A 72,089-nucleotide genomic window follows, 5' to 3' on the forward strand; every position below is an offset into this window, starting at 1 on the left:
TCTCAAAATGCAATATGCATAACTACGCACTGAGGGAAACCTACATATGAAATTTGAGAAAGATCCCTTCAGTACTTTCTGAGAAATAGCGATAACAAACTTCAATTGTCAAAATCCAAGATGACTGCCTGTCGGCCATGTTGTGTTCCGAATAGTCTCAAAATGCAATATGCATAACTAGGCACCGAGGGAAACCTACATATGAAATTTCAGAAAGATCCCTTCATAAGTTTCTGAGAAATAGCTATAACAAACTTCAATTGTCAAAATCCAAGATGGCTGCCAGCTGTCGGCCATGTTGTTTTCCAATTGGTCTCAAAATGCAATATGCATAACTAGGCACCAAGAGGAACCTTTATATGAAATTTCAGAAAGATCCCTTCATAAGTTTCTGAGAAATAGCGATAACAAACTTCAATTGTCAAAATCCAAGATGGCTGCCTGTCGGCCATGTTGTTTTCCGATTAGTCTCAAAATTCAATGTGCATAACTAGTCACTGAGAGGAATCTACAAATGAAATTTCAGAAAGATCCCTTCATTAGTTTCTGAGAAATAGCGATAACAAACTTCAATTGTCAAAATCCAAGATGGCTGCTTGTCGGCCATGTTGTTTTCCAATTGGTCTCAAAATGCAATATGCATAACTAGGCACCAAGAGGAACCTTTATATGAAATTTGAGAAAGATCCCTTCAGTGCTTTCTCAGAAATAGCGATAACAAACTTCAATTGTCAAAATCCAAGATGGCTGCCTGTCGGCCATGTTGTTTTCCGATTAGTCTCAAAATACAATATGCATAACTAGGCACTGAGGGGGACCTACATATGAAATTTCAGAAAGATCCCCTTATTAGTTTCTGAGAAATAGCGATAACAAAATTCAATTGTCAAAATCCAAGATGGCTGCCTGTCGGCCATGTTGTTTTCACTTTGGTCTCAAAATGCAATATGCATAACAAGGCACCAAGGGGAACCTACATATGAAATTTCAGAAAGATCCTCTCATTAGTTTCTGAGAAATAGTGATAACAAACTTCAATTGTCAAAATCCAAGATGGCTGCCTGTTGGCCATGTTGTTTTCAGATTGGTCTCAAAATGCAATATGCATAACTAGGCACCAAGGGGAACCTAAATATGAAATTTGAGAAAGATCCCTTTAGTACTTTCTGAGAAATAGCGATAACAAGAATTGTTTACGGACGGAGGGACGGACGGACCACGGACCACGGACGCAGGGCGATTTGAATAGCCCACCATCTGATGATGGTGGGCTAAAAAGTGATTGAGTAGATTTTTACAAATAGTCTTATGGAAATCACTTTTCTTTAATTCTCCAATGGTGCGTTTTCTTTAATTCTCCGATGGTACGTTTTCTTTACATTTATACTTATACTTTCGATTTAATAAATTCAAAGCACCATATTTACTGTTGTCAACTTCAAAATTCCGATTAAACGAAAAACATTTTTACATGAAGACAAATAAGTCTAGAAAACACTGTGAGTATGGTTCATTTTATTGATAATGATCAGATTGTACGTAATGATATGCATATCTTGACAATCAGAGGTCCTTCACACACCTACAACACTAGCACCCCGTATTTACAAAATAGTAATAACAAATTGCAAAAGTCCTCAGAAAGCTTACAATAATCAAATCAGTGTACATATATATGCCAATGAATACGTAATCCTGTAACTAGAGGTCAGAAAATGTCAGTGAACTTTACCAAGACAACCAATTTAAAAGTTGATCTTAATCAAACTCGGGAGACGTGTTATGAACACCCCCGTCCTGATTATTTCAGTTTTCATTCCAAACATATTGATTTGTAAGTTTCCGGTATTAACACGTTGATTCTTGACCGACAAATATGCAGTTGTGGACCATTCATATAATTGTTGTGTTTCTATTTGTATCTGTGAGGAAATATGGCTTTTGCTGATTTATCCAAGTTAAAATACCAAATCATATAACTAAATATAGCCCCGTGTTTAAGAATGAGAACGAAATATACAGAGTACATGAAGACTTCTTCAATATATATATCAACTTGTTGTTCGTCAGCAGTCGGATATCTCTCCTGGCTTATTTCTCTGACGATTGATAAATCTCTACTATTTCTCTGACGACTGGTAGATCTCTACTATTTCTCTGACAATTAGTAATTCTCTACTATGTCTCTGACGACTGGTAGATCTCGACTATGTCTCTGACGATTAGTAAATCTCTACTATGTCTCTGACGATTGATAGATCTCTAATATTTCTCTGACGATTGATAAATCTCTACTATTTCTCTGACGATTGATAGATCTCTACTATTTCTCTGACGACTGGTAGATCTCTAATATTTCTCTGACGATTAGTAAATCTCTACTATTTCTCTGACGATTGATAGATCTCTACTATGTCTCTGACGATTGATAGATCTCTACTATTTCTCTGACGATTGGTAAATCTCTACTATTTCTCTGACGATTGGAAGACCTCTAATATTTCTCTGAAGATTGATAAATCTCTACTATTTCCCTGACGATTGATAAATCTCTACTATTTCTCTGACGATTGATAGATCTCTACTATTTCTATTTCTCTGACGATTGATAGATCTCTACTATTTCTCTGACGATTGGTAAATCTCTACTATTTCCCTGACGATTGATAAATCTCTACTATTTCTCTGACGATTGGAAGACCTCTAATATTTCTCTGAAGATTGATAAATCTCTACTATTTCCCTGACGATTGATAAATCTCTACTATTTCTCTGACGATTGATAGATCTCTACTATTTCTCTGACGATTGGTAAATCTCTACTATTTCTCTGACGATTAGAAGACCTCTAATATTTCCCTGACGATTGATAAATCTCTACTATTTCTCTGACGATTGATAGATCTCTACTATTTCTCTGACGATTGGTAAATCTCTACTATTTCTCTGACGATTGGTAAATCTCTACTATTTCTCTGACGATTGATAGATCTCTACCACACAATTATGTTTTCAATGACATATAAAACAATAAAATCACACGATTCCTACAGTGTGGATATTCCTCACATTAGTTTCTATGGTAACAATCCATGTTTATCTGTGATCAATTTTTACTGTATATATACACACCTGAATGGTTTTCTTTAATCAAACTTCATTACGTATGCAAAGTTAAAATTGGTGAAAATATCAATTTTGAATAAAATAATAACACTCAATGACTCCGCTAACTGACTAGAAAATTGACTTTTAAAATGGAAATTAAAATACAGTCATAATTTGATCTCTGATAAACTTAATTCCCTGCTTAACTGAAGTAAAAATTCAGTTCTGACAAAAAAATTGCCATCTAAAATATAGCTGGTTCCTTGAATACTCGGATATCTTAATTTGTTTCCTGGTCCCTCTGATATCGAGGTAACCGGGTTTGACTGTAGTAGATCATTTAAAGTATTTCCTAGATATAAAACAATTGTTGTTTCACACAACTGTCTTGAAAAGTTAATAAAATGATTTTTTTCTTTTCAATTGTGTTGTTTTATAATTTATAAACAGCAGTTCTCCAATAATGTCTTTATTTGCATATGAAAAACTCACAATTCCAAATTGTGTTGTTTCCTTCTGTTATTTTTAATGTGTGAATAAGCAAAACATTTCAAATTGTTAAAAAGTTTGATCCTCCAACTCTGATGAATAAAATGGTGTGATGTACATAGATTGTTTTGAATATGTAGCAACAGAACCAACCTTGAACACGTCTGGCCAACATCTGCATCAGTTTTGAAATCTGACCTAATCAGAGGCCAAGATAACTGAAGTACATAATTTCTAATAAATAATGTGTATTATAATACTCTATTTAACTTTACACTGTACAATAATAATGCATTATACATATACAGACATTCTACTAGATATTCTCAAACCTCCTCAACACAGCCATTATAACTGTCCACCATGTAACCATACCTTAACACCGATAACAAGCTGAACCTGCTGATCAATATTCAGCTTAAACTTAACCTTAAGACTTAAACTTAATTTTAGCAATTACGTAAAGTATCCCTGCTTAACAAACCTCCAGTCCTCTTTTTGGGTAGACATTAATACAGAAATAGCCCTCAATTGATGGAACTAATTTATTAATTGCTAAAAAGTGAATTTTGAAATATTTTGTAGGTGAATCTTGGAATACAAAATGTATTTAACATTTTGCCTTATAATTAGTACAGTTCTAGTGCCTTAATTTTCATCTGTTTTAACTACATGAAATGTGACCTACATAACGATACAGGTAACATTTTAACAGGTGTGTATATAACTACCTGAGATCACACCTGTCCATAGTATCACAGATGTCTACTAGATATTCAGCCAAATTGAGTGTTAGATGAATTGTCTATTAAGATGTAGGAAATACTACCCAATCTAATATTATTTTCAGTATGTATGCATGCAAAAATATATTAGCCAATGAAATTTGCATTATTTGTCAGACGATGAATTGTTAGCCAATCAAATCCTATCACTGCTTTATGTTGATATATTGATTAAATCCTATGATATATTAATCAATTAAATCTGACGAAGTATTAATCAATTAAATCCTACCATATATATTAATCAATTAAATCCTATCATTCAAAAATGTGAACAAAATTAGCAGCCAACTGATCAACATAACATCAGTTAATGTCAGCCACTCGTGGTTAGAATGTTCGATTAATGATAAAATGTCAGATGTTATGCAGCCAATAGTGTCAGTCAATCATGATAATGATTCAGCTCAAACAACACATTGGACCAGGACCTTAATAGTTGGTCCTAGCAGCCATTATATTTGAGAAATTACTCTGATAATAATTTTTAGATTATACTACATTTTAGTTAGTTCCTGTACAACTCCAAACTTAAAATGAAATAAAAATGTTACAGATATTTCTATTGGGTAGTTAATTAACAATTAATTTAAAACAGTCATTAATTAATCAGATTAGTATTTTTTAATTTGCTACAATATAAAAGCTAGATATTGACAGACTTAACTAAAATATAGCACAGTAGCTGCGATATCATCATCAAATTGGGATCAAATATTTAATTGATGCAAAAATAAAACTTCTTTTTAAGAGTAACATAATTATGTTTACTTATGATACAACACACCAGCTAACAGGCACACACTTACACAGGTCCTTCACACATACAAATTGAGAATCCATAACTCCGGTCCTTGACTATTTTTTAAAAAAAATTCTCCATCACAAAGGACTACGTACACATGTATTAACAAAAAAATGCATTTTATATTGCATTAAACACATAAAAAAGGAAAACTAAATTATAAAAGAGACTAATATAATCGGTCTCCAGCATACCATTCAAACAAACGAGTATTGATATATGTACGACTATAAGAACGTATTTGATAGCACAGGGACTTGGCACAATCTACCAAGCATCAGTCCATAATACGTTTGTATTAGATACATGTAATACACACAATATGGAATATGGGGTGGTAATTCATGTCAATCCCCTGTCAATATAGAACAGATTTTATCATGCATATTACCAGATCACTAGCCATGTTGAACACAGACCTATATTGTACGAGATTCAAGCATACAGCTTTTAATTTACACCCTATATGTGTAGACCACACTGTTTAATTTCACAAATTAGGCCTTTAAACTTTTAATTACTTGTGAGAGTTTTAATTTAATTCTATCAACCTAAGTTACTAAGATATGTAAAAATGATCAGCATTGCTTGTAAATAATTTAATTAAAATTATCATGTAATTAAGATATGGTTAACGTATTGCTAAGTTTTATTTTGAAGTCCTGATCAGAAAGCATACCATAATCAATTGGTGTACATATCTCTGTCATTGAATGCGTAATCCTACAACTAGAGGTCAGAAAATGTCAGTGAACTTTACCAAGACAACCAACTTACAGTGTTGCACAATTTTAAATACCTTTTCTGTTAATTGCGAACAATGTATCAAGTCAATTTTGACAAGACTGCTTAACATAAATCTGCCCCATTCCAACAACTTGGGCTTATAATCATTTTTGTTGTTCTTTATTTCATTTATTGCTTATAACAGTTATGGAAGCACGAATATGATATGTTATGGAAGCAGGAATATTTACCAGTAAAAACAGCAGAAAATACATATACCAGGCCATGGTTTCATAAATGTTCCATAACTTAAGGAAATGCGTTAAGTTAATTTTTTTCCAAAGGAAAGCCATATTGGATTTAAGGGGGGAATCTTACTTAAGAACTTCCCTTAAAATTCTATGATGCTTTCCTATGGAAAAAAATTAAGTAAAGGAATTTCAATTGATTAAGGAATATTAATGAAACTTGGACTAGGTCACCTTTAAATATTTTGAAAGCAGTTCATAAAAAATGATGAAAGAATATATAATTGAACATATTCCCAACACATCCCTAAACTATATCATGAACAATTTACAATTAACCAAAGGGTCCCCCCCCCCCCCCCCCCCCCCTCCCCCTTGTAAATGTTTAGTAGATAGAAAATACTTGATAAAAGGTAAATCACCTGGCTATCTGTATAGTGTAGTCATGGATACAGGTAAGTACAAAACGTATCAAACACAACACCTGTTTGTTGATGCAGACAATCCAGTTTGTCAATCCTTTAGATGTAACAATATACAAAATGTATAGCATTTTAGATATAAATCCTGACAGATCCAGACCAGCGGATGCTGAATGTCCTTAAAGTTAAAAAGTTATTGGTCGGACAATTATTGGAAAAATTAACACTTATTTGACCTTTGACATTGAGGTCAAGGTCAATGTGACCTAGCATCAATGGACTACACCTTGTCTTAAGTTTATGCAATTGCAACTATACTGCAAGTTTCATCAACATACCCTCAACGGTTCAGAAGTTGTGGCCCAGACAAGAAGTTTTCAAATGAACCAGAATTATAAATTAAATACAATATATCTGCCTTCATTTAAAGGGGAGATATATAATAAATAAGTAGCTATAGACACACTTTGGATTTTTGGTGCACACACTAACTTAGAAACAGATTGTTATGATTAATGAAAACCTCAGATTTGATAGAGTATTATCAATAATATTACAGATTCCTGAAAACAGGAGTGTGATCTTTAAAAAAAAAAAAAATTAATTACAACAAATTTGACTTTGTGGTTCAGCACTACTCTACTTATAACAGGATTATATACTACATCAACTACTATAACTTAAATCTCTCTTACATATCAACAGATTATGTACAGGAAGACTGTGCCGTAGTTAACAGGTCAGGAAAAACAGCTGCTGTAACTAAACCTCAATCCAAGAACTAATTATAACAGGACAGGCCTCAGTCTTGTTAAAGTTACTAAACTTGAAAAAGTTCCTTTAAAATTTTCCATAGCATTATTTGGTTTAATTAAAGAAAATATAACTTTTGATTTTCCATAGGAATGCATTATCAGATTTAAGGGAAAAAATCCTTTTAAAGATTTTCAATAGCATTATTGGATCTAAGGATAAACTTTTGATAAGTAACTTTTAATTTCTTAAGTTCTGTAATGCTTTCCTGTTGAAAATTTAAAGTTAAAGTAATTTCTTCATGTTACAAAAAACACTCATGAAACTTCCTGTAACATTATAAAGGTACAGTGACACCAATTCAACTTACAATTACTAAATAACTGGACATTGCCCATCAATAGGTTTCCAGGAAAAACGTCTTAATCAGTTTTGGTACAGTATCAGATATTATTATTATTTGTCAGCACATTGAATTTGAAGTATAAACTTAAACGTTCATGACATTGGAAATAATTTGTATTACAGTGTTTCCATACATTATATTTTCAGAAAGTTGATAAAATAAGGCATTATTAAAAAAAAGAAAACTAAAAAAACAGCATTTTTTGAGATTTTGAAAAGTTACATATCGTATTATTGTACTTCTAAGATCTTCTTTAATGCACATTCAATATGAATGAAATTATCATTATATTACATGCAATTTTCAAGGTAATTTCCTGAATTACAAATTAAAAATTATGATTTTTGTATACATTTTATTTAATAATAATGTTGTATTAATATTTTTTATAAAATCCAATTAAATTGTACTGGCAATGTTTAGAAAACACACTTTTGGTCTACTACTTAACTGTTCACACTTAGAATTAAAGGACTGCAGATCAACAATCACAAACTGATGGCAGCTAAAATGTCTCAGCTTTTTCTATAGAACTATTTACTGTACATTGCAATTTTATATTCACTTCCAACATTCATCATTCAATAAGGCCTAATTGGTTCATATAATTTCACATCAGCTCATACACATTTATATCAAATAAATTTGGACTATCAATATTTCCCCAGAGCACAAAGAAACAACAAAACGTGCCAAATAAATTCTTTAAAAAGCTTGATGTAAAATAAAGAATTTCAACATAAATTCTTTCAATATTAATTTGGAAAATTAATGTGCAGCTAATTACATCTACTTCAAATACATGTACACTACATTTTGAATTTGTTTTAACATTTAAAAGTTTGATAATCTGTTGATGTTGATGCTGATAATACTTCAATTACTGTTGGTTTATAGATCAATTGATTGTTCAGACAAACCCATACATGATGAATAACTCACGCTGAAAGACCAATTATTTATCCTGACATAATTTGTGCTAATTATAACAGGCCTATTATTTATCCTGACATAACTCATGCTAACAGGCCTATATAACTCTTGCTAACAGGCCTATTATTTATCCTGACATAACTCTTGCTAACAGGCCTATTATTTATCCCGACATAACTCTTGCTAACAGGCCTATTATTTATCCCGACATAACTCTTGCTAACAGGCCTATTATTTATTATGATGTAACTCATGCTAACAGGCCTATTATTTTATTCTGACATAACTCATGCTAACAAGCATAATTATTATTTATCCTGACATAACTCATGCTAACAGGCCTATATAACTCTTGCTAACAGGCCTATTATTTATCCTGACATAACTCTTGCTAACAGGCCTATTATTTATCCCGGCATAACTCTTGCTAACAGGCCTATTATTTATCCCGACATAACTCTTGCTAACAGGCCTATTATTTATTATGATGTAACTCATGCTAACAGGCCTATTATTTTATTCTGACATAACTCATGCTAACAAGCATAATTATTATTTAATCTGACATAACTCTTGCTAACAGGCCTATCATTTATTACGACATAACTCATGCTAATAGACCTATTGAATCTTATTTTGAAGTAACTCAAGCCAAAATACTTTTTATTAAATTCTGCACATCAATAGTTCTTAATAATAAAAAACATACTAGAAGTATAATAAGAGCATAAAATGAGGCCTAGAATTAACCGACCTATTTATCAAAGTTACTAGTCTGTAAAAACTTAACCAGCCCTGTCAACATTCTTAATATGTAAACAAAATAAACAAACAGGCTACCAACACTTTTTACCAGAACACCATTTTCACCACATTCTACCCATTATCAAGCATCCATTCTGTAGGGTACAAAGCTCACACCGGCATCTCCCATTGGAAATCAAGAAACACACAACTAACATCCATGACAATCTCCACTGTAGGTTGAGGGTCGTCGCTAACATCCATGACAATCTCCACTGTAGGCCGAGGGAAATAGCTTACATTCATGACAATATCCGCTGAAGGCCAAGTGACATTGCTATCATCTGTGACAATCTTCTCAGTAGGCTGAGGGACATAGCTAGTATCCTGGACAATCTCCACTACTGTAGCTTGAGGGATATTGTTAATGTCCATGACAATCTCCGCTGAAAGCTAAGGAACATCTTTAACATTCACAAAAATCTCCAATTTTGGCCTAATTAGAAATGACAAACACAAAAGTCTCCTTCGGGGGCCCCGACACACACATCTATTACCAAAGATATCCTTCACTGGAAGCCAGGACAGGCCCCGACACACACATCTATTATCAAAGATATCCTTCACTGGAAGCCAGGACACACGACCAGAGACTCTCGTCGATGAAGGCCAGGTAGCTCGAGTTCATATGTTATAACATTTTTAAAAATTCTTATTAAAAATTATTCTGTCGTTTTTTCTTTGCATCAATTGCCTCAAGGATTGGTTGGCGTTTTGCTTGGTAGCGTGCACGCAACTCATCAATTTCACGTTCCATTTCAGGATCTAAATCAGACAACCGTTTCTCTAAATCTTCGTAAGCTAGGTTTCGTAGCTGTAACAAATAGACACACAGTGAAATAGAAGCCAGATGTCAGCATCACTTCAATGATTCAAACATCTATGAAAACAACAGTCTGTTGATTTTGTAACTTTTAACTAATTTAAATATTAATTCACTAATTAGAATAATAATACATGTAAATAAACGACAATACTGAAATTCTCTTGGTTAAGATGCCTTTACCAAAAAGATTTCTGAGAGGACATTGTCCAAATGGGTATGCAGGTACTTCATCATACATGTATACTCTAAATAACACATAAGCAACTTTGCAGTTTAATTTACCGAAAATGTTTTAAACAAATTCAGATTTATTAAAGATTAATATAATTGATCCACATCGCTAATTGCCTCGGCCTGTCTCAAGATGTATCGTTAATATCTGCTTTAAATATTTTGGTAAACCAATATAAAACGTTTAAATTATAACCTAACATTGACTTACAAATTCAAAATCTCCATCAATGAAAGACCGTTGGAAGTAGTGCGGAGGAGTAACTTGTTTGGGCTGAGATATGGGTGACTGGAGAGGAGGCGGGGCCTGAGTTGATGGGCGGGTGGCAGGCTGACATTTATCCTGTTCTTTTTTCTCGAAGTGGTCCAGGTAAGCCGGTCGATACTTGTCTTTACCTGCTTGGTCTGTGTCATGTCCTACGGCATATAAAACAAGGTACAGAATCTTGACACTATGATATACTTAACAGTGACATTTCAGTCTAATTATATAATCACGGCTGTCGTGATAGATTTCATGCATTGCAGGTAGAAACCTTTCTAATCTCTGAAAAACATTTTTTCAAGATTTTATCTAAAAGCATTCCTTCTTCTTATTCAATAAAATATGGTTACTGATCATGAATATACGATAACAAAATCCAAAAACATTGAAATTTCATCTGATAATAGTCTGGCAAATAAAATTCAGGAATATTTTTCAAAATTTATAAATCAATTTTAAAATTAACAAATTATTCTTTCAGAGAGAACAGATGAAAGAACGCATTGACTTAAAAAATTTCATTTGGAAATAACACTGCAAATTCCCCTCTTCAAATGAAGATTCATTTTGCTAAATGTTTGAGTTAATAAATGCCTCGTTATATCAGTGAACAGATGTGTTATTCAATGGAGATTTGACAAAAACAGCCACATGCTCAGATATAATGAATGCTCAGGTATAAGGACATCAAAGGGTGTGGTGTTAATGTCTTATGTGGTGACAGTTTGGTGTATGAAAATGAACAAATGTTGCTAGAGAAGTTCTGAAGGATGTAATCAGGACAACAGTTGCCGGGACAGCAACGACACATCACCAGAATGTTTAATGACAAAATACTCAACAGAGATCAGACATGTATTGAAATGAGACAAATCAGAAACAAGAGGCCCAGAGGGTTGGCATCGCTCACCTGGATATCAGGAATTATGGCAAAATACTTGACAGAGATCTGACATGTAATGAAACGAGACAAATAAGAAAAAAGAAAACGGATTTGTAGGACAAGATGGCAAAAACCTTTAGGAAGGCTAGGAAACAGAAACAATGTATCATGATGGAATTTTGTCATTCAACCCATCAGTCAAATATTTTAAAAAAGAAAGGGACAAGACTCTTGCTCACAACAATATTGTTATATACTCCAACATATACAGATCTGAAGTACAGATATTATAGAGAAGTACAGTTACAAAAGAGATAGTTACAATGATATGATCAATCTGTGTCATTGATATTTTCTGACTTAAGAGATGACACAGCCATACAGATTATTATAGAGAAATACATTAAGTAGATGATTGACCTGTGTCATATTTTCTGACTAGCGAGCTAGCATAGCCACTGTCCACACCTGTAAATAATCACTTATTAAATAAGCATAATGTTTCAAATACCCACAGTTTTCTGCCATTTATTAGGCAAGAAGCTTAAGGCTATAAAATCTTTACAAAAACCCAGCAAATTAATATACAAGAGTTTATATTATGATAACCATGTTTCTAAATGCAAAGCAGCATAATGATGGGACACGTGTTTGAATATAACCTGCTGTATAATCATACCTACAAAATTAATGGTTGTTTTTCCTCATCTAAAAATACATCGACTAATTCATCAATTATTATTATAATAAATACTGTACAAGGGACATTATTTTTAAACCTATAACTAGTCCAAGACTACATGGAACATTATCTTTAAACCTATTACTAGTCTAAGACTGTACAAGGGACATTATCTGTAAACCTATTACTAGTCTAAGACTGTACACGGAACATTATCTGTAAACCTATTACTAGTCTAAGACTACACGGGACATTATTTTTAAACCTATTACAAGTCTAAGACTACAAGGGACATTATCTATAAACCTATTACTAGTCTAAGACTGTACATGGGACATTATCTTTAAACCTATTACTAGTCTAAGACTGTACATGGGACATCATCTTTAAACCTATTACTAGTCTAAGACTGTACATAGGACATTATCTGTAAACCTATTACTAGTCTAAGACTACATGGAACATTATCTGTAATTCTATTACTAGTCTAAGACTGTACATGGGACATTATCTGTAAACCTATTACTAGTCTAAGACTACAAGGGACATTATCTTTAAACCTAATACTAGTCTAAGACTACAAGGGACATTATCTTTAAACCTATTACTAGTCTAAGACTGTACAAGGGACATTATCTGTAAACCTATTACTAGTCTAAGACTGTACAAGGGACATTATCTGTAAACCTATTACTAGTCTAAGACTGTACAAGGGACATTATTTTTAAACCTATTACTAGTCTAAGACTACAAGGGACATTATCTTTAATCCTATTACTAGTCTAAGACTAAAAGGGACATTATCTGTAAACCTATTACTAGTCTAAGACTGTACATGGGACATTATCTTTAAACCTATTACTAGTCTAAGACTACATGGGACATTATCTTTAATCCTATTACTAGTCTAAGACTAAAAGGGACATTATCTGTAAACCTATTACTAGTCTAAGACTGTACATGGGACATTATCTTTAAACCTATTACTAGTCTAAGACTACATGGGACATTATCTTTAATCCTATTACTAGTCTAAGACTAAAAGGGACATTATCTGTAAACCTATTACTAGTCTAAGACTGTACATGGGACATTATCTGTAAACCTATTACTAGTCTAAGACTGTACATGGGACATTATCTATAAACCTATAACTAGTCTAAGACTACAAGGGACATTATCTTTAAACCTATTACTAGTCTAAGACAATACACGGGACATTATTTTTAAACCTATTACTAGTCTAAGACTACATGGAACATTATCTTTAAACCTATTACTAGTCTAAGACAATACACGGGACATTCTTTTTAAACCTATTACTAGTCTAAGACTACATGGAACATTATCTTTAAACCTATTACTAGTCTAAGACTACATGGAACATTATCTTTAAACCTATTACTAGTCTAAGACAATACACGGGACATTCTTTTTAAACCTATTACTAGTCTAAGACTACATGGAACATTATCTTTAAATCTATTACTAGTCTAAGACTACAAGGGACATTGTCTTTAAACCTATTACTAGTCTAAGACTACATGGAACATTATCTTTAAACCTATTACAAGTCTAAGACTACAAGGGACATTATCTTTAAATCTATTACTAGTCTAAGACTACAAGGAACATTATCTGTAAACCTATTACTAGTCTAAGACTACAAGGGACATTATCTGTAAACCTATTACTAGTCTAAGACTGTACATGGGACATTATCTTTAAACCTATTACTAGTCTAAGACTACATGGAACATTATCTTTAAACCTATTACTAGTCTAAGACTACATGGGACATTATCTATAAACCTATTACTAGTCTAAGACTACATGGGACATTATCTATAAACCTATTGCTAGTCTAAGACTACAAGGGACATTATCTGTAAACCTATTACTAGTCTAAGACTACATGGGACATTATCTTTAACCTATTACTAGTCTAAGACTACATGTGACATTATCTGTAATTCTATTACTAGTCTAAGACTGTACATGGAACATTATCTTTAAACCTATTACTAGTCTAAGACTGTACAAGGGACATTATTTTTAAACCTATTACTAGTCTAAGACTGTACATGGGACATTATCTGTAAACCTATTACTAGTCTAAGACTGTACATGGGACATTATCTTTAAACCTATTACTAGTCTAAGACTGTACACGGAACATTATCTTTAAACCTATTACTAGTCTAAGACTGTACATGGGACATTATCTGTAAACCTATTACTAGTCTAAGACTGTACATGGGACATTATTTTTAAACCTATTACTAGTCTAAGACTGTACATGGGACATTATCTGTAAACCTATTACTAGTCTAAGACTACATGGGACATTATCTTTAAACCTATTACTAGTCTAAGACTGTACAAGGGACATTATCTGTAAACCTATTACTAGTCTAAGACTACATGGGACATTATCTTTAAACCTATTACTAGTCTAAGACTACATGGGACATTATCTTTAAACCTATTACTAGTCTAAGACTGTACACGGGACATTATCTTTGACCTATTACTAGTCTAAGACTGTACATGGGACATTATCTTTAAACCTATTACTATTCTAAGACTACATGGGACATTATCTTTGACCTATTACTAGTCTAAGACTGTACATGGGACATTATCTTTAAACCTATTACTATTCTAAGACTACATGGGACATTATCTTTAAACCTATTACAAGTCTAAGACTAAAAGGGACATTATCTTTAAACCTATTACTAGTCTAAGACTGTACATGGAACATTATCTTTAAACCTATTACTAGTCTAAGACTGTACATGGGACATTATCTTTAAACCTATTACTAGTCTAAGACTGTACATGGGACATTATCTGTAAACCTATTACTAGTCTAAGACTGTACATGGGACATTATCTTTAAACCTATTACTAGTCTAAGACTGTACATGGGACATTATCTGTAAACCTATTACTAGTCTAAGACTGTACATGGGACATTATCTTTAAACCTATTACTAGTCTAAGACTGTACATGGGACATTATCTGTAAACCTATTACTAGTCTAAGACTACATGGGACATTATCTTTAAACCTATTACTAGTCTAAGACTACATGGGACATTATCTTTAAACCTATTACAAGTCTAAGACTACATGGGACATTATCTGTAAACCTATTACTAGTCTAAGATTAAAAGGGACATTATCTGTAAACCTATTACTAGTCTAAGACTACATGGGACATTATCTTTAAACCTATTACTAGTCTAAGACTACAAGGGACATTATCTGTAAACCTATTACTAGTCTAAGACTACAAGGGACATTATCTTTAAACCTATTACTAGTCTAAGACTACATGGGACATTATCTTTAAACCTATTACTAGTCTAAGACTACAAGGGACATTATCTATAAACCTATTACTAGTCTAAGACTACAAGGGACATTATCTTTAAACCTATTACTAGTCTAAGACTACAAGGGACATTATCTATAAACCTATTACTAGTCTAAGACTACATGGGACATTATCTTTAAACCTATTACTAGTCTAAGACTGTACAAGGGACATTATCTGTAAACCTATTACTAGTCTAAGACTACATGGGACATTATCTATAAACCTATTACTAGTCTAAGACTAAAAGGGACATTATCTTTAAACCTATAACTAGTCTAAGACTGTACAAGGGACATTATCTTTAAACCTATTACTAGTCTAAGACTGTACATGGGACATTTTCTTTAAACCTATTACTAGTGTAAGACTACAAGGGACATTATCTTTAAACCTATTACTAGTCTAAGACTGTACATGGGACATTATCTTTAAACCTATAACTACATGTACATGTAGTCTAAGACTACATGGGACATTATCTGTAAACCTATTACTAGTCTAAGATTAAAAGGGACATTATCTGTAAACCTATTACTAGTCTAAGACTACAAGGGACATTATCTGTAAACCTATTACTAGTCTAAGACTGTACACGGGACATTATCTTTAAACCTATTACTAGTCTAAGACTGTACAAGGGACATTATCTGTAAACCTATTACTAGTCTAAGACTGTACAAGGGACATTATCTTTAAACCTATTACTAGTCTAAGACTACAAGGGACATTATCTTTAAACCTATTACTAGTCTAAGACTACAAGGGACATTATCTGTAAACCTATTACTAGTCTAAGACTGTACAAGGGACATTATCTTTAAACCTATTACAAGTCTAAGACTAAAAGGGACATTATCTTTAAACCTATTACTAGTCTAAGACTGTACATGGAACATTATCTTTAAACCTATTACTAGTCTAAGACTGTACATGGGACATTATCTTTAAACCTATTACTAGTCTAAGACTAAAAGGGACATTATCTTTAAACCTATAACTAGTCTAAGACTGTACAAGGGACATTATCTTTAAACCTATTACTAGTCTAAGACTGTACATGGGACATTTTCTTTAAACCTATTACTAGTGTAAGACTACAAGGGACATTATCTTTAAACCTATTACTAGTCTAAGACTGTACATGGGACATTATCTTTAAACCTATAACTACATGTACATGTAGTCTAAGACTACATGGGACATTATCTGTAAACCTATTACTAGTCTAAGATTAAAAGGGACATTATCTGTAAACCTATTACTAGTCTAAGACTACATGGGACATTATCTGTAAACCTATTACTAGTCTAAGACTACAAGGGACATTATCTTTAAACCTATTACTAGTCTAAGACTACAAGGGACATTGTCTTTAAACCTATTACTAGTCTAAGACTACAAGGGACATTATCTTTAAACCTATTACTAGTCTAAGACTACAAGGGACATTATCTTTAAACCTATTACTAGTCTAAGACTACAAGGGACATTATCTGTAAACCTATTACTAGTCTAAGACTACATGGGACATTATCTGTAAACCTATTACTAGTCTAAGACTACATGGGACATTATCTGTAAACCTATTACTAGTCTAAGACTGTACATGGGACATTATCTGTAAACCTATTACTAGTCTAAGACTACAAGGGACATTATCTTTAAACCTATTACTAGTCTAAGACTGTACAAGGGACATTATCTGTAAACCTATTACTAGTCTAAGACTGTACATGGGACATTATCTTTAAACCTATTACTAGTCTAAGACTGTACAAGGGACATTATCTTTAAACCTATCACTAGTCTAAGACTACACGGGACATTATCTTTAAACCTATTACTAGTCTAAGACTACAAGGGACATTATCTTTAAACCTATTACTAGTCTAAGACTACATGGGACATTATCTGTAAACCTATTACTAGTCTAAGATTAAAAGGGACATTATCTGTAAACCTATTACTAGTCTAAGACTACAAGGGACATTATCTTTAAACCTATTACTAGTCTAAGACTACATGGGACATTATCTTTAAACCTATTACTAGTCTAAGACTGTACATGGGACATTATCTTTAAACCTATTACTAGTCTAAGACTGTACAAGGGACATTATCTTTAAACCTATTACTAGTCTAAGACTGTACATGGGACATTATCTTTAAACCTATTACTAGTCTAAGACTGTACAAGGGACATTTAAATCTATTACTAGTCTAAGACTACATGGGACATTATCTTTCAACCTATTACTAGTCTAAGACTACATGGGACATTATCTGTAAACCTATTACTTGTCTTAAGGCTACATGAGACATAATGATACTTTTTGAGTGTAAACCACAATCTAAACATTTATCACAAGTACAATGTCTTGTTAATTAGGATTTGGAATAGACATACGTTTCATCGTTGAGTCATCATCTGATGTGTCCTCGTTGATCACCATGGTTCCCAGTTCGGACTCGACCATCGTCCCTGCCTCACTGTTCACAATCACTGTCCCACTGTTACTAGGGACCAGCGTCCCTGCAGTACACACATTTTATATAAAGTTTAAGGTTTTCTTGGCGCATATTTATGATACACTAAAAATATGTCTTTAATTATGTTAATTATACCCATTCTGCACCAAATAAAGAAAATAAATTATAAATTAATTAATAATTAACAAAATTATGACTGAAACAAAAAATGATATTAATTTTTATATCAACATTTCATAAACCTACAAAGTTTATGCTCTGTAAACTTTTACAGTGTTCACAAGAGTTTTAAATCTGCTAAACACACAGTCACAATCTTGTTTGATCAAGTCAAACATTATAAATCTTTGATTGAAACACAAAATTTTAATTAATATAAATTGCCAAGAACTTGTCCCATTTCGAGAAAAAATCTGAACGTTAACATCCATGAATGTTTTATTTTAATCAGTACAATGTCATATTATATGCATGTTATAATTTACCAACATTTTATCAATTAACTCTATCAATTAATTGTTCACAATTCACCATTGGCATTTCTTACCCATAGACCATCAACTATACAAAGCTACTTTTAGTACAAACATATAACATTAACATCAATTAATTGTTTATTTGCCATATCTTACCCATAGACCATCAACTATACATACAAAGCTATTTTTAGTACAAACATATAACATTTACTTCTGTATATACATTATGGCACTAAGTCTTGCACTAACCCGCAGATTCCGACTGGGATTTCATTGTGTCGTCTCGTTTATGCAACATGGTACCAGAGTCGACATCATCATCTTCTCCCTAAAAAATTATGGAATGTTTGGAAATATCTTTAAAATTAATTCTCTGCAACTTGTACATAAAACACTTTTCCTTCATCAAACACATTAAGCTTTGGTTAAGATATGAGAAAAAATACTAATCTTCTGAAATCAGTAAAACATTTAGACAAACTTATATATAAGCAATGTAATTGTAATCTAGCTGGGCCCTGTTATTCAAAAGGTGATTAAGCTAATCAGTTTAATAACAGCAATTTTAAAATTCTGACAAAACGATTTCTGGTAAGACTTACTTGACAAAATGTTTTGAAATTGCATATCAATCTTCTGTTTCGCCTCACTTTCCTACTTAAAGGAATATACATACTCAGGATTTGAAGTAAAGGATTAAAGAGATTTTCACTAATAAAGTGATTATAAACTTATCACCTTTTGAACAACAAGGTGCTGGCATTAATTCATTATTAATGTATGACGATGGGAGGAAACTTTATAAGTTACTGAATTGTCCGTATTCGTGGTGACTGAAGTTTGTGCTGTGAGAATGATATATTTGTATAATAGTGTATGAGGATGGAAGAAAACTTACTGAATCGTCCCCATTCGTGGTGACTGAGGTTTGTGCTGTGAGAATGATATATTTGTATAATAGTGTATGATGGGAGAAAACTTACTGAATCGTCCCCGTTCCTGGTGACTGAGGTTTGTGCTGTGAGAATGATATATTTGTATAATAGTGTAATGGAAGGAAACTTACTGAATCGTCCCCGTTCGTGGTGACTGAGGTTTGTGCTGTGAGAATGATATATTTGTATAATAGTGTATGATGGGAGAAAACTTACTGAATCGTCCCCGTTCCTGGTGACTGAGGTTTGTGCTGTGAGAATGATATATTTGTATAATAGTGTATGATGGGAGAAAACTTACTGAATCGTCCCCGTTCCTGGTGACTGAGGTTTGTGCTGTGAGAATGATATATTTGTATAATAGTGTAATGGAAGGAAACTTACTGAATCGTCCCCGTTCGTGGTGACTGAGGTTTGTGCTGTGAGAATGATATATTTGTATAATAGTGTATGATGGGAGAAAACTTACTGAATCGTCCCCATTCGTGGTGACTGAGGTTTGTGCTGTGAGAATGATATATTTGTATAATAGTGTATGATGGGAGAAAACTTACTGAATCGTCCCCATTCGTGGTGACTGAGGTTTGTGCTGTGAGAATGATATATTTGTATAATAGTGTAATGGAAGGAAACTTACTGAATCGTCCCCGTTCGTGGTGACTGAGGTTTGTGCTGTGAGAATCTCTTTGGCTTCTTTGATCATATCTTGTAGTATAGTGCATGGCTGGGCATTCTTTATAAATTCATGCTGTAAGGAACACAATGATACCAGTTATAGTCTGAAAAATCATATTGACAGAAAAACATATCTAAATAACATCTCACAAACTATAGATTTGAACCAGCATTGTCAAACTGTTATTGACCGAAAATCAGGTTCAAACCAACATCTTCAAATCGTTATTGATCAAAACATTCATTTAAATCACCATCTTCAAATCATAGACCAAAGCATTCATTTAAATCACCATCTTCAAAACGTTATTGATCAAGAAACAATCTTTGACACAGAGAATAGACTGAAAACATTAACATATCATTTCTAAAAAGATAAACATAATTAAGATAATTATATATATGTATGAAAAGCAGCCACATTTTATTTGAGATGACCGCTGTACACACGTACGTTCATGAGTTCCGGTGCTGTAGCTCTCTGTTCCGGATTTTTTATAAGACATTTGGAGACAAAGTCTATAAATTCTGGAGACCACTTATCTGGATTCCGAAAGGAGGGCGGAGGCTTCGTGGGTATCATAAATATAGCCTGTCAAAACAACAAATCCAAATTGCATTTACAATTAACAATATACGACACACTAGGGAAACTTTGCTTAGGATTTTTGTCTCACTGTTGTATATAGTGTTCTTTTTCACATAGAGCTAAATTATTTGTATAGAACACTTTTTCTCTCGTTAATTATTAATGTACATGTAATTTCAGTTTTAACATGAAAGTTTTAAATTAGTGCTCTTTGACTATTTTCTTGACAATAGGGGGAAATGGAAGTAACCTAAACTGTGGGAAAAGTTCTCTGTATACATATAATATCAGTAGTGTATGAATTTGTTGGTCAGAAGTAAGCAATTAACCTGTGTCAGTTTTAATAGCTCAACAGACCTAGTGTTACATTGTTTTACCATGTACTGACATTAAATACAGCTGTAAAGTTAACGTGTATATTTTAACGGTAATTTTAATTTAGCATTTAAATTTTTTCACACTGAAAGCATTCCACTAAATTATGATTGCACCAATTGCAGATTGATAAGCATCATTATTAATATCTACATTGGTTTCTATGGCAATCATTGTTGGTGTGCTAGTGGAGTCTAATTCATCATCCCGCTAATATGTTTTAATTCGGTTTTGCTTTAAAATTTGAGTGTCAAATTAAATACATTTATATTAACACTTTTGATTTTTAACATTTATTCTTATACAGAAAATGTCAATTTGTGAACAGCTTTCTCTCATATCTCTTAGTCATCTCTCAAAACCTTTACTTTTGTCTTGCACACCAATACTACATAGGAATCTGAGTCCAAAGTACCTTTATCTAGAGGACAGAATACCACCAACCCACAAAACATGTGTTTAATAACCAGGACTTTTCCTGAAGTCTTTTGGGGCCGTTAATGGGTCTCATTTCCAAATTAAATTATTTCATATTTAAGCGAAATTCCCAAAATTTGCATTTTAATCCTTAAAGCCTTTACCAATTCACCAATTTTCTATCCAAAACGAGACAAAAAGGCCCCATCCCAAACCAGTCAGAAAAAGGCCCCATCCCAAACCAGTCAGAAAAAGGCCCCATCCCAAACCAGTCAGAAAAAGGCCCCATCCCAAACCAGTCAGAAAAAGGCCCCATCCCAAACCAGTCAGAAAAAGGCCTCATCCCAAACCAGTCAGAAAAAGGCCCCATCCCAAACCAGTCAGAAAAAGGCCCCATCCCAAACCAGTCAGAAAAAGGCCTCATCCCAAACCAGTCAGAAAAAGGCCCCATCACAAACCAGTCAGAAAAAGGCCCCATCCCAAACCAGTCAGAAAAAGGCCTCATCCCAAACCAGTCAGAAAAAGGCCCCATCACAAACCAGTCAGAAAAAGCCCTGATAGCTTATCCATTCTGGTTGGCAACACCAAGTTGGTTAGCATTTTTTTTCAGTTATTAGTTGAATAGTTCCAGCATTTTTACAATTAATTTTTTTTACAATCTTTTTCCTGGCACCAGTAAGGATATCAAAACACAAAAACTCATCTTACTAAAGGTTTTTTTATTTTGCAGAAATTCTACTTTTATCTTGGGCCAATTACTTCTTGCATAATCATATAACTGAGCATAGATCCAAGATATGTACATTAAAACATCACAAATTACCTTACCTAGGGTGATGTTAAGTCTTACTTTAAACTATTGTATAAAGTATGACATGGTATATAATCTATATAAACACAAGTTAAAAGTATGTTGTTTGTCCACAGTGTACACCTGCAGATTTACCAGCAGATTTACCAGCAGAGTTACCAGATTTACCAGCAGAGTTACCAGATTTACCAGCAGATTTACCAGTAAACAAACTTACTCTCATAGGGTGGATATCTCCATACGGGGGTTTTCCTTCAGCCATTTCTAAAGCTGTTATACCTGAGAAAATAAGTAAAGATACACAAGACAAATTCCAGATCAACTGAGAACCGTGACCGAGAAAATTATCATTTCTCACCTAAAGGTTTTAACTGAAATGAATACTGATCCAGGGAGATAAGTCATAAATAAAGATTTGTTTTCAATTGTGCAGCAAATAGCCAATGTGAGTTATGCCCAATTTTGATTTATACATATTGACTGATATTCATTACCACACTTTTATTATCTTCTATCCAAAAAAAAAAAAAGACCCAGATATACAAAGGTTGTTTTTCTTTTAACAAAGCGTCACACTCTTGTCAACTTAATCTTATCAATCTTCACAACAGTTTTGGTACATGTCACATACCTAAACTCCATATATCTGCTACACAGTCGTACCCAATCTCCTGTATAACTTCTGGGGCCATCCAATATGGGGTTCCTATCACAGTGTTTCTTTTGGCCATTGTGTCCTAAAATGAAGATTAAATAAATGAAAAAATGAATGTGGTTTGTGTGACAAAACATGCAGACAATTAGAGTTCCATCAATTGTTGGTCTGTTGACTTAGAATTTCCCTCCTAGTAATCAGTTATAGCCGTAATGCCGTGATTTACCTGTACCAGTTAGGCATGCCTCTCCCAGTTCTCACTCTTAACTGCCTTGCTAACCTGATGACTGTGAGTATGACAGGCCCTGTTTTAGGTCTTGACATCAATTTTCCTGTGTCATCAATTTTCCTGCCCTCCCTAAAGTCTGCCAGTAACATGGCCTGTTTTAGGTCTTGACATCAATTTTCCTGTGTCATCAATTTTCCTGCCCTCCCTAAAGTCTGCCAGTAACAGGGCCTGTTTTAGGTCTTGACATCAATTTTCCTGTGTCATCAATTTTCCTGCCCTCCCTAAAGTCTGCCAGTAACAGGGCCTGTTTTAGGTCTTGACATCAATTTTCCTGTGTCATCAATTTTCCTGCCCTCCCTAAAGTCTGCCAGTAACATGGCCTGTTTTAGGTCTTGACATCAATTTTCCTGTGTCATCAATTTTCCTGCCCCCTAAAGTCTGCCAGAAACATGCCCTGTTTTAAGTCCTGTCATCAATATTCCTGCCCCCTAAAGTCTGCCAGTAACATGGCCTGTTTTAGGTCTTGTCATCAATTTCCCTGCCACCCCAAAGTCTGCCAGAAACATGCCCTGTTTTAAGTCCTGTCATCAATATTCCTGCCCCCTAAAGTCTGCCAGTAACATGGCCTGTTTTAGGTCTTGTCATCAATTTCCCTGCCACCCCAAAGTCTGCCAGTAACATGCCCTGTTTTAAGTCCTGTCATCAATATTCCTGCCCCCTAAAGTCTGCCAGTAACATGGCCTGTTCGAGTTCTTACCGTTAATTGTCCTGCGACACCAAAGTCTGCCAGCTTGGCATGCCCTTCAGTATTAAGAAGGATATTTCCTGCCTTGATATCTCTGTGGATTTTCCTGCGTGAGTGGAGGTACTCCAGACCTTTCAGTGTATCAAACAGGATTGTGGCTATCTCATCTTCAGACAGCTGTCCAACAATAAAAGGAATGGCTTTGACATATCGAGTAGAGTAATACTTCATGACTGTAATAATGGCATGGCTTCAATAATGGCACTTTCCATGATAGCTATCTGATAAATGATTTACAATCCATTTTTTCTCATAATATTAGAACTTTTAATTATTAAACAAAATCTTAACAAGTGCAATCAATGATTTTCGCAAGCTCACCGGTGCCAAACAAATTAAGTCCACGAAATGGTAAAATGCCAAAAACAATCACTCCTGGACCTCTAATGAATGTTTAAATCAAATTAGAAGGGTGTCAGGTGCATACTTTTGGACGTACCCCCAAAACTTTAAAGTGAGTTTTGGTGCCAAAAAAGTTGAGTCCACAAAATGGTAAAATTGCGGAAAAAATCACATTTTTTTTCTGCATGATTTTGCTATAGGGAACAACCAACCAATTGAAAAAATATATTTTTGAAACAGCCCCTGTGTATAGAACGTTGAGCCAAGGATAAAATGTCTGGCAGCCACTGATTGGCCAGTATGTTATGAAGTGAGAAAATAGATATGTAGCCTGATAGGTAACTATCAATAAGAAATGTTGATATAAATTTCTTAAGTCCGATTGTTTTTTTTCCCAAAAGTTCACGTAATAATAGTAAACAGGTAAACATTTAAGATTTTTGAGAATTTTTACTGCGAAATTCACCTATTTTCAAAATGGCTACCCTGGAGAAAATTTGAGCTGAAGGACCCAACTTTTTTTTTTGATTAGGTGTTATATCAGACCCTAAACTTTTGTTATAAACCATAATCGTCATATTCAATTCAAGAATTTGAATGAAATAATCCAAAACGTTAACACTAAGGTCTATGGGAAATCAATTGGTTGGTTGGTCTCTATAACATCACTCCTAGACCTCTAATGAATGTATTAAGCCAATTAGAAGGGTGCGAGGTGTATACTTTTGGACTTACAAGCTTTCCAAAACACAAAATGGTAAAATGCGAAAAAATCACAATTGTTTTCTGCATGATTTTGCTATTACATCACTCCTAGACCTCTAATGAATGTATTAACCCAATTAGAAGGATGTGAGGTGCATACTTTTGGACTTGGAAGCTTTCCAAAAACTGATCCCAAAAACTTAAAAGTGGAGTGGGACGCCGACGCTGGGGGTACAGTATTAGCTCATGGTTACTTGTAACCGGTGAGCTAAAAATGTATAGCTAAATAACTAAACACAGTACTGCAAATGAGCTTAAATCAATATACACTACATGTAAATATAAAATAATGGTGACACATTTTTCATCTATGTTTTTAAGATTTTGAATTATACCACATCACAGCTACAGAAGGCTATACTTATGTTCCTTAGAGATCATCAACTTCAAAAACAACAAAAATTGATGTTTGTGGATTTGGATAACATTTGTCTGCCTCTAAATGATCCTGGCTGTTTACAGGAAAATGAGCCCAATAAATAAACAAACAAATACATGTACCATGATTGGTTCAAAGTTACATACTGTCACATTCAAAGTGTTGGTATGTTTTTTATGATTGCATATATACCACTGACTTCAAATCTATATCGACAATGATATCACGCAATCGACAATGATATAACTCAATCGACAATGATATAACTCAATCGACAATGACATAACTCAATCGACTTTAACTCAAGCAACAATGATATAACTCAATCGACAATGATATAACTCAATCGACTATAACTCAATCAACAATGATATAACTCAATCGACAATGATATAACTCAATCGGCAATGATATAACTCAATCGACAATGATATAACTCAATCGACAATGATATAACTTAATCGACAATGATATAACTCAATTGACAATGATATAACTCAATCGACTATAACTCAATCGACAATATAACTCAATCGACAATGATATAACTCAATCCACAATGATATGACTCAATCGACAATGATGTAACTCAATCCACAATGATATAACTCAATCCACAATGATATAACTCAATCCACAATGATATAACTCAATCCACAATGATATAACTCAATCCACAATGATATAACTCAATCCACAATGATACAACTCAATCCACAATGATATAACTCAATCCACAATGATATAATTCAATCGACAATGATATAACTCAATCCACAATGATATAACTCAATCCACAATGATATAACTCAATCTACAATGATATAACTCAATCCACAATGATATAACTCAATCCACAATTATATTACTCAATCTTGATAAACTGTATAAAAGTCTCTGTGGAGTATACTGCCCATCACCTAGCCAGTTCACTATGATTTTAGCCTTACCGTCTTATTGCGAAGTCTCATGATATCCGACACAGAGCCAGCTCCGCAGTACTCCATCACAATCTGTCGGGAAGAAAAGGAAAGTATTCAGCACAACCATATTTTCAATCAGAGTATAAAATAAATTTATATACAGCTACAGGGATTAATATCATATCTGATTGTTCTTAAAGTTTACTGTTAAGTTATGAAATAATTTTTATGAAAAATGCGAAATTGAATTAACATTTAATAATTGAATATTATGTTTAGCCAAATAATACAGTGTCAGTTTTTAATCTGTTTGGTCACATTTTATTCCTTTATCATACATAAAATCATCTGAAATACATTTTTTTACAAATAAGATTATAATATTGCAATATTATTCCCTTCAAGTCCCCCAGATATTTTTAATACATACGAGTAAATAAAGGGATTGTTTCTGAAATACTTTACACATGTAATTTTATCATATACACATACAAATATACAAATGTACATGTTTAAGGCCAGTTTTGAAATAGCTAACATAATATAGATTTGACAATCAAGTTACAGGAAAATAGATATAACCCTGATAGATCTATAACTGTAGTTTATGACAAATGAATTCACGGGGTAAGATTTTACTAATGATAGTGTCAGTGTTGATTAGGTACCTCCCCATAGATCTGTATAGTTGAGGTACCTTCCCATAGATCTGTATAGATGAGGTACCTACCCATAGATCTGTATAGTTGAGGTACCTACCCATAGATCTGTATAGTTGAGGTACCGACCCATATATCTGTATAGTTGAGGTGTACCGACCCATAGATCTGTATAGTTGAGGTACCTTCCCATAGATCTGTATAGTTGAGGTGTACCTACCCATAGATCTGTATAGTTGAGGTACCTTCCCATAGATCTGTATAGTTGAGGTTTACCTACCCATAGATCTGTATAGTTGAGGTACCTACCCATAGATATGTATAGTTGAGGTGTACCTACCCATAGATCTGTATAGATGAGGTACCTACCCATAGATCTGTATAGTTGAGGTACCTACCCATAGATCTGTATAGTTGAGGTACCGACCCATAGATCTGTATAGTTGAGGTACCTACCCATAGATCTGTATAGTTGAGATACCTACCCATAGATCTGTATAGATGAGGTACCTACCCATAGATCTGTATAGTTGAGGTACCTACCCATATATCTGTATAGTTGAGGTTCCTATCCATAGATCTGTACAGTTGAAGTGTACCTACCCATAGATCTGTATAGTTGAGGTACCTACCCATAGATCTGTATTGTTGATTCACTTACCCATAGATCTGTATAGTTGATTCACTTACCCATAGATCTGTAGAGTTGAGGTATCTACCCATAGATCTGTATAGTTGAGGTACCTACCCATAGATCTGTATAGTTGAGGTACCTACCCATAGATCTGTATAGTTGAGGTGTACCTACCCATAGATCTGTATAGATGAGGTACCTACCCATAGATCTGTATAGTTGAGGTACCTACCCATATATCTGTATAGTTGAGGTTCCTACCAATAGATCTGTAGAGTTGAAGTGTACCTACCCATAGATCTGTATAGTTGAGGTACTTACCCATAGATCTGTATTGTTGATTCACTTACCCATAGATCTGTATAGTTGATTCACTTACCCATAGATCTGTAGAGTTGAGGTATCTACCCATAGATTTGTATAGTTGAGGTATCTACCCATAGATCTGTAGAGATGAGGTACCTACCCATAGATATGTATAGTTGAGGTACCTACCCATAGATCTGCATAGATGAGGTACCTACCCATAGATCTGTATAGTTGAGGTGTACCGACCCATAGATCTGTAGAGTTGAGGTACCTTCCCATGGATCTGTATAGTTGAGGTACCTACCCATAGATCTGTATAGTTGAGGTACCTACCCATAGATCTGTATAGATGAGGTACCTTCCCATATATCTGTATAGTTGAGGTACCTACCCATAGATCTGTATAGATGAGGTACCTACCCATAGATCTGTATAGTTGAGATACTTACCCATAGATCTGTATAGTTGAGGTACCTACCCATATATCTGTATAGTTGAGGTACCTACCCATAGATCTGTATAGTTGAGGTACCTACCCATAGATCTGTATAGTTGAGGTGTACCTACCCATATATCTGTATAGTTGAGGTACCTACCCATAGATCTGTATGATGAGGTACCTACCCATAGATCTGTATAGTTGAGGTACCGACCCATAGATCTGTTTAGTTGATTCACTTACCCATAGATCTGTATAGTTGAGGTACCGACCCATAGATCTGTATAGTTGAGGTGTACCTCCCCATAGATCTGTATAGTTGAGGTACCGACCCATAGATCTGTATAGTTGAGGTACCTACCCATAGATCTGTATAGATGAGGTACCTTCCCATAGATCTGTATAGTTGAGGTACCTACCCATAGATCTGTATAGTTGAGGTACCTACCCATAGATCTGTATAGATGAGGTACTTACCCATAGATCTGTATAGTTGAGGTACCTACCCATAGATCTGTATAGTTGAGGTACCTACCCATAGATCTGTATAGTTGAGGTGTACCTACCCATAGATCTGTATAGATGAGGTACCTTCCCATATATCTGTATAGATGAGGTACCTACCCATAGATCTGTATAGTTGAGGTACCGACCCATAGATCTGTATAGTTGAGGTACCTTCCCATATATCTGTATAGATGAGGTACCTACCCATAGGTCTGTATAGTTGAGGTACCGACCCATAGATCTGTATAGTTGAGGTACCTACCCATAGGTCTGTATAGTTGAGGTACCTACCCATAGATCTGTATAGATGAGGTACCTACCCATAGGTCTGTATAGTTGAGGTACCTACCCATAGATCTGTATAGTTGAGGCACTTGCCCATAGGTCTGTATAGTTGAGATACTTACACATAGATCTGTATAGATGAGGTACCTACCCATAGGTCTGTATAGATGAGGTACCTACCCATAGATCTGTATAGATGAGGTACCTACCCATAGATCTGTATAGATGAGGTACCTACCCATAGGTCTGTGTTTTTGAAGTACCTACCCATAGGTCTGTGTTTTTGAAGTACCTACCCATAGGTCTGTGTTTTTGAAGTAGCTGCCGTAGTATTTGACAATGAAGGTACTGTCACACTGCTGCATTATTGAGATCTCCTTGATGATCTCCTGTAGGTCGGTATCCACAGGCACCTGTTTAATGGCCAGGACCTGGCCCGACTCCTTGTGGAGTGCTTTATACACACTTCCATATGACCTGGAAATCACACATCAGAAACTATTATGGAGCTGTCACTACATTAATTTAATTCAAGTCATTTAATTTTAATGTTATACCCATTGGTAATTATATAATGAGGATTTTAAAATAAATAAGCTTCACATTTTCATATCATATTTTCTTTGCAGCAGCAAATCAAACTAAATTAATCTGTTTTCAAAGTGAATTAAAATAAAAGCAATCATCTAAATCAAATTAATAAATTCATTTTGCATACATGCATATATACTTAAAGATTATTTGAACAATATAAATGTAACAATATTAACAATGTAATCAAATATGCACAATGCATAAATATAAACATGACGATATTGTGATGCTCTTTAAATATACATATACATATCAACAAATGATACATGTTATATAGAGTGATGCAAACGAAACAAAATCAGACAAGCAATTTTTTGGGGTCTAGGAAAAACCATTTCCACAAAGCAGTCAACTATTAATGCTACTACGAGAGACGGTGCAATGGGATTCCTGATGCTAATAGAAAAATTGCTACCTCCAGCCACAGGAGAGGGATTTATACAAGGGAGGCAACTCGCCTCTGTGGATGACAATACAGCTGGAAACAGGAGAATTTATCTATTTCTACACTAAATTAATATGCTGAAGAACTAAGTCAGGAAAAATTAAAACTTTTAACTCATGGATAGAAGACAAACTCACTATACTCAGTCACAATATACTAAATTGCTTTAAATTCTCTATTGAAGAATAGATACAAGGGAGGTAATTACATTTCACCAACATGACAAAAATCAGACACAAAGGAAGAATCTAAAATTAATTCACATTAAACCAAATGTATAATGAGCAGGAACCCTATGAATCTAACTTCTTATATCTCACTCCTTAATTAAGTAAAAGAAAAAATCATACAAACTCAATATTCAAAACCACCAGGATAAAATCAGTATAATTTCACCTCTCTTATAATTTTATAAGAGTAAATTGATCAATGTAGATTATAACTAGAGCAGAACACAGTCAATCCTTACCCTCAATAGTTACTTGATACACATACAGTAAAACAGCTGTATTCATTTTACTTTAGATTCTGATTACAGCTATACAAAGAAATAGCCTACTATTGAATATGAATATAAACTCCATTCGTATCAATCAGGGGCCAAAACTAATTGTTTTCAGTTGGTAGCCCATCGGCTCATCTAAACAATTTTCTTAATAGCCCTTCAATAAATCCAGTGTGTTAGAGTAACAATCCATGAAAATGACACAAAGACTAAAACAACCTCAGCTTCCACCGTATTATATTACTGACACACATAATTCATCAACCCTGTCCCAATCTACTACTGACACACATAATTCATCAACCCTGTCCTAATCTACTGACACACAGAATTGATCAACCCTGTCCCAATCTACTGACACACAGAATTGATAAACCCTGTCCCAATCTACTGACACACAGAATTGATAAACCCTGTCCCAATCTACTGACACACAGAATTGATAAACCCTGTCCCAAGCTACTGACACACAGAATTGATAAACCCTGTCCCAATCTACTACTGACACACAGAATTGATAAACCCTGTCCCAATCTACTGACACACAGAATTGATAAACCCTGTCCCAATCTACTGACACACAGAATTGATAAACCCTGTCCCAATCTACTAACACACAGAATTGATAAACCCTGTCCCAATCTACTGAAACACAGAATTGATAAACACTGTCCCAATCTACTGACACACAGAATTGATAAACCCTGTCCCAATCTACTGACACACAGAATTGATAAACCCTGTCCCAATCTACTGACACACAGAATTGACAACCCTGTGTGTTTTTGTACAAATTATCCATCTTATACCTCGGACCTGTGGTCCACTGGTATATACTGAGGTACAGTATCACATTAAGATGTTCTGCTACAGAATACAAAGGCCTCAAGGCTCTTACTATAAACTCCCTGACAAGTCTTACCCCTCGCCCAACTTGCCCAACACGTCGAACACCTCCTCAGGGGGTCGTGTGAGGTCATCCTCTTGTAATCTCTTTAAGGGGTCACTAAGGAACACAAAAGGACAAGCAAACTAAAAAGGGAAGCAAACAAAGCACAAGGCAAGCAGCACACAGCCAGACTTGTAACACTGGTCCCGGGCAGAAGGCATCACTAAAATGTCCACCGACACCACCACGATCATTTCTGATGTATTTCAAATGCATTGACTTCCTCATTAGAGAACAGTTGTCACAGATCCTTAAATATTTGCAGATCCCGTGAAATGTATAGATTTCAAATTAGCTTAATGATACGTCTATTCGCTATACCCATCGTCTAAATTGGTTATTTGAAGATCTAGCATCGTAATAATTAGAAAACTTTAATATTGGGAAATTTTTTATATTCTCAGAATTTTACTATTTTGGCTGACCCGGGTAAAAAAAAATCCAATTTCCAATGCACCGAAATTCTACCTTCACATTTATCATCAAAAATAATCCCTGCTGTAACAATGACTTGTCTGTGATTATCACCAGCTGACTTTGTTGTTTCGGTGATAAATTACTGGGTATAATTCTGACGAAGTGGACACAGGTACAGGTATCAGGCCATTTGACATTAAGAATACCAGTCAATGTCCAAAATGATGACAAAGAGCTCGGGATGAATGAGGACCCTTTGTACATGTAACAATCGTGATTGTGAGGGTGACCTTTGGTAATGCCTTAGGTATACCGTCATGGACCATGTCTCATCTGCCGTCCGGCCTAGGTACACTACAGCACAACCCATCTTCAGCTGACACTTATTATATACAGCTATGATGGAACATAATTTGTACGGCAACAAAAAAACAGTTGTACAAGTCTGATCATTTTTCAAAACAATACCAATGTTGTTTTATGTAAATAAAATATAAATTACCAAAATATTTATCTAAGGTATTTTTAAGTAGACATCTTAACATATATGTATACCAGTATCAGACATTTTCATTCTGTTTTACCAGAGTTATTTCCCTTCACTTAAAAAGTTAAAAAAAAAAAAATTGCAATGAGATGGAAGATTCAATAAAATTATTTTTCCTTTTTAGTCAATAGCCAGGATTTCCATAGGCTCTGACACCTGTCTGTTGTGTCTAGATATGGTGTTGGTGTCACAGGAAACTCAGACTATTTAGTCGAATATTTATGGAGTCTGCATGTGGCATTATATACGTGGACGTACTATATAATAATATAGCTACTTTACATGGGTAAATTTTCTTATCAGGCCAGCCTTCAATTAACTGGTATACTTATGCCTTTACTAGTTAGTTTAACAGTTTGCAGAGACTTAGAGCATTTTTAAATAGTTATTGAACTTTATTTGATCTTACTAGAAGGTTTGCTGTACTTGCATTGAATATAGATTTATCAACAATTACATACCTTTCTGTGCACATTATACCTGTGTACAACTATTCGTACACAGATCATGTAACATCATAGCTGTATATATCAAGTATGAAATAATTCTGGAAGGAAAATGCACAAATGCTGTTTTGAGCAAGACCACAAGTACATATCACCATAAAATTCAGCTCGCATTTTAGTAGTTGTGGATATCGCATTAAAGACAGAACACCATGTATATCACACTATATATAATGACACCAATTAATTATTATCTTATGCAAGATGTTGACACAAAATATACGTACATATCTTATAATTTGATTGTCTTTATTGAATCCTTCCTAATGGCAATATTGAAATAGAATTTCAATATCTGTACATGTTTAATATTTCAAAATATTTCAAAGTTTTAAATTATTTGTTTGTTTGCTGAGTTTATTGCCTCATGAACAGCCAGGGTCATTTTGTCAATTTGAGGTGGGCCAGCCTCCTTATAGTAGTTGGTGACTACCTTACTGAACAACACACAGCAGGCAATTGCAAGTCATATGCCATTAAGAGAAATTAGAGTAAAGTGTGTTGCCCAAGGACTCAACCACAACAGCATAGACCGTCATGTTTCTTAGCTTCCTGTGAAACACAAACCTACACGAGTAAGGAGCATCAAATTATGCACTCGTATCTTTATCCCAGATTACGTCGCCGGCGCTCTAATCGACTGAGCTATCATGATCGTGGCCCCCTCATATTTTAAAAAGCCATCTATTCAAGCAATTTAAAGCACTACATGTATTTGGAATAAACTTTTCTTCAATTTACAAAGAAACATCACAGTGACATTCAGACAATTCACAAAAAAAACAACCTGAAGTGAATTGTAAAAATCTATTAAAATAATTCAAACATGACTAGTACTGTAGTAAACTAAATATGACTATGAAAGTCATTATGCATGTAGTATACTGTATATTAGCTATATAGTGGGCCAATGAACAAAAATAATCAAAAATTATTTGAAGAAAAAACAACTGATTATCAATGACGTTTTGAAAAGGAAATTAATTGGAAATTTCTGGAAATGTTTGCAAATCTTTGGCTTCACATTCTTGTAATGGTATACGTACCAAGAAGTAGTTGATCTTATATTTTAGGATATATTCATTTGTAGTTTACAAGCACTTATATAATATAAATATATTTACAACCGTTAATTGCTTAATTTGTGTTCTGTATTAAAAATATTGATAATAAAGACTAAGATGTGTTTAATAAATGTACTTAAGCTTAAAGAAGCTGTACATTTTCTATAAAATTCTGTGCTAAATTGAAAAGACCAGTCATAGCCGATAATCCATCGATTTCGAGTTTCCGATTATTGATTCTGAAAGAGAAACTGATTGTCATCACTAGTAGCTATATATAGTGTCATCACTAGTAGCTATATATAGTGTCATCACTAGTAGCTATATATAGAGTATCAGTCAGTGAGATGCCATATCCACAACTACAGACAAATGTACTATCATCACAAAAACAACATCATATACACATGCTAACAACATCAAGAGTTATTCAAATATACTGTGTCAAGGCCACATGTTGTTTCAAGACAAGGCAAAAAGTTCAAGGCCAAATGCAAGTCCTAGTGTAACAACCAGTGTATATGTATAAGAACTATAATGCTAGAATTTTTGTTTGGATGATAATTAAATCTGTATCTATATATGTTTTCCACCAAACCAAAAACAATATTTATACAATCTTTGATCATAGAATTTTATTTCTAAGTCATGTAAAGAAAATAAGACACAAAAAGAAATGAGAAAGTATAGAAAGATTTACAGTATCATTATTACAAGGTATAAGGATGAATAGTAAGGAAACCTATAGAGGTAAGACATAAATGGTGATCACGCTAGACCTGTCCCTAGCTAAGCTAGCTATATAGCCAGCAACTTAATTTAGGTACAAAACTTGGTAAAACATGGGGTAACAACCTTGACTTGTAGAATTGCTACAGTAACAGTGCCACTTCCTAATATAAACCATAAAGTGTCAGCTCATTATATCTGTATAGACACAACGAAAAAAAAGACACATGATCAGGTGATCATGACATAGGGCAGAAAAACAGATGGATCGGAGGAAAAAACTATAATCTCATTCCTAAAGACACACGGAGGGGAAAACTATTATCTCATTCCAAAACACACACGGAGGGAAAAACTATTATCTCATTCAAAAAGACAGATGGAGAGAAAAACTATTATCTCATTCAAAAAGTCAGATGGAGAGAAAAACTATTATCTCATTCCTAAAGACAGATGGAGAGAAAAACTATTATCTCATTCCTAAAGACAGATGGAGAGAAAAACTATTATCTCATTCCTAAAGACAGATGGAGAGGAAAACTATTATCTCATTCCTAAAGACAGATGGAGAGGAAAACTATTATCTCATTCCTAAAGACACATGGAGAGGAAAACTACCATTTCATTCCAAAATCTCTAATATTTAGAAAATCCAAACTGAAAGTTATGAGTTGTACATGTATATACATGTATTACTTGAAATTTGTTGGTCGTTTTGGGTTACTTCATCATGCATCAACAGGACTGCTTTCATTACATCAGAGGTTTATTTTGAACATATATGTTTCAATGCATGCCAGGCCAGTATAACAGAAGAGATACAAGACAGAGGGAGGCATCATATTAACATGTGTATACAACAGTTATTCTGGTCTACCTACAAATCAATAGGCCAAGCACACAATCTATTATGTGGTATTTTTCTATATAACCAATTTGCATTAATCAATTAAAAGGATCACTTCATTACATCAATAAATTTTGTTTTTCATTTCAGTTCAGTTATAAAAGAACAAAATTCGTAATGGCACTTTTGGTCTATTACAATGTAAAAGCTGTTCAATAGATTCATGCCAGACAAAGTTAGTAATTTTATAGGATTTTGTTTGCTTGGCCTTAATTATAACATCTGAACAACAACTAATAACAAATGCAAGCTGAAATGTGATGGCACAACTTATACTGGGAGGGCAGAGCTAACAGCAGGCACAAGACCGCAAGTAACCATAGCAACAGGTGCCTGTCGAATCTTACCCTCGTCCTATCTTACAAATAATATCAAACACTTCGTCAGGTGGTCGCGCCAAACTTTCATCACTTAATTTTGTTAATTCACTGCATAATGAGAAACAGAAATGAATTATTAATATGATATATATGCATGTGTATTATATTCACATAATTCTACAAATCATTAATAACAAGATATAAACTGTAAATATTGTATGACAACATATATTGAAATGGCATGTGTTAGTGTGCATGTACGTACACCATATAATTTGTTTATACATATTATGAGAGGACTTACAATAGACTTATAACCCAAATTATAAACAGCTCACATGAAAACAAACTCAAGGAGATATACCTACCTTTATTTTTTGTTGCATCACTAAACAACATTTAATGTATATGTACAATATATTAGTACTAGAAATTGGTCCAAAACCAAGCCAGTGATTATCATCCCACGATTGATAATCAATTATCACTTTGAAATTAAGAAGGGATAACTATGCTGTTATAGCTTAGTATAACTAATTAATATAAGTGTTTATGTTGTGACGTTACTCCAAAATTTGTCCACGAAACTGTTTAAATTTGGAGCTTGAAATACATTTTCTGGTAAAGTATTCCAGCTGTCAACAATTCTTTGAGTGAACAAATACTTCCTCATGTACATGTTCAGTCTGCTTCTTGATTGATCTAGGCTGAGTGAATGTCCCCGGGTCCTTCTCTCTTGCTTTATTGGCAAAAATCTGTGTGATGCTGTACATGTTGACTCATGCCATAGCTTATCACTGGAAGTAACTTTTGCCACTTTAATTTTCAGCTATCAGATTTAGATATATACATTTAAGTTTATTTGCTTATGGTAACGAGTTGTTTTGCGCTAAATCCTGTTCGCCCCAGGTGTTTCACCCTAATTTTTCATTTTGTTTTTTATCGTCAGCAGGTATACATTTATGTACAAATTATTAAACAGGTTATTAAACACACCAAACTTGCATTTCGCTACAATTTAACGATATAATTTATACTGGAAGACACTGTATCATCATCAACTATATATCCATACAACAATATCACGATATCATAGTATTCTCTCTTGAATGACATAATTATATATAAGACACCAACAAGCAGCCAATGCGCTGAAATATTTAAGATTAAATAACCAAAATAGTTTTGTGTTTGATGATTCTTCCATTGTGTTTACTTTTTTTAAATGTTTACTACTGCGATACTATAGAACTCTTGACTTTCTTATAAAAACTTTTCATGATCATGATCACCTACAATAAGATAAAACAACATGTACATGTGTGCAGATATCAAGAAAAGAAAACAATGTAACACATTAAATTGATTTTATTGAAAGTTATATAATTATTGGTAACTTATATTAAAGCCACTAAAATGAAAAGAAAATACCAAACAAGGTTTCGCCCTAAAATGTTAGTTTTACTGCGACACAACCTAGGACGAAACAACTTAGGGCGAACAGGATTTAGGGAGAAACAACCCGAAACATACATCATGTAAGTTATATGTAAGTTCGACATACATCATGTAAGTTATATGTAAGTTCGACATACATCATGTAAGTTATATAAGTTCGTTGCATGGCTGTCAACCCTTAAACTTCCTAGATATATGGGAAATTTTGAAGACAGTGATTAAGACCCTACAATTGAAATAGGCTAAATCATCGCTAAAACATTCTAATTGCCTGTTTCATCATATTGTTCAACAGAAAGAGTATGTCAGTTTTTATGTATTATTTGGTGAAAATAAGGTATAGAAAATTAAATGCACTTTTCTTACAGTTGAAAATTTAACATCAACGTATGTCATCTCCAAATTCCCTTCAAGTTGTATCGCTAAAACAGATCTATAACATTCCATTTCCTCTCACGTTTGTCTTATGAGAATCTTGCTCTTCATTTAACTTCATTGATTAGTTTTATGTTCCAAACTTCGGTTGATCATAAATCTAACAGGTTAACACATTAAATTACGTCCCTTAAAATAGAAACGTACTGTACAGTAGAGCTTGGATTTGATAAACATTGTCGAAAATAATTCATGTCGCGCCCGAAGAAATGGGTCATTTAAGAGTAATCTTACCTTTGACTAGTCATTTTCTGTGTTATATACCGAATTCTGTAAGTACTTCTTCATGGAAAATTAAACAACTGAACAAATAAAACTCAGAAACGTTGTTTTTCTTCTTCCGGAAACGGGAGAACCTTCAGGATCAAGATCATACAGATGTTTGAAATTTCAAGACATTTTCTCTAACAAAATCAAGCGTTTTACTCCACTGAAAGACAAGGTCACATTCAAGTCATGTGACAGAAAGAAAAAACATACACACTTTGTTCAAAATGGCAGCCACCGCACAGAAATTAACCCCCATTCCTAATTTGGAGCGAATTTCACAGCGTGTCATACGAATTCTAGGATGTAATCCAAGACCGTTGACACTACAAGGAACAAATACATATCTTGTTGGTACAGGACCAAAGTGAGTCTTTCAGATTTTGTTAATAACAGAGGGAAATACCTCACTGAACTCGTTATTGGGCAGTTCAATAGATCTATAGATGGCCTGGGCAAGCAGACGGTAAGCGCAGCGTTCTGAATGATTGTAAAGTAGACGGTATCATGTAGCGGGACTGGACTGGGTCAATCATCGGTGAACAGGTAGCTCAATTGGTAGAGCATCCGACTAGTGTTCGGAGGTCTCGGGTTCGAACCCCGGTCTGGCAGCTAAATATTCTCCTCTCCTGTTACAATCACAACAACATCAAAAATAGTTCAAAATGATATTATATGTTTTGATTTAGTATAGCATTGATAAGGAAAAAGGCATTGCAAGTTTTGTTTTTTAGAAAAGTACTGAAAGTGGGATGTTTCTAAATTTACACAGATTAGTAAGAGGAAAAATAGAGAGAAGATCAATCTGACATGGAACCTATAAAGATTCAATGGTGGGCGCCAAGATCCCTCTGCGATCTCTTGTTTTATGAAGATATTAATTAGTGGAACTGGACCAGGTCTATCATCGGCGACTAGCTGGTACCTTAATTTCCAGAGCATCCATTGGTGTTATGAGGTCCCGAGTTCGAACCCGACTTGGTCGTGCAATTTCCACCCCTCTTACATTTGGTGCCTGTGGCCAGGCACTAGTTTGGAAACTGACATAGCATGAGCTTTTATATCCGTGCACTGAACCGCGAAGGCATGACTACCACAATATCACTACTACTATATATACTGTACTAGCAGACATTAGGTAAAACAGGATAAATATTAGATATTTTTATCAAAGGTCTGCTAATTGATGAAAAATTATAAGTTAACTTTTTCAAAATTGTTTGCTGCAATGTAAATATAAAAGCTTTTAATTGATTCAGGAGTGAAAAAAATCGGATGAGTACTTTAATTTGGAGAAAACTTCCTAAAAATAAACTATATTTGATGCAAAATTTTAATAACTTGATAACAAAAATATGTTTAAAAAACTTAATCAGTGCATGTGGAATTTATTCATCTTTTACTAATCCAAAAATGAAAAGGATGGGATGAGTATTTATGGAGAAAAGTGGTTCACAATGAGGTATACTTTGATAAAATGTGTTTTTATAAGTACATGTATGAACAGTATAAGCAGCTTTACATAAAATCAGTGATTATTTATGCAAAATTTGAGCAATTTGCTCAAAATCATTTGCCAGAAAAACTTTATCAGTGCATGTGGAATTATTCAGCTTTTTACACATTAAAAAATTGAACCGATTGAACGAGAATTTTTTGACAAAAGTGGTTCACAATAAGGTAGTAGTTAACTTGATGTCATCTCGCTACACCATTTCTAACAGATAGGGACAGTTTCCAATCCCTGTCTGTACATCCCTGCTGTGGCCAAACTTTAGTGAGTCTGTACATCCCTGCTGTGGCCAAACTTTGGTTCAAGTGAGGTGAATAATTGACAAGCTGATATACCAAAACCTGGGTATTGAGTTGTTAGGTCTTCGGGTCAAAGACTTCAAAAGGAAGGGAAGAGTGTGGAAGAACTGGACGAGGTTGATCATCAGGGACCTGGTAGCTCAACCGGTAGAGCATTTGGTGGGTGTTCAGCGTGTTCAAACCCAGCCCCCTCCCAATATTTGATATACTATATAAATAACCAGCTGTAATCAGTTGGTAGATTTATAATACATAGTACATAAGCTGTGGGTTTGTAAGACTACATAAGGCAAACAAATTAGTGTAGTCATGCTGTTTCTTATTGATCACAGTTAAACACATACAAGGAAAATACTTTGAAATAGACTAATTATTTACAATCTGCTACAGGTATTGGATCATGATTGCAGAGTTGACAAATTCAGTGTTACTGTTAGCTCACCTGCATGAAGGGCAAAAGAGTTCATGCCGCTGCAGAATCCGTCGTCGGATGTCAACTTTTTAGGTCACCTGAAACAAAGTCACAGTTGACCTATTGTGATTGCCTTATGTCTGGCATTGTCTTTTGTTCATCATAAACAATTTACATTTTCAACTTCTTATCATTAACCAACAGGCCCTGAGGGACCTGATATTGGGTCTGTAGTCTATTACTGGGATGAAGGGCTACCAGATTTGTTCAAATAGATGACCTTGGCCTTCATTTAAGGTCACAGGGGTCAAATATGCTAAAATCTTTAAATGACTTATTTTTACTATGTAAGAGCTGGCCCAGAGACCTGATATTGGGCCTTTAGCATGGTGGGATAAAGAGCTATCAAAACTTTTATAATAAATAACATTGAACTTCACTGAATGTATGTCACAGGGGTCAAACATGCCAAAAAATTAAAAAGGACATTTTCGCAATAACCAAGAGGCCCAAAGACCTGATTATGGGCATATAGCATTTTCGTTCAGGTCAAATGTGCCAAAATATATCAAAACTTAGGTGTCCATTAAGGCCCATGGGCCTCTTGTTCTTTTAAACAAATTCTTCTCAATAACCAACATGCCCACAGACCTGATATTGGGTCTGTAGCATGCTGGGAAAAAGGGCTACCTAGTTTGTTCAAATGAATGTCCTTGACCTACATTCAAGGTCACAGGGGTCAAATAGGCTAAAATCTTTAAACAATGATTTCCTGATAGCCAAGAGACTCTGAGAGTTTAGATTAGGCCAATAGTATGCTGGAATGAAGTACTAGAAAATGTATTGACCATATCTGCTGAAATGACCATGATCAACTTCAAAGTTGCAGAAGAACAGATGAGTGATACAGACCCATTGGGTCTTTTTTATCATTTAGAGTAAACTCCACTTTTTAAGGAGTCAGAAGGACCATTAAAAATCATTTTGTAGAAATCATGTAACACAACATCAGTTTTATGCCCACAATACCAATTCAACGGGACATGCTGAATCGGCCACCTGTAACTGAGGTATTGACGTGGTATTGTTTGCACTCAAGTGACACTTCACTTTAAATATCAGCATGTAAACGTAACAATAACTGATCTCGTGCTTAAGTCATGAATTTGATTTGATTTATTCTTTACATTAAAATTTTGTTATTTACAAATCAATAGAATCTTGTTTGTAGTTATTTACTTGTTTACCATGATATATAGCTATCACACAAACTTCATTTTGTTGCCAAGCATGCCCACATTCCCCTACTAAATTATGATACAATCACATATTTATTCTGTTGTGCATATTTTGTGCAAACATCATTCACACATCGTTGTGTAATCCCACAACTGAAAGAAATTTACAATATCTGTTAAATTCTGAATTATACTACTTTGGGGAAGTTTTCTCCCATTTGGGGATATAGTAATTAGTTGCTGGTTTATAATTATACATTACCTTCTACCTGAAGTCTCCTATTGCTATGTTTATAAGGCACTACAGTAACATCCTTTGGAAATTTGTTCTCATTTTTATAGTCCTTTTTTTCTAAATGAACTAAAAGAAAAATGTATAGGCTTATTGTTAAGACAGCTTGATTACTCTCATAACAAAATTGTAATTTAGGCCCTACAAGAAATAATTAGGAAAAAATTATTTTCATCCTCTAGTGAAAAGTAAACATAATCTCCAGTTTAAATTTATAAACTCAGATACAGATGTCTGACATTAAAACGATTGCCATATGGCTATCAAACACTTTGGATAAAGGTACTATTATTATAGTCAATAAAACATCAATTCTCAAAAAAAAGTGTACCTGTCATACAGTAATAAGATTTTATAGTAGAATTACTAAAAGAATAACAATTCTCATACAGTGATATTTTTGTCGTGTGTTACATTTTTTAAACCGGCTGTTGTCACTAGAAAGTATATAATAGTATATTTTTTTTCAAAAATATGAATAAAAATTCATAAATCGCATATACATTTTGTACATATATAATCTTCCCAATTTTATAGAAATGATTTACAGGTTGAAATGACGGCCATTAATTAATCTCTGGAATTTTGTTATAAAAGATCAGCAATTATTCTAGCCAGTTTTCCATTTTTTCACTCATGTTATGGTACAGATACTAATTACTATATTTCAACGTATAGGCCTTGAAAATTTAGCTACATGACAAGGAAGCACTGCACATAAGGAAACATTATTTGACATTTTTATACTTTGTTGACCCATTCAGGCTTACCAGTTATATCAAAATTAATCTATATATAATAACCATGCAGTACTAATAAGATGTATATATCAAGAGACTTAGTGATATGATCTGTTGGTAATTGGGTGTTAAAATCTGTAGGACACAGCTACTGGCCGGCTAGAACAGAAAGTGATAACATTAATATTCTTCAAAAATTTTACTCTTACAGTTAAATTGGTTAAACAGAATATTGCATGTTGATAATTTTAGAACAGCATTTTTATAAACATATAAATTTTTTGATGTCGCACATGAAAGTCACATCTATTTGACATAAATGGGCTTAAACTGATATTTTTAATATTCACAGGAGAATATTGATTGATGCTGGTGATCCTGAAGTTCCTGATTATATTAACAATCTGAAGAAAGCCTTGAAGGATTTCCAGAGTTCCATCCAAGAGATTGTCATAACACACTGGCATAAAGATCATGTTGGGGGTGTCCAAGATGTTTGTCGGGAAGTTTTACAATGTAATTTTATATTTTCTTTAATTATTTAAGTACAGCCTAGTGGAACCAGATCCATGTAGTGTTTTCCTGGGGGCCTTTTTGGGCCGATAACGATTTCATAATTAAGCAAAATTCTAAATATTTTCAGTTTTCTCCAGATTTCTTTCCCAATTCACCAATTTTCCAATCCAAACTAGTGAATAAAAACCCTGGGACCAATTGCTATCTGGATAGCTATTGTTCTGTAGATCTATTGTTCTATAAATTAATTGTTATTTCATTTTGATGTAACCTCAGGCATTTTAGTAATGTTTATACTATTATGAGATGTATTTAGAATTTCTGTTTTTCAGCTTCAGATATAAAGGTATCCAAGTTTAGTCGCCCTGAAGGACATGAGGAGTACAATATTGGTTTTCCCTATAATTTTGTGAAGGACAATGCTGTGTTTCAAACTGAAGGTGCTACACTAAAGTAAGCCATTTAAGTATTGTTATGAAGTTAGTTCATCTTAATTATCATGCACACAAGAATAAAAATGAATGAATACACCCCAGTAATTAAATTATGAAGGATGTAATGTTTTTTTTATTAATTACATTGTAGTAATTTTCATTTCACAACCCTCAAAAAGATCAAGGGAGCTATTTTTTTGGTAGATTTTTAATTACATGTACATTTGTAATTGTATATCCTGCAATTTTACCTGATTTGTTTTATTTCACACTCTTCCATCTAATTTTGGCAGATTTATTTTCATATTTACCCTTTTATTCTAACTTATAAAAATTGGTAGATTTCTTGACATTGTGCATTCTGTCATGTAACAGTGATTTTTGCAGATCTTTTTATTATCTAATATTTACCGTTATTTTTAGCAGATCTTCAATTTAGCTCACCTGGTCTGAAGGACCAAGGTGAGATTGTGCCATTACGCGGCGTCCAGTGTCTATCTGTCGGTCAACAACTGACTTCTTCTTCATAACCGGCAATTGGAATTAAACAAAATTTGACTGGAAGCATCTCTAGGTTGTTTACATTCAAAATTTTACAAATGGTGGGGTTGACTCCTCATGGGTCTAAGAGGTGGGCCAAAAGGGGTCAATGTGGCTATATATATATAAACGACTTCTCTGAAAATAAGCAATGGACATTACTCATATTTAACTGATAGAATCCCTATGAGGTGGGGATTCAAAATTGTATAAATGGTGGGTTGGGCCAAAAGGGGTCACTTTTGTTTTATGGATTAATGCACTTTTTGGAATAAAAACCTTACATTTTTAGAATTACAACCAAAACAATGTACATGTATACATATAAAATGCTTCTGATATATTGACATAGCAAAACAGGCGACACATATGCATCTTTTTTTCATATCTCATGAAACCAGGTGAGTGATACAGGCCCTCTGGGCTCTTGTTTGTATTTGTGTTTTTGTTTGATTGTGTATTTCCCCTGTAATTGTCTGTCTTTCAGGGCCCTTTTTACACCGGGTCATTCAGATGACCACATGGTACTGTTACTGGAGGAGGACAGGGCCATTTTCTCTGGTGATACCATCCTAGGGGAGACAACTGCTGTAAGTTTGGAATTTTCAGCCCATCATCAATCAAAAGGCACTTTTAGTTCATTTGACCCAAAGGGTAAGGATGATCTATAGCCATTGTGTTCCGTATTTATACCAATGAGGCTGGTTTGACCCCTGGGGACAGAGGGGTGGGTCCCAAAAAGTGGAACATTGCTGAAATTTTGTATTAAACCCCTACTCTTTCTTAACCCTTGGTTGTATTATATCCAAATATGGGGTGCAATATCATTTGGGGAGGACAATCATATTTTAATTAAATGAGACTGGTGTGACCCAAGAGGTCAGTGGCCGGGTTGAGGTTCCGACGGTGAGCTTTGCTGAAATTTTGCTTTTAAACTCTACTCCTCCTTAACCCATAGTTGCATGGACTACAACCAAATTTGGTGTGCAACATCATTGGGGGAGGGCGATCATATTTCATGTAAACGTGGCTGGTCCAACCATTAGGGACAGAGGGGTGGGGCCGAAAAATCTCAAAAACCCTACTCCTTCTAACCCTTGGGTGGAATTACAACCAAATTTTATGTGAAATATCATTTTGGGAGGGCAATTACAGTAGTCCCCGCGGTATACCGCCTCCTGTTTGTAGTGCCACCCCGCATACTGCCATATTTGTGCAAGGAACAGATTTGTCTGCTATGTAAAACCCCATTAATACTGCCATACCCCACATTCCGCCATCTGCCAACAATTTTTTTAAAACAAAAATGCCCTATCACCAGAAAGTATTGCCATTGTTTACGTTTTGCCGTCTGACACATGCCATCGAGGCATCAATCATGCGTGTATAATACCTACATACAGGTGTGTACAGGTAAGTTTTCCTGAGCAATTAATAAATACTACTCACCTGAAATATGTGAATGTGTTTGGTGGTTGTTTACATCATTATCGTAATGGAAACACGAGTTGAAGCAAAAAAATGGAAAAAGTCATATTAGACTTTGAATCGAAAGAGCAAACAGCAGAATATGATATGAAATTACTTAATGAGTTTAAATTGAAAATGATCCCAACAAAACAACCAACTTTAGAAATGTTTTTCAAATGATACTTGTACATTTAATTTATAAATAAAATCTCGCGATCCCAATGTGTACACAATAATTGTACATTATAAATAAAATCTCGCGATCCCAATGTGCACACAATAATTGTACATGTGCATGTGTTCTGCGCCCCAGACGATGATCACTGTTTATATTAAAAAATATGTATTAACTTACAACTGCATCTAACTTATATATTCCATTTATATGAAGACATTAGATATCCTATGAGATAGATATGTTTGTTTATTTGCAGTGTTGGTGTCAAATATACATGTGTGTTTGGCACATAAATAAGCCTAAGCCTCTTATATAACACAATCGGACGGCCCTCACACTGAAACCCCTGTTGTACCGCCACCCCCGTTATACAGCCAAAATCGACACTGGACAAAAGGTGGCAGTATAACGGGGGACTACTGTGTATATAAATGAGGTTGGTGTGACCACTGGGGCCTGAGTGGTAAGGCCCCAAAAGGTGGCGGTATAACGGGGGACTACTGTGTATTATATATAAATGAGGTTGGTGTGACCACTGGGGCCTGAGTGGTAAGGCCCCAAAAGGGGAACTTCACTATAATTTTCCTTTAAAACACTATTACTCCTAGACCTTTGAGTGGAGTTCTATCAAACAGTGTGAAACATCAATTTGAGAGGGCAGTCATACTAGAACTAGCAGGTCTGACCTCCGGACAGAGGGACAGGGTCATATTACATGGACACTTGTGTTAGATCCTCTATTATATATAATGGTTCAATTGACAGTTAAGCTTGGCCATAGCCGTCTTGTTCAAATCTGTTGGATTGGTCTTTCTAGAATTTATACCATACATGTATTTACAAATACATGTAGTCATTTTTTTCATCCTACATGGGTTTTTTTAACCCTGATCGTCTGCATTTTGGATTTGAAAGTATAAATAAATCTGTTTAATCTCTACATATTCAGAAAGGTCTTCTATAAGTACTTTCTCAGATTTTATGTATCTTTCCCTTGGTGCCTAGTTGTACAGATAGTCAGCTTTTAGACTGATCAGAAAAACAGAACCTGTGTGTTATGTCTGTGTTTCAGTTAATATAAGGGGAGGGATATTGAAATGAATATAAATGAGCATTATATTCAACTCTAAATACTTATGTAAACCAAGACAAGATAAATCTACAGTTCCAGGGGGAAATTCCTGGACAAGATAAATCTACAGTTCCAGGGGGAAATTCTCCAGGAACTAACATCCTGTCAAATCAGGAGGCTACCAAGTGGTATACAGAGTCCTCTTAAATAAAGGCAAGCAAATCATAAAAAACAAGTGGAACTACTTCTGAAGTTTCCAAATAGTATATTCTACATTCTTCTATAGCTGGTCGCTAACATGTTTCGGCTTTAAAAGGCAGGCCATCGTCATGGCAACGCTTACATGGTGTTCAGGTAGGAGTGACAATGGAGGTCATGAGATTACAACAATAGATTATGACATCATCATCAGTAACCAAGGAAGTAATTAAGGAACACAGGCTCAAACACCTCAGTTAGATGCTAATTAACTTCTTGTCTTGCAATTTGATATCAAACTCTAAGGCCGTTTTCATTTATCACGTTCAAAACTGTTGGACCAGAGTTGTTCGTTTATGAAATAAGGACGGACCTGGTGATTTTTCAATAATCTCAGATAATCTTTGACAAAGACTTTCAAGTCCTGCATTAATATCTACAGGTCCATCAAGATGTATGCCTGAAATATTACATTTAAAAACAGATGAACCAGTTTGTCCACATACTGTAAATGAACAGGCCCCAATTTTATGTTTTAATGTAATTTGGTTATTTTATATCGGATGATATGAATTCCTCTTACGTGTACTATCATACAGGACACTAGGCTTATATCAGGTGTTAAAACTACTGTGTAGTACATTGTATGTTCCCTGAGGTGTGATGGTAAACTGTTATCCTAGATTAGTAGTTTTTGTTAAACACATTTACGTTAGGTCACTTTCTGTTCCAGATGTTTGAGGATCTTCACACCTACATGGCTTCCCTTGACCGAATACTACAGATCCGTCCTTCAGTCATCTACCCCAGTCATGGTCCCATAATCACTGACCCTGTCGACAAGGTCACAAACTACATCAACCACCGCCTCACCCGAGAGAGACAGATAGAAGAAACCCTCGGACAAGACCCGAACGCCTGGCTTACCTCCATGGAACTAGTAGAAAGAATATACGTAGTAAGTGATGTATTGAAAAACAAAAAAGATTACTGATATCATAATGACAACACTATTCAAAATCAAAGTCATTTAAAGGAGGGGAAAATAAAAACACAAATATAGATTTACATTGGTGGCTCCAGACAAAGTAGAAAGAGAATAATTGAAAAGATGTCCTCTGGTATTGTAGGCATCTTCTACATAATCGACTACATCTGCCATACAAATCTAGATCAAATCGAAGACATCTGCCATACAAATCTAGGTCAAATCAAAGATATCTGCCATACAAATCTAGGTCAAATTGACTACATCTGCCATACAAATCTAGATAAAATCGACTACATCTGCCATACAAATCTAGGTCAAATCAAAGACATCTGCAATACAAATCTAGGTCAAATCAAAGACATCTGCAATACAAATCTAGGTCAAATCAAAGACATCTGCCATACAAATCTAGATCAAATCGAAGACATCTGCCATACAAATCTAGATCAAATCGAAGACATCTGCCATACAAATCTAGGTCAAATCGAAGACATCTGCCATACAAATCTAGGTCAAATCAAAGACATCTGCCATACAAATCTAGGTCAAATCGAAGACATCTGCCATACAAATCTAGGTCAAATCGAAGACATCTGCCACACAAATCTAGGTCAAATCGAAGAAATCTGCCACACAAATCTAGGTCAAATCGAAGAAATCTGCCATACAAATCTAGGTCGAATCGAAGACATCTGCCAAACAAATCTAGGTCAAATCGAAGACATCTGCCACACAAATCTAGGTCAAATCGAAGAAATCTGCCACACAAATCTAGGTCAAATCGAAGAAATCTGCCATACAAATCTAGGTCGAATCGAAGACATCTGCCAAAAAAATCTAGGTCGAATCGAAAAAATCTGCCACACAAATCTAGGTCAAATCGAAGACATCTGCCATACCAATCTTGGTCAAATCAAAGAAATCTGCCACGCAAATCTAGGTCAAATCAAAAACATCTGCCATACTAATCTTAGGTCAAATCGAAGAAATCTGCCACACAAATCTAGGTCAAATCAAAGACATCTCCCATACAAATCTAAGTCAAATCACCGACACCCGCCATACAAACAATCTTGGTCAAAGCTATGACACCCACCATACAAATCTTGGTCAAGTCCAGGTCAAGTCACAATCCTAAATGAGAGTTAGGGTTGTGACAGTCGAAGTGCTAGGCATATCAACAAGAATTAAACATGTCTGAATTCATTATCAAATAAGGAAATAGAATATTTCTAAATGAGGTCATGATGTATATACTCCACCATAAAAAAAATCTTTCCCATGATCTTTATTGACCTACGTCTCTCGAAACCTTGTGTTGTTAGTTTCTCCCTCAGTAATCGACATGCGGCACAGAATTCGTGATAACGGGAACAAGTGTGTGAATATCAAATCAACTGGGTCATGTAAACACTGTAGGTAGGGGAAGCAGGGATGTTGCTATCTAGAAATGGAAAATCATTATCTACCATCTTTATCCTGTAAGAGATATTCATGTATTATCTAAGTAAGAGGATGGGTTTACAGGACAATATTAGTTATGGCATTTATAGTAAGCTGTGATACGTAGGGTTGTAGACTAGATTACCTGCTTTTATTAGTACCATTTTTTGCCCGTCTCTTCGGAGAAGAGGAAGAGCTTATGTTGTCACCCCGGATTCGGCGTTGGTTTTTCAAATGTTAAGTTTTTGGTGCAAGTGTTTAAAGGCATAGTAAGTTATGGTAATATAGTCCCTGTTGGGGTTAAACTATCCCCTGCCAGAGTCAAACTAAAAGATATTTTTTGGGGAAAAAAAGATTTTTTTTTAATTTTTGGACTTGAATATGTTTGTGTTAAGTTTTTGGTGAAAGTGTTGAAAGTTATTAACACATTAATTTATAATTGTACTAGGGTGCTGATATTTGGTGATAGAGTCCCTCTGGAGTTGCACTATCCCTTCTTGGAGTGAAACTGCAAAAAAAAACAATGTTAAAATGCTCACATTAGACTATTCATACAGTGCCACATTTTTCAAGGGAGACAACTCTCATTAGGATAATTTTTTATCAAAAAATAAAAGAAATAGGTCCAAAAGCTATTATCTAATATACTTACTCAACTTACAACAGCATAGCTTGTCTCCCGAATGTTTGTCGATAAATAATTAACATATAAATTGGTATGGTTTTTAAAATTGCATAAATACACAATACACAATCTGATCAAGTACACAATATAAATATCATTAATGCAACTTGCGAAACCATACCAATTAATATATTTTAATTATTTATTGACAAACATTTGTAAGACGAGCTATGCTGTTCTCCAACAGCTGTTGTGCACTAGCTAGGTTGCACTCATCAATGATCAGACATTGGTCAAGATCCACTTTTATCAAACTCTGATTGGTAAATTCAGTCAACAAAGTTTTTGATTTTTTGGAAAGTGAAGCAAAATCAATCCAAAATTATTTTCTTTTTCTTTTTGAAGTGATGCCATGCAATCCAGTAAGAGTATAGTAAGAGTGGTGTAGTGTGGAATATCTGGCAATAAGCCCATGTCTGGTAACAAGCTTACAATGTCTATTGTAGTGTTGTAGAAATGCTACTGATATATTTTGTAATTTTTGTTTTCATTGTCCTTCATTAATTATTCCAAATCTTTTGAGTCATATTTTAGATGTTGGTCCCCCATGGCATTTATATTTCAGAAAAAAATGCAAGACTAATCTGTATTATGTAACTTTTTCTAAACCCTGTGCACCACTACCATAATTATAGGCTATAATAATTAATACATTCACTATACTGTTTCATTGCCCTTCAGTAACCTCAATACCTATATATAAAGTTACTTTAAGACAAAGTTTATGTGTTGGGATTAAGTCTCACTGACTTATCAAACTTCACTCTTAACACACACACTTCACACTTAACACTTAACACACTTCACACTTAACACTCACCTTCACACGGACTCTTAACACACTTCGGCTTACACAACACTTCACACGAACGCAGCAGGCTTAACACACTTCACACGAACCACTTCACACTAACACACTTCACACTAACACACTTCACACTTAACACACTTCACACTTAACACACTTACACTAACACACTTCACACGGAACACACGCACACTTAACAGATCACTTCATTCTTAACACACTTCACACTTAACACACTTCACACTTAACACACTTCACACTTAACACACTTCACACTTAACACACTTCACACTTAACACACTTCACACTTAACAGTCACTTCATTCTTAACACACTTCACACTTAACTCACTTCATTCTTAACACACTTCACACTTAACACACTTCACACTTAACAGTCACTTCACACTTAACACACTTCACACTTAACACACTTCACACTTAACACACTTCACACTTAACAGTCACTTCATTCTTAACACACTTCACACTTAACACACTTCACACTTAACTCACTTCATTCTTAACACACTTCATTCTTAACACACTTCACACTTAACACACTTCACACTTAACTCACTTCATTCTTAACACACTTCATACTTAACACACTTGAGACTCAACACATTTCAGACTCAACACACTTCAGACTCAACATACTTCATACTGAACACTTCAGACTCAACACGCTTCAGACTTAACACACTTCAGACTCAACACATTTCAGACTCAACACACTTCATACTTAGCACACTTCATAATTTACACACTTCAGACTCAACATAACTCATACTTAACACACTTCAGACTCAACATACTTCATGCTTAACACTTCAGACTCAACACACTTCATACTTAACACACTTCAGACTCAACATACTTCATACTTAACACACTTCAGACTCAACATACTTCATACTTAACACACTTCAGACTCAACACACTTCATAATTTACACACTTCGGACTCAACATACTTCATATTTTACGCACTTCATACATAACACACTTCAGACTCAACATACTTCAGACTCAACACACTTCAGACTCAACACACTTCATACTTCACACACTTCAGACTCAACATACTTCAGACTCAACACACATCAGATTCAACACACATCAGACTCAACACACATCAGACTCAACAAACTTCAAACTAAACACACTTCAAAAGATGCTTACCACACTTCAGACTTAACATGCTTTATACCTAACACACTTCAGACTTGACACACTTCAGACTCAACACACTTCATACTTAACACTTCAAACTCAACACACTTCATACTTAACACACTTCAGACTCAACACACTTCAGACTCAACACGCTTCAGACTCAACACACTTCATACTTAACACACTTCAGACTTAACACACTTTAGACTCAACACACTTCAGACTCAACACGCTTCAGACTTAACACACTTCATACTAACACACTTCAGACTCAACACACTTCAAACTTAACACACTTCAGACTCAACATAATTCATACTTAACACACTTCAGACTCAACATACTTCATGCTTAACACTTCAGACTCAACACAATTCATAATTTACACACTTCAGACTCAACATACTTCAGACTCAACACACATCAGACTCAACACACATCAGACTCAACAAACTTCAAAAGATGCTTACCACACTTCAGACTTAACATGCTTTATACCTAACACACTTCAGACTTGACACACTTCAGACTCAACACACTTCATACTTAACACTTCAAACTCAACACACTTCATACTTAACACACTTCAGACTCAACACACTTCAGACTCAACATGCTTCAGACTCAACACACTTCAAACTAAACACACTTCAAACTAAACACACTTCATACTTAACACTTCAAACTCAACACACTTCATACTTAACACACTTCAGACTCAACACACTTCATACTTAACACACTTCAGACTCAACACACTTCAGACTCAACACACTTCAGACTCAACATACTTCATACTTAACGCACTTCAGACTTAATACACTTCATACTTAACACACTTCAGACTTAACACACTTTAGACTCAACACGCTTCAGACTTAACACACTTCATACTAACACACTTCAGACTCAACACACTTCAAACTTAACACACTTCAGACTCAACATAATTCATACTTAACACACTTCAGACTCAACATACTTCATGCTTAACACTTCAGACTCAACACAATTCATAATTTACACACTTCAGACTCAACATACTTCATATTTTACATACTTCATACATAACACACTTCAGACTCAACATACTTCAGACTCAACACACTTTAGACTCAACACACTTCATAATTTACACACTTCGGACTCAACATACTTCATATTTTACACACTTCATACATAACACACTTCAGACTCAACATACTTCAGACTCAACATACTTCAGACTCAACACACATCAGACTCAACACACTTCAGACTCAACATACTTCAGACTCAACACACATCAGACTCAACACACTTCAAACTAAACACACTTCAAACTAAACACACTTCAAAAGATGCTTACCACACTTCAGACTAAACATGCTTTATACTTAACACACTTCAGACTTGACACACTTCAGACTCAACACACTTCATACTTAACACTTCAGACTCAACACACTTCATACTTAACAAACTGTAGACTCAACACACTTCAGACTCAACACGCTTCAGACTCAACACACTTCAGACTTAACACAATTTAGACTCAACACACTTCAGACTAAACACGCTTCAGACTTAACACACTTCATACTAACACACTTCAGACTTAACACACTTCATACTTAACATACTTCAGACTCAACACACTTCAGACATAACACACTTCATACTTAACACGCTTCAGACTCAACACACTTCATACTTAACACACTTCAGACTCAACAAACTTCAGACTTAACACACTTCAGACTCAACACACTTCAGACTTAACACACTTCAGACTCAACATACTTCATACTTAACACACTTCAGACTCAACACACTTCATACTTAGCACACTTCAGACTAGACACACTTCAGACTATGTTGTACACACTTCACACTTAACGCACTTCATACTCAACACACTTTTCAGACTCAATACACTTCATACTTAACACACTTCAGACTCAACACACTTCATACTTAACACTTCAGACTCAACACACTTCATACTTAACACACTTCAGACTATGTTGTACATACTTCAGACTAAACACACTTCACACTTGATGCACTTCATACTCAACACACTTTTCAGACTCAGTACACTTTATACTTAACACACTTCAGACTCAACACGCTTCAAACTTAACACACTTCAAACTTAACACACTTCAGACTTGATACACTTCATACTTAACACTTTAGACTCAACATGCTTCAAACTTAACACACTTCAAACTTAACACACTTCAGACTTGATACACTTCATACTTAACACTTTAGACTCAACATACTTCATACTAACACACTTTAGACTCAACATGCTTCATGCTTAACACTTCTGACTCAACACACTTCATACTTAACACACTTCAGACTCAACACACTTCAGACTTAACACACTTCATACTCAATATACTTCAAACTTAACACACTTCAGACTCAACATACTTCATACTTACACACTTCAGACTATGTTGTACATACTTCAGACTTAACACACTTCAGACTCAACACACTTCAGACTCAACACACTTCGTACTTAACACTTCAGACTCAACATACTTCATACTTACACACTTCAGACTATGTTGTACATACTTCAGACTTAACACACTTCATACTTAACACACCTAAGACTTAACACACTTCATACTTAACACACTTCATACTTAGGTTAGGTAAGTCAATGAGACCTAACAAGGAACAGAGCCTTGTACACTGTAGATGGTAAACCAGTAAATGACAAACTGGTTCAATTATTGTCAAACATTTAACACCCGATGATTGATCTGTTACACTGATACTCAATGTGTGGTTTTGTTTCAGGGTTTAGCTGATGGCTTAAAACATGCTGCCAATATAAATGTTTGTCAGCATCTGTTAAAGTTAGTCAAGGACGGAAAAGTGGGTAAGTTAACCATCCAATTTATTGTTATAATTTAACATATATTTAGTTTCAGGGGTGTATAAAATTTAAAGTATGTTAAGTCTTAAGTATGTTAAGTCTGAAGTGTGTGAAAGTTCGAAGTGTGTTAAGTATGAAGTGTATTAAATATGAAGTGTGTTAAGTCTGAAGTGTGTTAAATCTGAAGTGTGTTGAGTCTAAAGTGTGTTAAGTCTGAAGTGTGTTAAGTATGAAGTGTGTTGAGTCTGAAGCATGTTGAGTCTGAAGTGTGTTGAGTCTGAAGTGTGTTAAGTATGAAGTGTATTAAGTCTGAAGTGTGTTAAGTCTGAAGTGTGTTAAGTGTGAAGTGTGTTAAGTCTGAAGTGCATTAAGTTTTAAGTGTTAAGTATGAAGTGTATTAAGTCTGAAGTGTGTTAAGTATGAAGTGTATTAAGTCTGAAGTGTGTTAAGTGTGAAGTGTGTTAAGTCTGAAGTGTGTTAAGTATGAAGTGTATTAAGTCTGAAGTGTGTTAAATCTGAAGTGTGTTGAGTCTAAAGTGTGTTAAGTCTGAAGTGTGTTAAGTATGAAGTGTGTTGAGTCTGAAGCATGTTGAGTCTGAAGTGTGTTGAGTCTGAAGTGTGTTAAGTATGAAGTGTATTAAGTCTGAAGTGCGTTAAGTATGAAGTGCGTTGAGTCTGAAGTGTGTTGAGTCTGAAGTGTGTTAAGTCTGAAGTGTTTTAAGTCTGAAGTATATAGTCTAAAGTGTGTTAAATCTAAAATGTGTTAAGTCTGAAGTGTGTTAAGTCTGAAGTGTTTTAAGTCTGAAGTGTTTTTAGTCTGAAGTATATAGTCTAAAGTGTGTTAAATCTAAAATGTGTTAAGTCTGAAGTGTGTTAAGTCTGAAGTGTTTTAAGTCTGAAGTGCATTAAGTCTGAAGTGTGTTAAGTCTGAAGTGTGTTAAGTCTAAAGTGTGTTAAGTCTGAAGTGTGTTAAGTCTGTAGTATGTTAAGTATGAAGTGTGTTAAGTCTAAAGTGTGTTAAGTCTAAAGTGTGTTAAGTCTAAAGTGTGTTAAGTCTAAAGTGTGTTAAGTCTGAAGTGTTAAAAGTATGAAGTGTGTGAATCTGAAGTGTGTTAAGTATGAAGTGCGTTAAGTTTGAAGTCTGTTAAGCTTGAAGTGTGTTTTCTGAAGTTTATAGTCTGAAGTGTGTTGAGTCTGAAGTGAGTTAAGTCTGATGTTTGTTCAGTTATCTCTTGGATCAAAAAGGCTGTACACATTACACACATTTTATTTTAATCCACAATCATACATGGTTGATTTGTTGCCCTAGGGTCAGTAATATTATGTATAAGATATTTGGAAAAGTTCTTGATTTCTTAAATCAACACTCTTATAATTTATTTGTAATAGCTTAGCAGTTTGAATGGTTGGTTTAGTAATTATCATTATTATCTCCCTGCTTATAGGACCCTCTTTTAAGGTCACAGAGGTCAAATGGAATGTATTAAAATCTTTTCAATATCTTCTTTTCACTGTCAAATAACTCCAGGGTTATGTTATTTGCTCAGTTACATGTTCCGATTATAGAGTTATCATTTTGATAAGATAAATGAAATTAATCCACATTCAAGTTAGAAGAGATCTTATGACTATGTGTTAGAATATTTAAATAATTCTCCTCAATACCCAAGAGGCTCAGGGTCATGATATTGGACCAGCTGCATGCTGGGATGAAGGACTATACCGATATTTGTTCAAAGGAATGACCTTGGCTTACTTTCAACATCACAGGGGTCAAATGTGTTTAAATCTTTAAACATTTTCTCAATAGATAAGATGCCTTAAGGTCATGATATAAAGTCAGTAGCATGTTTGGATAAAAGGCTAACAGGTGTTCAAATGATTGACCTGGGCTTAAATTCAAGGTCACAGGGGTCAAATGTCATAAAATCTCCAAATGACTTCTCATTGATAAGAGCCTTTGGGTTTAGATATTGTGCCAGTAACATGCTTGGATAAAGAACTACAATGTGATTTTTAAAGAATGAGCTTGAACTTCTCTTTCAAGGTCAAAGAGTTGTCAAGAGGTGTTATGATATTAGGCATTTATAATTAGAATGCTTGGATGAAGAGATACCAAGTTTGTTGAACTTTCAAAGTCACAGGGTTAAGATGTGATAAATCTGTAATAGATTAAAAACTTAACTCTATCAGCATTAATGTCAGAACTCAGGTGTCCGATACGACCCATGGTCCTTTGTTTTTTTCTTGATTTATTGATTTATATTGAATAGCATTATGTCATTGTCTTTGTCTTTCGCAGTAGTAGGTAATCAATGCAGGTTAACACTACATAGATGTATAACAGTTTGGGCCTATAAGGTCCAAAGGTGAATAAAAAGGAATGGTATGAAGTTTTGTATATATTTTTACGTCATCTGAGACGAAGTCTCAAGTGACCTATTTTAATCGCCTTTTGTCCGTCGTCGTCCATTGTCCGTCGTCCGTCCGTAAACAATTTACATTTTCAACTTCTTCACCAAAACCGCTTGGCCAAATTCATTGAAATTTGGCAAAAAGCTTCTATGGCTGAAGGTCAACCAAAATTGTGAATTATATGGTCCCCACCCCCCAGGGGCCTGAGAGGTGGGGCCCAAAAGGGTCAAATTGACTAAAACTTCAAGAATCTTCTTCTCTACTCACAGATATGGTGGAATCAAACATTCTTCATAGATGGAAGGGTCTTATGGTGCTTTACCAAAATTGTGAATTTCATGACCCTGGGGTCTCACGTTTGCCCCTGGGGAGGGGGTAAACATTACTATAGTTTGCATAGGGAAATCACATTTTTGACATTATTTGTTGGATTTGTATTGGAATTCATTCTAACCTGGTTAACATTATCAGCATGAGATAACAGTTTGATGGTATGCACATGTTGGCCCTGACTGACCCTTTAGACTGATGGGTGGGGTCATAAAGGGTCAATTAGATTAACTGAAATATTTCAAATCTCAGGTGACCGTTAAGGCCCATGGGCCTCTTTATTCCAATATTTTGTTTATTTATTTCATTCTTTTTTCTTTTTTTTATTTTCAGAATTTGAAGAAAGAGATGGAACAAAAGTATGGAAGAAAAAATGTCAAAGCAACATGTGATTTGTTGATAATTGTCCTTGTAATGGTAGAGCTCTGTCATTTGTAGTGTTAAGATGGATACCAAACTTTGTAATGGTAGAGCTCTGTCATTTGTATGTAGTGTTAAGATGGATACCAAACCTTGTAATGGTAGAGCTCTGTCATTTGTAGTGTTAAGATGGATACCAAACCTTGTAATGGTAGAGCTCTGTCATTTGTAGTGTTAAGATGGATACCAAACTTTGTAATGGTAGAGCTCTGTCATTTGTAGTGTTAAGATGGATACCAAACCTTGTAATGGTAGAGCTCTGTCATTTGTATGTAGTGTTAAGATGGATACCAAACTTTGTAATGGTAGAGCTCTGTCATTTGTATGTAGTGTTAAGATGGATACCAAACTTTGTAGTGGTAGAGCTCTGTCATTTGTATGTAGTGTTAAGATGGACAACAAACCTTGTAATGGTAGAGCTCTGTCATTTGTAGTGTTCAGATGGATATCAAACCTTGTAATGGCAGAGCTCTGTCATTTGTATGTAGTGTTAAGATGGATACCAAACCTTGTAATGGTAGAGCTCTGTCATTTGTATGTAGTGTTAAGATGGATACCAAACCTTGTAATGGTAGAGCTCTGTCATTTGTAGTGTTAAGATGGATACCAAACCTTGTAATGGTAGAGCTCTGTCATTTGTAGTGTTAAGATGGATACCAAACTTTGTAGTGGTAGAGCTCTGTCATTTGTAGTGTTAAGATGGACAACAAACCTTGTAATGGTAGAGCTCTGTCATTTGTAGTGTTCAGATGGATATCAAACCTTGTAATGGTAGAGCTCTGTCATTTGTAGTGTTAAGATGGATACCAAACCTTGTAATGGTAGAGCTCTGTCATTTGTAGTGTTAAGATGGATACCAAACCTTGTAATGGTAGAGCTCTGTCATTTGTGCGTAGTGTTAAGATGGATACCAAACCTTGTAATGGTAGAGCTCTGTCATTTGTGCGTAGTGTTAAGATGGATAACAAACCTTGTAATGGTAGAGCTCTGTCATTTGTAGTGTTAAGATGGATACCAAACTTTGTAGTGGTAGAGCTCTGTCATTTGTATGTAGTGTTAAGATGGATAACAAACCTTGTAATGGTAGAGCTCTGTCATTTGTAGTGTTAAGATGGATACCAAACTTTGTAGTGGTAGAGCTCTGTCATTTGTGTGTAGTGTTAAGATGGATAACAAACCTTGTAATGGTAGAGCTCTGTCATTTGTAGTGTTAAGATGGATACCAAACTTTGTAGTGGTAGAGCTCTGTCATTTGTGCGTAGTGTTAAGATGGATACCAAACCTTGTAATGGTAGAGCTCTGTCATTTGTAGTGTTAAGATGGATAACAAACCTTGTAATGGTAGAGCTCTGTCATTTGTATGTAGTGTTAAGATGGATATCAAACCTTGTAGTGGTAGAGCTCTGTCATTTGTAGTGTTCAGATGGATATCAAACCTTGTAATGGTAGAGCTCTGTCATTTGTAGTGTTCAGATGGATATCAAACCTTGTAATGGTAGAGCTCTGTCATTTGTATGAAGTGTATGTTAGATATCTTTGTCGTACCTACATTGTATAATGTAGTTTTGTAAGGTTAAGCGAAAGTTGTAGAATCTATACAGGTTCAGATTATAATTAGGCATATGTACCAGAGGATGAGGAATTAGGTTTGTGAAGTGACACTGTATTATCACAATCGGCTCTCACCTAGGAAAACAAGGCTCTATCAATTTCCTGATTGGATGTGAAAGGGTCACTTACCATATTACAACAAGGTTTTTCTACAGGTATGTTCATGGTTTCCACTCACAGTGCAGACCCTTCTTCCTCTCATGCTTCCATCTGAGCCAACAACATCAATTGATAGAACTTATCTATTGTTATAAGATAAACAGTTTTTATTTAGAAGATAAACACTTTTATTTATCATATAAACAGTGTTTATTTATTATATAAACAGTTCCCTCAGTTCTGAGCCTTAAGTTCTACAACTGATAGTAGGATTTCTTTGTCTCAAAACCTATATGCATGTACATGTAGTTTTTGATTCCTGACTTCCACATCCTATCTAGAAGTCTGGTAACATAAGACATTTTTAAAATTTTCCTGATGTAACATAAAATAGAACCAGCTCTGTTGTACTTTGCAGGAAACATTTTATTTATTGTATATATCCAGAAACCTATTGTAGAAAATTAAACAGTATTGATATTCATTTAAGTGGAATTCAGGCACTATCATATATAAACAGTATGTTATGTATACAAAAATTGGTGGTCAATATTTTGGCAAACATAGTCAATTTTATTTTTGCAATGAACATTTAACATCTTTGCAATATATTTGGGATCTGATGATAAAGGTATCTAAAAGTGTTTTCAGATTATTGGATAAGTGAGATAGACAGTGTTCATACGGTTGTGTAGGATTATCTTGGAGTCCAGATACTGTATATGTACAGCTGTTATCTTATTCTAGTGCTTTTTACACTAAATCTATATCACTAAACTATGATCTGCTAATTATACTTACTGTGTACATTATTATCACTATTGTGAATTCGCCATTTCATTATCATGCTTATTAATGTGTTTAAATTTAATGATGTGTGAAAATGTGAGTGTGCTAAAATAAGTATTCTTACAGAAACATTGTAGTAACTGATCTTACGAATTATTCAGATATATAAAATACATGGAATTGTAAATCTATAGGCTGAACAGGGGAAGGGGTTCTAAAACGTCTGGAGAGAACTGTAAATCTATAGGCTGATCAGGGGAAGGGGTTCAAAACTTCTGGAGAGAACTGTTAATCTATAGGCTGATCAGGGGAAGGGGTTCAAAACTTCTGGAGAGAACTGTTAATCTATAGGCTGATCAGGGGAAGGGGTTCTAAAACTTCTGGAGAGAACTGGAGAAATAGTGGGTCTGCCACAGTCGTTGAACAGAATTAAGAATTCTGTGACTTAATTCCAGCACTATCTCAACATTACTGGAAACATCTACTTGAGTATCATTAAGTATGAAGATAAATGTTTTGAGGTACCACATGAAGTTATTTTTTTCACGATTCTTTCTAGAGGTTTAACCAAAGTTATATTGGTGTTTAAACAAAAGTTTCAGCACAACAGGTATATATTTGTTGATTTATTGTGATATATTTATGATGGATGCCAATATTTAATAATGTTTAAAATCAAGCTTTTGTTATGAAATAAAGACCATTTAATAATCAAAAGAGAATCTTGTATTTTTTTCCCTATATGTCCCTGGGCCCAGGTTAATGAACATTTCTTAACTGGAGCAATTCACATAGAATAGGAAGGAATTCTAGATTTAAGGAAAATGGCCTTAATTAATATTTATGGAGAATGTTTAAGTCTTGTAATGCTGATGTGACATGGATGTTAATCTGGAGTGGGTAATATTGTATCCTCTCGTGTCAGGAGAGCCTATTGCTTTGAGGCAATATCCGACATCCACATGTCCAAAGACTTCAAACCATGTCGATAAGAACTTTATGAATAAATTTGACCACTGACTATTGGTGACCTATAATGGACCCTTTGGTATAACTTCACTTTCTGACTTGATGTGCAAAGGAAAAAAAGTAATTGAATTAGAAAAAACAGAGAATACCGACATGATAATGAAAACATTATTCTAGTTCAAATGAATAGGGGACAAACTTTTATTAATACGAAGAATTATGTAAATTCTAGACAGGTGCTATGAGGCCATACTGCAAAAAAAAAAGTGATTTAATGATTTTTTTTGTTTGTTTCTTTATAACACCCATGAAGAATTAGATTATTGGGAATCACAACGGGGTTATTGGCCAATCAAATTCTTAGATTTTCTTTTGCAGTATGACAAAATAAATTATCCTACGTGCACGCTTAAAACTTGTTAGCATTTCATAGCCCCCGGTTACAATGTAGACTGATGTCTTGATTGGGTAGACAAATGGTATATAACATGGATGACATAAACACAATGATAATACACGGTTCTCGTATTTTCCCTGTTCGACACATTTAATCAGTCAAAATACAGTAACTTTAACGTATTCCAATAAACTCGGGTCATCGTCCTCCTGACAATATGTGAAAAGATCCTGTATACGGGGTCTGCCTTGTGACTGATTTGTCGATGTCCCCAATAAACCAATACTGTTACCAAGGGAGATAGTGTTGGTTTTTAAGTGGTATTTAGTCATTGTTGATTATTGGGTCTTGTAGGGGCCGCGGTGGCCGAGTGGCTAAGGTGTCCCGACACTTTATCACTAGCCCTCCACCTCTGGGTTGCGAGTTCGAAACCTTCGTAGGGCAGTTGCCAGGTACTGACCGTAGCCCGCTGGTTTTTCTCCGGGTACTCCGGCTTTCCTCCACCTCCAAAACCTGGCACGTCCTTAAATGACCCTGGCTGTTAATAGGACGTTAAACAAAAACAACCAAAATTGTAGGGGTAACCTTAATTGATAAAATATTCTCTTTTCTAACACAATCAATGTATTTCCTCCATTTTCTATTCGTGGGTTTCTCAATCATATTCGAATATAAGGACTTTGATACAATGTCCCTCAATATCATCTTACTTATTTTACACTAAGGATGACCACAGAAAGACTTTGATACATGTACAATGTTCCTCAATGCCATCTTACTTATTATATACTAAGGATGACTACAGAAAGACTTCGATACAATGTCCCTCAATATCATCTTACTTATTGTATACTAAGGATGACTACAGAAAGACTTTGATACAATGTCCCTCAATATCATCTTACTTATTGTATACTAAGGTCGACTACAGACAGACTTTGATACATGTCCCTCAATATCATCTTACTTATTGTATACTAAGGTTGACTACAGACAGAATTCGATAGAATATCATCTTACTTATTATATACTAAGGATGACCACAGAAAGACTTCGATACAATGTCCCTCAATGTCATCTTAATTATTATATACTAAGGTTGACTACAGAAAGACTTCGATATAATGTCCATCAATGTCATCTTACTTATTGTATACTAAGGTTGACTACAGAAAGACTTCGATACAATGTCCCTCAATATCATCTTACTTATTGTATACTAAGGTTGACCACAGAAAAACTTCCATACAATGTCCGTCAATGTCATCTTACTTATTATATACTAAGGTTGACTACAGAAAGACTTCCATACAATGTCCGTCAATGTCATCTTACTTATTGTATACTAAGGTTGGCTACAGAAAGACTTTGATACAACGTCCCTCAATATCATCTTACTTATTGTATACTAAGGTTGACTACAGAAAGACTTTGATACAATGTCCCTCAATGTCATCTTACTTATTGTATACTAAGGATGACCACAGAAAGACTTCGATACAATGTCCATCAATGTCATCTTACTTATTGTATACTAAGGTTGACTACAGAAAGACTTCGATACAATGTCCGTCAATATCAGCTTACCTATTGTATACTAAGGTTGACTACAGAAAGACTTTGATACAATGTCCATCAATATCATCTTACTTATTGTATACTAAGGTTGACTACAGAAAGACTTCGATACAATGTCCCTCAATGTCATCTTATTGTATACTAAGGTTGACCACAGAAAGACTTCGATACAATGTCCGTCAATATCAGCTTACCTATTGTATACTAAGGTTGACTACAGAAAGACTTTGATACAATGTCCATCAATATCATCTTACTTATTGTATACTAAGGTTGAACACAGAAAGACTTCGATACAATGTCCGTCAATATCAGCTTACCTATTGTATACTAAGGTTGACTACAGAAAGACTTCGATACAATGTCCATCAATGTCATCTTACCTATTGTATACTAAGGTTGACTACAGAAAGACTTCGATACAATGTCCGTCAATGTCATCTTATTGTATACTAAGGTTGACTACAGACAGACTTCGATACAATGTCCATCAATGTCATCTTACTTATTGTATACTTAGGATGACTACAGAAAGACTTCGATACAATGTCCCTCAATATCATCTTACTTATTGTATACTAAGGTTGACTACAGACAGACTTCGATACAATGTCCGTCAATGTCATCTTACTTATTGTATACTAAGGTTGACTACAGAAAGACTTTGATACAATGTCTGTCAATATCATCTTACTTATTGCATACTAAGGTCGACTACAGAAATACTTCGATAGAATGTCCCTCAATGTCATCTTACCTATTGTATACTAAGGATGACCACAGAAAGACTTTGATACAATGTCTGTCAATATCATCTTACTTATTGTATACTAAGGATGACTACAGAAAGACTTCGATACAATGTCCGTCAATGTCATCTTATTGTATACTAAGGATGACTACAGACAGACTTCGATACAATGTCCCTCAATGTCATCTTACTAATTGTATACTAAGGATGACTACAGAAAGACTTCGATACAATGTCCGTCAATGTCATCTTATTGTATACTAAGGATGACTACAGAAAGACTTTGATACAATGTCCCTCAATGTCATCTTACTCATTGTATACTAAGGTTGACTACAGAAAGACTTTGATACAATGTCCCTCAATGTCATCTTACTTATTGTATATTAAGGTTGTTTACAGAAAGACTTTGATACAATGTCCCTCAATATCATCTTACTTATTGTATACTAAGGATGACTACAGAAAGACTTCAATGCAATGTCCCTCAATGTCATCTTACTTATTGTATACTAAGGATGACTACAGAAAGACTTCCATACAATGTCCCTCAATGTCATCTTACTTATTGTATACTAAGGTCGACTACAGAAAGACTTTGATACAATGTCCGTCAATGTCATCTTACTTATTGTATACTAAGGTCGACTACAGAAAGACTTTGATACAATGTCCCTCAATGTCATCTTACTTATTGTATACTAAGGGTGACTACAGAAAGACTTCGATAGAATGTCCCTCAATGTCATCTTACTTATTGTATACTAAGGATGACTACAGAAAGACTTTGATACAATGTCCCTCAATATCATCTTACTTATTGTATACTAAGGTTGACTACAGAAAGACTTCGATACAATGTCCCTCAATGTCATCTTACTTATTGTATACTAAGGGTGACTACAGAAAGACTTCGATACAATGTCCCTCAATATCATCTTACTTATTGTATACTAAGGTTGACTACAGAAAGACTTCGATACAATGTCCCTCAATGTCATCTTACTTATTGTATACTAAGGATGACTACAGAAAGACTTCGATACAATGTCCCTCAATGTCATCTTACTTATTGTATACTAAGGTTGACTACAGAAAGACTTTGATACAATGTCCATCAATGTCATCTTACTTATTGTATACTAAGGATGACTACAGAAAGACTTTGATACAATGTCCCTCAATGTCATCTTACTTATTGTATACTAAGGATGACTACAGAAAGACTTCGATACAATGTCCCTCAATGTCATCTTACTTATTGTATACTAAGGATGACTACAGAAAGACTTTGATACAATGTCCCTCAATATCATCTTACTTATTGTATACTAAGGATGACTACAGAAAGACTTCGATACAATGTCCCTCAATGTCATCTTACTTATTGTATACTAAGGTTGACTACAGAAAGACTTCGATACAATGTCCCTCAATGTCATCTTACTTATTGTATACTAAGGTTGACTACAGAAAGACTTCGATACAATGTCCCTCAATAGTCATCTTACTTATTGTATACTAAGGTTGACTACAGAAAGACTTCGATACAATGTCCCTCAATATCATCTTACTTATTGTATACTAAGGATGACTACAGAAAGACTTCGATACAATGTCCCTCAATATCATCTTACTTATTGTATACTAAGGATGACTACAGAAAGACTTGATACAATGTCCCTCAATGTCATCTTACTTATTGTATACTAAGGATGACTACAGAAAGACTTCGATACAATGTCCCTCAATATCATCTTACTTATTGTATACTAAGGATGACTACAGAAAGACTTTGATACAATGTCCCTCAATATCATCTTACTTATTGTATACTAAGGATGACTACAGAAAGACTTCGATACAATGTCCCTCAATATCATCTTACTTATTGTATACTAAGGTCGACTACAGAAAGACTTTGATACAATGTCCCTCAATATCATCTTACTTATTGTATACTAAGGTTGACTACAGAAAGACTTTGATACAATGTCCCTCAATGTCATCTTACTTATTGTATACTAAGGTTGACTACAGAAAGACTTTGATACAATGTCCCTCAATGTCATCTTACTTATTGTATACTAAGGATGACTACAGAAAGACTTTGATACAATGTCCCTCAATGTCATCTTACTTATTGTATACTAAGGATGACTACAGAAAGACTTTGATACAATGTCCCTCAATATCATCTTACTTATTGTATACTAAGGATGACTACAGAAAGACTTTGATACAATGTCCCTCAATGTCATCTTACTTATTGTATACTAAGGATGACTACAGAAAGACTTCGATACAATGTCCCTCAATGTCATCTTACTTATTGTATACTAAGGTTGACTACAGAAAGACTTCGATACAATGTCCCTCAATATCATCTTACTTATTGTATACTAAGGTTGACTACAGAAAGACTTCGATACAATGTCATCTTACTTATTGTATACTAAGGATGACTACAGAAAGACTTCGATACAATGTCCCTCAATGTCATCTTACTTATTGTATACTAAGGATGACTACAGAAAGACTTCGATACAATGTCCCTCAATATCATCTTACTTATTGTATACTAAGGTTGACTACAGAAAGACTTCGATACAATGTCCCTCAATGTCATCTTACTTATTGTATACTAAGGTTGACTACAGAAAGACTTCGATACAATGTCCCTCAATATCATCTTACTTATTGTATACTAAGGATGACTACAGAAAGACTTCGATACAATGTCCCTCAATGTCATCTTACTTATTGTATACTAAGGATGACTACAGAAAGACTTCGATACAATGTCCCTCAATGTCATCTTACTTATTGTATACTAAGGATGACTACAGACAGACTTCGATATAATGTCCCTCAATCTCATCTTACTTATTGTATACTAAGGATGACTACAGAAAGACTTCGATACAATGTCCCTCAATGTCATCTTACTTATTGTATACTAAGGTTGACTACAGAAAGACTTCGATACAATGTCCCTCAATATCATCTTACTTATTGTATACTAAGGTTGACTACAGAAAGACTTCGATACAATGTCCCTCAATGTCATCTTACTTATTGTATACTAAGGTTGACTACAGAAAGACTTCGATACAATGTCCCTCAATGTCATCTTACTTATTGTATACTAAGGTTGACTACAGAAAGACTTCGATACAATGTCCCTCAATATCATCTTACTTATTGTATACTAAGGTTGACTACAGAAAGACTTCGATACAATGTCCCTCAATGTCATCTTACTTATTGTATACTAAGGTTGACTACAGAAAGACTTTGATACAATGTCCCTCAATGTCATCTTACTTATTGTATACTAAGGTTGACTACAGAAAGACTTCGATACAATGTCCGTCAATATCATCTTACTTATTGTATACTAAGGTTGACTACAGAAAGACTTCGATACAATGTCCCTCAATATCATCTTACTTATTGTATACTAAGGTTGACTACAGACAGACTTCGATATAATGTCCCTCAATGTCATCTTACTTATTGTATACTAAGGTTGACTACAGAAAGACTTCCATACAATGTCCCTCAATATCATCTTATTATATACTAAGGTTGACTACAGACAGACTTCCATACAATGTCCCTCATGTCATTTGACTCCTATGTTAATGATAAGTGCGGAGAAACTTTATACATTGCCGTTCAACCTAATCTGGCTTTGGTACTTGGTTTTCTTTGTTATTTAAGTTCCAATACACAGATAACTCCTACATGTTAGTAGTTCTATATTTCTCGGATCATCAATGCTATACCAGCACGATCAGTTCGTGAACGTTTTGACGGCGCTCGTTTTGTTCTGCATACTATGTATATTAATAAATGTGTTTGCCATTTCGGAGTAGGTACAATGCACTCGAACACCGTAGATAAGGCGTGTGTTAAGGTAGAGGGTTTGGTCAATGTTAATCTGGGTAGTGGAGTGTGTACTCTGTACCTGTGCTGTTTACTTCAATATTAATCAATACTTCTGTTTACAAGACCTATCAGAAAATGTCGATATCAAATGCAATTTGTAATTTCCCTTTACTTGTGTCAGCCGCCGAGTTCATCCAACCTTTGTCAGCTTTCTAAAGTGAAAGCATTTTCTTTTCTTATTTCCCCTTTAAGTTTGAGATATATTATGAATGATATGCAATGAATATTTCCTAGAGATATGGTTAAATCCTCAATCAAAATTGGTTTAATATTAATTTATTGAAATACTTAAATAATATATATTTATCATTATAAAGCATACAGCACTTCACGGAAACTGTTTTACTATGCACTGTACTTGTACGTATCTCTGATACGGTGCAAAGGTGAAATTGTTCCAACTTTTATTTTTATTATGTAGCTCTGTCGTTGTAACTACATACTTTAAGTTTACATGCTGTTGTTATTTAATGTTTGGTCAACATTAATATATATATATATATCAACACATTAAGTTAGCGTTCTGTATTCTGATACAGTGAACAAGAGCAAAATGGATATTAGAGTTTATGTTAGCTTAACTGTTTACTTGTGTTTAATTCTACAGCCTATTACTGGCCTAAGTAAGTATATTTATTTTTTATTCTTGATTTACTTTATTTTTGTATTAACTTTTTACCTGCCGTATAACTCGGTAATTTTGAAAGAGATAATGAACGTGTTTAAACATTTCCACAATTATGTATTTCTTATGACTAATTTGATACAGTTTTGCTGTGGACGAAACTTTTAAAACAATTAAAATGTCAAGTTATTTGCAAACACAAATAAGATTTCGATACTGTATCTAGTCTACTAAATAGAAAGCCAGTTTATCTTTGACTTCATTATAAAATATTCTGTCGACTACAGTCTTCTCACAGGTGGACATTTATACAGGTAGGTATTGCGTCGAGTGTGCAATTCAGAACATTCTGTGAGAATACAATGTCTTGTTTGTCTCGATTACACCGAGAAACAGCTTGACATTTATTTGTTTGATTAGAAAAAATATATGATTTCATTGCATAAGTACAAAACACCGTTTTGATTGGTCAATATCGCAAAGTGGATGGTATCAGATTTATAAATTGATTATTTTCTTTTACTTTACTAGTCAAAAAACATCTATTACAGTTCCATTAGGAAGACAATAGTCTATATATTTGTATGACGATAATATTGAGTTAAACTGATTTATCAAGCTGACTTACTATCTTTATTCATTATGAACTATTTCACTTAATATGTTTGAATTAAAAATGAATTGTATTAATGTATCGCATAGGCAATCGGTCCTTTATATATGGACAAGCACGATACCTTTAATCGCCTGTTGAAGATGTAAAATTTCGATTTCATATTTATTAATGCCTTAATTCTTGCAATCAATGTACTTTTGTGTAGGTTTAACCTGCATATGAGCAAACCAAGATCAATAAGATATATATTTGTATCTTTTATTGTAGAATGCAGTAACATAAGTTTTCCTGCTATCTTACCGATACCGGAGGCGACCACTGTAGGTAAGAAACTTGTATTGGACCTGTCTTGTTTATCATCATAAATGGCTACATAACTGTTTAACTACCATGTCTGATAGATGATGTCGGGACTTGTTTATCACCGTGAAATAAATCCCTTTTACACAGGTATGGGTATTGCTGTGTAAGGAAATTATCGCACCCTGTTTGTGCACAATTCAAACCTTAACCGATGTGTATTGATTCGGAATACTTAATTTAGTAGCATAAAATATGTACATCGGAAAAACTGATATTATTTTTATATGAAGGAGAGTAATTTATATCAATAAACCTCTATGTATCAACTTTGATTTCTCATGTATCTTGGATTGCTGAATCGGTTATGGCGCCGGCCACGTAACTCAGGTGAAGATCCGAGGTATGTGGTTCGACACTCCCGACCCCAGACTGATTGTGTTTCTCGAGAATCTTTACCCTAATTGCTCTGGATGCCTTGCGACCGGCCGTTCAATGAGGTAGTCACCAACAACTAAAAGGGGTCCCGTCCTAAATGCCCCTGGCTGTTCACGGAGCGACAAACCCAGCAAGAAAAAAAAATCTTAAATATGTCTCGGAGCCCAATCCTAAATACTCCAAAATGAAATAACTGACGTATCGAGGATGTCAGAACCCTTCTTCTTACCATAGTTATTTTAAGAAGAATGTCGCAAACCGCATCAAAATCGGCTGGCCGAGTGCCGAAATATCGCACATCAAAGTACGGGATTTGCACCTGTCGGTCGACTGCTGTTATTTTAACAAGATAGTGAATACAACAATGACGTTTAATCTTGTTGCCAAAGAACTGTTATCTAACCTTGATGACTCCGATAGTGTTACCATCAAAATAAACCGTTGAATGCGATTTACCTACAAAAAGAACACTTGTTTGGTTCCTGGTTCACTTTGGGGTTTATTTGTAGACTATGATGGCAATGGAAAGATACTTCATACTCATTTAGTTATCCAGTATCATTGTAGTTACATGTATGTTATGTTTTGAACGAATTACTTAAATTGTGCTAGTATTAGTGTCAAATTAAAATATATATGATAAAATTCAATGATTTACAGCAACATTCTTTGGAGTCTATTGAATGATTTCACTAAATCGGTCTCCATAGTTTTTACACAGTTGAAGGGTTGTGATAATTGTGGCTTGTATTGGAGTCCAGTAAATGACTCCACTGAACGGGTCTCCATAGTTTTTATACAGGTAAAGGATTGTGATAATTGTGGCTTGTATTGGAGTCCACTGAATGACTTGTCTAAATGGTCATCCATAGTTTTTATACAGACATAGGATTTAATCATTGTGGTCTGTATTGGAGTCCATTAAATGACTCCACTAAACGGGTCTCCATGGTTTTTATACAGATGAAGGATTGTGCAAAACATACAAAGATTACCCTCAAATATGTCTGCTGAAGTACAAAACAATTCAAACCTTGATCTGTTTGATTTTTTAATGTAATAAATCATTGCAAATGGACAAATCGAACGCTGAATATAATATTATCACACGTTCAGCACATTGTATTCTGTCCTCTTTCGAGTGGGTACGACGAATCTTAGAGTAATGTTGAGTTTCAAATAATATATCCTCGTCTCCAGAATGCCTAGTTTTCCAGGGTCTAACAAGATCGTATTTGTTCCAGGATGGAGGAACGGTTTTTTTGTCTCACTTGCAGTTTTTTTGTTTTTTTTTTCCTTCTTCTTCT

General features: G+C 34.6%; 2 protein-coding genes across 5 annotated transcripts; one reads left to right on the forward strand and one right to left on the reverse strand.

The window, feature by feature from the left end:
- Positions 1–7,339: 7,339 nt before the first annotated feature.
- On the reverse strand, positions 7,340–38,685 carry LOC117316060 (serine/threonine-protein kinase 3-like). Of its 4 annotated transcripts, none has more exons than XM_033870534.1 (14): positions 38,568–38,685; positions 31,924–32,007; positions 29,754–29,934; positions 26,652–26,714; positions 24,168–24,332; positions 23,158–23,263; positions 22,744–22,805; positions 20,789–20,926; positions 20,297–20,407; positions 18,974–19,052; positions 18,163–18,288; positions 12,105–12,152; positions 10,748–10,953; positions 7,340–10,293 (listed from the first exon to the last, which is right to left on the reverse strand). In XM_033870534.1, the coding sequence occupies exons 1-14, from the start codon at positions 38,579–38,581 to the stop codon at positions 10,135–10,137; spliced, it is 1,542 nt and encodes a 513-aa protein (XP_033726425.1). In that variant the 5' UTR covers positions 38,582–38,685; the 3' UTR covers positions 7,340–10,134. The 4 variants fall into 4 exon arrangements, with proteins under 4 accessions (XP_033726425.1, XP_033726426.1, XP_033726427.1 ...); XM_033870535.1 differs by lacking the exon at positions 31,924–32,007 and adding an exon at positions 36,468–36,548; XM_033870536.1 differs by lacking the exon at positions 12,105–12,152.
- Positions 38,686–38,800: 115 nt separating this feature from the next.
- On the forward strand, positions 38,801–59,773 carry LOC117316626 (endoribonuclease LACTB2-like). Its single transcript, XM_033871305.1, has 7 exons — positions 38,801–38,967; positions 43,447–43,610; positions 43,943–44,063; positions 45,072–45,174; positions 48,236–48,460; positions 55,412–55,493; positions 58,569–59,773. Exons 1-7 carry the CDS (start codon positions 38,828–38,830, stop codon positions 58,625–58,627), a joined length of 894 nt encoding a protein of 297 aa, XP_033727196.1. The 5' UTR covers positions 38,801–38,827; the 3' UTR covers positions 58,628–59,773.
- Positions 59,774–72,089: the final 12,316 nt, after the last annotated feature.

The sequence above is a fragment of the Pecten maximus genome, chromosome 18, assembly GCF_902652985.1.
Source record: "Pecten maximus chromosome 18, xPecMax1.1, whole genome shotgun sequence".
NCBI lineage: Eukaryota > Metazoa > Mollusca > Bivalvia > Pectinida > Pectinidae > Pecten > Pecten maximus.

Excerpts from the sequence above, each read along its gene's own strand:
- LOC117316060 (XM_033870534.1), bottom strand. Across the intron at positions 23,264-24,167 it reads GTGTCGCAGGACAATTAACG|GACACAATGGCCAAAAGAAA; the intron begins GTAAGAACTCGA and ends TCTTCATTTTAG. Across the intron at positions 22,806-23,157 it reads AGCAGATATATGGAGTTTAG|GTATAACAGCTTTAGAAATG; the intron begins GTATGTGACATG and ends TTATTTTCTCAG.
- LOC117316626 (XM_033871305.1), top strand. The coding sequence starts at position 38,828 with ATGGCAGCCACCGCACAGAAATTAACCCCCATTCCTAATTTGGAGCGA. Across the intron at positions 44,064-45,071 it reads ACTGAAGGTGCTACACTAAA|GGCCCTTTTTACACCGGGTC; the intron begins GTAAGCCATTTA and ends TCTGTCTTTCAG. Across the intron at positions 48,461-55,411 it reads TAGTAGAAAGAATATACGTA|GGTTTAGCTGATGGCTTAAA; the intron begins GTAAGTGATGTA and ends GTTTTGTTTCAG.